The following is a 72,089-nucleotide window of genomic DNA, read 5'->3' as shown; positions in this document are numbered from 1 at the left end:
AGTCAAATTGAACCATAATTAGGAACATGCTCATAGGTTTAGCCCTTTTAGGCATTTCATCAAACATCAAATGTGCAAAATTGACTACATGGTTCTATGATGGAAATCCCTCACCCCATAGCCAATTTCAAACAACAACTTACCCACAGTAGTTCAACAACCTCCACACCACCTTCATCGGTGCATGCATTCCCAACGATTCACCCCCAACTCAAGAACCACACCCCACATTCTTTTCATACACCCCAAATTTAGAATTTAAGGGCGTATGACTTCCAATCACCATCCCATAATCCCCATCATAAAAATCATACTCATAAATTAAATATAGAACATTTCATGTGAACTAAGGATAAAGCCTTACCTCTTTGGTGGAAGACCTTGTGAGTAGCCTCCTTGAATCTTCAAGAGATGAGTAATAATTGAAGAGTAAGAGTGTTAGAGTTCTCCTCCCCTTTCTGTAGAGTGTTCCCACTCTCTAAAACAAACTGATTCTCCCACAAAAATGACCCCATTAAGTCTCATATCAAATAGAGTCGGGTTAGGGAAATTCTCAAAAATGACCCTCCGAATCATATCCACGATCACGGAATGCATAGCAGAAAGGTTGTGCGCTCCGCAAACTGGACCGCAAAATGGTCTCCAAAATCCGTTTTGGGTCTATTCATGTCTGCAACGGAATCACGGTTCATCGAATGGTTTTGTGGCCGTATATCGGGCCGCGAAATCTCCCTCTCAAAAATTTTATATTGATTATGCGACGGATATACGGTCCGCTGAACTATTCTGTGGTCACACATTGGACTGTGAAATGACCTCAAAATTGAGTTGTGCCTGACTTGTTCCGTGATAATTCAGCAGTTTGCGGAACAGATCTACGGTCGCATAATAGACCGCAGAATCGTCACTTACTGCAAACCTTTCTACCAACTCCATGATGCATTACAAGTCCACATTTGCCTACCTTGGAACTATAAAACCTTAATTGGCAAACTTTTACGGGGCCTTACAAGTAGCAAGTGTTGTAGTGGTGCCCAAAAAAGAACGAGAAACGGAGGTTCTGCATCGATTACAAATATCTTAACAAATATTGCCCAAAGGACTACTTTCCTACTTCAAATATTGACCAACTTAAAGACTCCACAGCTGGCCACGAACTATTAAGTTTCTTGGATGCATATTTTGGATACAACAAATCAAAATGGATCCAAAAGATTAAGAAAAAAACGGCATTCATTACTAACAAGGGGACTTACTTCTATAACATCATGCCATTTGGACTAAAGAATGCCATAGCAACATACCAAAGACTAGTCACTCGAACGTTTCGGGATTCTTTTGGTAAATCTATGGAAGTATACATTGATGATATGTTGCTAATATCAGTCCAAGCAGACGATAACGTGGCTCACTTGAATGAGTCCTTCGAAGTCCTTTGAAAATACAACATGAAACTCAATCCAGAAAAATATTCCTTTAGAGTCGGTTCAGGTAAGTTTCTTGGCTTTTTGGTTTCGAAAAGAGGTATAGAAGCTAACCTTGTGTTGATCAAGGCGATTGAGAATATAGCCAAAGTATTGAAAAACCAAAAAGAGGTGATGAGACTGACAAAAGGGTAGCAACACTCGAACGATTCATATCTCGTTCCTCCGAAAGGTGCCACAAAATCTTTGCAATGCTAAAAAAGAACAAGAACTTTGAGTGGACCACCGAACGCCAACAAACAATGCCAGACTTCAAAAAGTATCTGTCTAACCTGCCTCTCTTGTTAAAACCTAAATCGGGAGAACAACTTTTGGTGCACCTAGCCATGGCGTAACTGTTGTAGGTGCTATATTGGTATGAGGAGACAAAGATATGCAATCTCTAATCAATTATTTAAGCAGGGCACTAATAGACACCGAAACTAGGTATCCGCACTTAGAAAAACTTGCACTAGCACTCATAAATGGTTGCACGAAAGTTGAGACCATACTTCCAGTACCATCCCATTTTAGTGGTCTTTACTTTCCCCTGAACGAGTATTCTCCACAAGCCAGAGCTTTCTGGATGACTTGCGGAATGGGCGGTCGAGTTGAGTGCATACGATATCACGTATCAACCCCAAAATGCTATAAAACCACAAGTTTTAGCGGACATTGTCATCGATTTTAGCACTAGAATACTTCCCGAGGCGGAAAAGGAAGCAATAATAGCCTCCAAAACCGTCTTAGGAACCTGGACCCTGTATACAGACGGCTTATCTAATGTGAAGGGACCCGAGCTAGGAGTATTACTCATCACGTCGACTAGTGAGACAGTCTGGAAGTCGATCAAGTGCCATTCAATAACTAATAATGAAGCCGAATATGAAGATGTTGTCGTAGGATTCGAGCTAGCTCGGGGACTTGGTGCCAAACAGATAGAGTTAAAAAGTGACTCGCAGTTGGTCATCAATCAATTACTCAAGACATATGTGGCTTGAGAAACTCGGATGCAGCAATACCTGACATAAGAAACATAGCTACTAAGCCATTTCCAGGAATGGAAGGCAACTCAGCTACCCCGAGAAGAAAATGTTGAAGCGGATGCTCTAGCAAACTTGGGGTCAGCTGCAACCATCTCTGACTCCGGGGCAAGCATTGTCGTCAATCTATTAAGTTCGACAATCGATCCAAGTCAAAAAGAGTAAAATATTGCTAACTTAATTAGAGATTGCAAAATGGCACAATGCGCGAAGATAAGAAGGTTGCTCGATAACTCAGGGTTCGGGCGGCAAAATATTTTCTCGTCGAAGGATATTTGTACCAGAAAACTTTTAACGACCTATTGGCCAAATGTTTGGAACCAGGAGATATAGACTATGTGATGAGAGAAGTCCATGAAGGACACTGCGCTTACCACTCCAGAAACAGGTCACTCATTAGAAAATTTATCAGGGCAGGATACTATTGTCCTTGAATGGAGCATGATGTAGTTGACTTCGTCAAAAGATACAACAAGTGCCGACGATTCTAGCACCGGCTACACTAGCCGGTCGAACCATTACATTCCATATTATCTCCATAGACATTCATGAAATGGGGAATGGACATAGTGGGACCTCTGCCACAAGCACCGGGCTAGGTAAAATCTTACTTGTGTTAATTGACTACTTCTTGAAATGGGTAGATATAGGTGCATACTCGTACATCCGGGAAAAGGAAGTGATCGGCTTCGTGTGGAAGAATATCATATGCAGATTCGAGGTACAGAGGCAATTGCATGTGAAAATGGACCATAATTCATAGAGGCTAAAGTTACAAAAATTTTGAAGGTTGGTAGATCAAAAAAATTACATCCATGCCATATAGGAGCTAACGGACAAGTTGAATTTTCAAACAAAGTCCTGCTTAGTTATTTGAAGAAGTGATTAGAAGCAGCAAAAGGCAAATGGCCAGAGGAATTGCGTGGAGTACTATGGGCTTACCGCACAACGACAAAATCGAGCACCGAAGAAACCCCTTTTTCCCTAGCGTATCGGTCCGAAGCACTGATTCCGATTGAAATAGGGAAACCCAGCCTACGATTCACGCACGCAACTGAAGAATCAAACAATGAAGCAATCCCTTACAATCTAGACTTGGTGGAAAGATGAATAGAGATGATTTTTGTCTAAATGGATGCGCAAAAACAACGAATCAAGAAATATCAAAGCAATAAAGTCAACCTACATCATTTCAAGGTATGCGACTATGTACTCTGAAGCGTATTTGCAGCTTCCCAAGAACGGGATATGGGAAATCTAGGGCCAAACTGGGAAGAACCCAACAGAATCACTGAAATAAAGCACTTGGGATTGTACAAGCTTAAAGAAATAGATGGAAAGACAGTGAAGGCAAATTGGAATGCGGCATATCTCAAACGGTTCTACTTCTAAATTACGAAAGTTTTTGTTTCTCTATATTTTAACTTGTCTTTTGAATTTGCTACTTTGTACTAACATTTTTAGATGATAGTCAATAAATTGGTACGTCCTGGATGATGACCACACAGACCTTAGTGGCACAATTGATAAACCTCGATGGTTCTACGCCAAGGTCGAACAGTCTGATCACGAAAGAGACCGAGTACCGTTTTCATCTAAGAATACCCCCCATCCCCTCAGTTTCCTTTTGTAGAAAAAGGACATTTAGGAAAAATCACCAATATCGGATGGCAAATTCCAGCATTCGAGTCTTCATTCCTGAAATTCAAACACTTGAGGGGACTGATACCCCGTATAGGGTCCATCCGTGAACACCCAGGATCTGAAGAGCCAGAACAAGAGAATCTCAAAAGGTCGGGAAACGGATGATCGGAAGATCTAGATATTGAACAAAAGATTCACATCTCCAAAGTTTAGAAGACCTCGCAGAAATGTCGCAATCGAAAACCTCGAAGTAAAAGCCTACAATATTTTATAAAAGTAGACCTAAAAGAAAGGCACAATTGTAAATTCAAATCAACATAAGCCATCTTGGCCATATGTATAGAAATATACCCGATATGGCAAATGTGTTCGAACTCATTGTCCTATTCGAATAAACAACATTCCATTTCTTCATAAGAATTTATATTTCCTCCTGTTTTATAAATACGCTTTTAGACACGCCCGCGCCAAATAAACACAAAATAGTTGCTAGATTTATAAAAATAGCTTATATTGCTCTAACTAGAAATAATTGCTCCCAGAAGAAATAACTCTAAGAAGTTTCTACGTCTATAAAGACCAAACGCAAACTTTGACGGAAATATAAAGGACACAATCAGGTTCACAAGAATATATATATTTATATTTCATTCATATATCAAAAGGGGCCCGAAATCGGGAAGTACAAGAGAATGCCTAAGAAGAACTATGAGGACCCGGACTACAGTAGGGGGTTTGGAAGCAAAAGTAGATGGGGCATCCGGATCAACATTGTTAATGGCTGGAAGGGTCGAGGATTCACTTAACCTCCTCCCCCTCTCCGTCTTCATCATCGGAGCCTTATTCATCCACGTTAGTGATAAGCCACTGCCTATCGGGAGAAGGAAGGCCAAGTAATACCCTTAACTCCCTTGCCTCGGCTTCGAGGTAGGAAATCACCTATGGTATATCCAACTCACCAATATGTGCATCGTCCAGGGCATGAAGGAAAGTCCCCACAACTACCCAAGCCCGGTCCAGAACCATCCTCTTTTGCAAGTTCACAAAGGCTTCTGGAGCAGATTCCCAGTCAATATTATTGGCTAACACCCTTGACTCGGCCGCCTCCACTCGGACCTCTAGTCCCGAACCTCGACCTCCAACTGAGAACAACTTTCCATCATTTGCACCTCCATACTAGTCTTCCCGGTCAACTCTCCTTCTAAAGCTAAAATCCTCTCAGAAGACCTCTTCTGCTAGACCTGAAAGGCAGCCTCGCTAGCCAAAATTCCTTGAATCCTCTGATCAGCACTTCTCTCTGCGGCCTTCATCCACATACAGAGGGCTTTCTTCTCATCCTTAAGCTCATCGATTTATTTTTGGAGATTCTCGTTCTCGATCTTTAGCACCTTATCATATATCACCACCTCCTTAGTCAAGGCCATATCACCTCAAACCCTTCTTAGGGCCCCCGAGGACAAGGCAGCGAGCTATTTTAAAATACAAAAGAGAGAAAGAGGTAAGCGAATAAATTATCTACAACAGTACAAGCACAAAAGGTATGCCACAATGCAATCTACCTTAGCGCTTTCATAAGTTATCTGAGTCACCAGCACCTCGGCATTCCTGGACTCTATTTGAGCCACTCGCATTGGTTCAACAACTTACAGCCTCGAGCCCGGGATTCGTGAAGACATCTTTCCTACCAGGAAAAGAGAAACTAATGACCCTTCGGTCATCGGCTATAAGGGCATACAAAACCATCCGGAGTCCGAACCTGTGCCTCAAAACTATCCCTCGAATGGACCTTTTCATCCAAAGGTGGATTGCCATAGGTTGGTCAGTCTTCGAAACTTTGAGAATGCACTGCAGCCGTCCTACCTCAAACTGACTGGGCTACCCAGCCATCAATCCCTCCTCTGAGACTATTTCAACTTCCTATTCCAGCCTCAACACCACAAGACGAGGGACCTCCTCGTCAGAGTCGACCATAATGCGCTTGGATTGAGCTGGCCTTTCAGAAGCTTCTTCTTGAGTGGACTACCTTGTGGGACCTCCCATTCAGCCCTAGGGCACGCCGCTCTTCTTCTGGGAACCCGTCTCCTTCGGGTGACAACGGGAGGAGGAAGTACAATGGAAGGTCCAACATCGTCCCATCGCGGTATGCGGGGAAGCAGTTTTGGGATAAATATGGAGGCAGTGGCCACGGAAAGAAGGCCGGCTGGAGCTTGGAGTTGAAAGGGTACTCTCTTCTCAAGCCCCACCCTTATAGGAATTCCATTCAAAGTTAGCAACGGGAGAAGACGATAATGCACAAATACACAAAAAGGGATGGAGAAATTACCATGGTATAACACTCAGATGTCGCCGAGCTCACCAAGAATGAATTTTCAAATTCTCTAATAGTTATTCAAACTGTAGGATCTCGGATACCCATTCTTCAATGTCGAGCATTCATTCAAGAGGCACCACGATGGCTGCAAAAGCAACAAAGGTAAAAAATTAATCCAAGGCGAACTGCTAAGATAAGGTGACTCGAACACTCTCGATTGTTGTTCCATTTTTCTGGGAGCCTGACCCTGTTGTTTTCATAAATAACTTTGGTTGAAACTACCCAATATCTTTCGAACCACCAACGGTCAAAGTCATCTCCTCAATCAAATATCAGGGCCTTTGGCCCCCGTTGCAACATGTTGATCATGCCCCCTTGATAGATCTTGGGGGGGGGGGTAGAGGTGTAAAAGATGTTGAAAAGTAAAATTCACACCAGCCTTTTCGCCCGGTGACAGAGACATATAGTCAGTCCCCATATCTGAATTCCAACCAATGCCAACCACAGTTTGTACAACAAACATAATTTGGCAACCACGCCATCAATGGGAAGAGAAAATCATATAGTGAAGGGTACTTGGTGGTGAATGAGTGTCTGGGAAGATCACTAGTAAATCTCTTTCGCCCTCTCGGTAGAGATCGAGAACAAGGTTAGTCCGGCTCTCCCATTCGCAATCCTTCCGGACCTGGGGAAGGATATCGTTGGTGATGAGGGTGGGATAGTTGAACATGTGGGAACTCCGATCTCCCACCGACTTCTCTGTTGCATTGAAGTCATTATCCTTTCTCAATTCCATGGTACGATATCATGGACTGTCCTTTCAGGCTGAGAAGCCAGATCCACCTTCTTGGTGGTCCTTCTCTTTTTCGACGGTGGAGCGACAGTGCATACTACTGTCCATTCTATACCGGCAATTGTCAGAATGCCCTCCCGTGCATCGGAGGGAGAGGCAGACAATTATCATTCTGAAATATGATGATCCTGGAATCCATGAATCAAGATATAGCTTGGTTTTTAAGAAGTTTTTTTTGAAAGAGAGAAAGATGACAAAAACACAGAGAAGTCTTAAAAAACTTAGGGAGCTGAGAAGGATGAGAAAACAAGCAACGAGTCTTCCTCTTCATTTTATATCTATCCAAACGGCGCAGTCCCAAACACCTACAATCAGGTGCGACCGTATTAAATTGAAGCGACATTAAGCACAGGTACTTGAAAGGACACCTGACACGAACGACATATCTTTTCATTTCACTCTTTCCAAGGAGCACTATATCTAACTCGAAGGAAACAAAATCTGAACACGCATTGTTCGAATGTATCGATCGGGTATCAAAACCCATTGGCTATACGGAGTTGACACCATTTGAACACCACATATCGGTCCTCGAATATAATCTCTCGGAGACTGGTATGAATCCATTCGAGGTCTGAAAAGGCATAGTACGCACGGTTCGAATTCACTATTTATTGCAAAAAGGATAAAAAGATGGAAGGCATTTTCACAAACTTAACGAGATTCATTTCAAAAGGGTTACGACCCCAAACAAAACAAACACAAGAGGAAAACAAAATCAAAACAAAGAAAAAGCAAACATGAAACACTAACAAAAAAAGAAAAGGCACTTAAAACTTCTAAACCATAGGCACTAGATGGAACCCTCAGTGGTCCCCACCTGAGGACTATGGATATTAAGGTGCAGGCCTAGCAGAGGGAAGGTAAGAAGACGATGGACCGCCCAAAGAGGTCGAAGGGCCAGGGTACGAGCTAGGAGGTTCTCCCTCAACATCTTCCAGAAAGTCGGCAATCTCTTCACCTTCCGATAATCTTCTCTTGGAATCAACCACACTAAGATTGGATTTGGCATCCTTCATGACCTACCTTGCTTTCTCTATTTCCTCATCTAGATCGGGGATTCTGATGTGAATATCTTCCAATGTGGACAACTTGGACTCATGGAAAAGGACATTCTATGCGAACTCCGATTGTAGTCTCAAGTTGTCAAGTTCCCGAGCCATGCTATCCCTCTCTCCTTGGAGTCTATTTATCTCGGCCTACTAACCATCAGTGAATCATTCCATGATGATATAATGCACATAGCTTGACTCGAACCAAATCATAGGATACTATTACGTCGGCATCGGCTAATTGGTTCTCCTGCGCTTCTTTCTCGGCTAGAGCCGCCTCAAGATGTTCGACCCTAACACTATGCATAGTGTCGATCTTCTTCCTTTTTCAACTCCTTCAGCTCATGCTTAGCCAAACAGGGCAGTAGCCGTTAGGTCCCATTGTTCGAAAGCATTTTTGAACACCGAGCCTCCCAATCCTTAGCATCCTTTCTCAAGCTCTCTATGGTTACCTCTCCTTGATCCGGATTGAGATTAAGTTCGACTACGTAAAACCAACTTTCCATTACATACGAGTTAAACAAGAAAGTCAAGAAGATGAGAGTTTAAAGACGTTACCCAAAAAGTGCATAGTGCGCATCGTCCACCAGCATGGTTCTGGATTGGGCAGACATCTCCTCCTTCTCTAAGGGACCTATCAACCCTTCCAACCAAGCCATCCATTCTCCAAAACGGCCCAAAATATTGACTTCATTTGGCACCTTAATTAAGACCAGACGGATACCGGCATTCACCGGAAAAATGGTAAGGGGAGGGCGCGAGGCTGAAAGGTCTAGTGGATATGGCGAACAGGTCCCCTAGTGGGATCTTCCACAATAAATCCTTTTCCATGGTCCAAATAAGGGGTCTCGTCTCTCACTGGCTCAGAATCAGGGAACTCCGAACCCTCATCCTCAACCACTATGGGGTTATTATCTTGAGGGACTTGGTTTGAAGGACGGCTAAAGGGAATACCTTGAACACCATCGGGCCCTATCAAAAAATTTGACAATGTCCTCTTCCTTGGGAGGCTCACCGGAGCATGAGATGGCGAATATGCTTATTCAAGGCCGATAACTCTTTGACTCTTTCCTTGGCAGAGTCAATGGAAGTTAGGAGCTTGATCAACACTTGTAAAGCCGCCTTCCTCAGAGGAATACCTAAAGAAGGAACAATCAAAATTGTCACGACCCAAAATGCAACTAGTCGTGATGGCACCTAACCCAACTCTCTAGGTAAGCCAATAACAGTAAACATAATTCAAATGAGAATAGCATGAATCAATAAGTGAAAACACTAAACTTCTACACAAAATTCCAAGAATTGGTAGTACAAGTCATGAGCTTCTAAGACTTAGAATTTACAAAGCTGGTACGAATTAAATACATTATCTGTTCGAAATATACATAAACAGATTTGCCAAAATCTAAAGCTACCAAGGACAAGTGGCAGCTATAACCGGAATGCAGGTACATTTTCAGTGCTAGCATCCGCCATACATGGCAACCTCGGCTCCAAGATCTGCACGCAAGGTGCAGAAGTGTAATATGAGTACAATCGGCCCAATGTACTCAATAAGTAACAAACCTAACCTCAGGTTGAAAGCAATGACGAGCTCGAAAGAAGGTCATTGCCCAACATCAATAGCCAATAATAGTTCATAACACTATAGTGAAGACAGTAAATGTATATAACTCATGAGATGAAACGATCTGCTCGTTCACAGATACAGGAAAGTAGACATGCGTTTCAAGTATAACAGTCTAAGTCTAAATCTTACAACTGAAATCAATTAAACGTGAGTTTATCAACAAAACAATGTTTTTTCCAAATTTACAACATCGGATAAGACTTTCCCTTTACCCGTTAGCATGAGGAAAATGCATATCTACGCCTACATGTCAAATATACATATCAAGTAATCAGATGTCATATCACTGTCTAGCATGAGGAAGGTACTTCTCTATGCCTACATGTCAAGTAATAAAATGTCATGTCACCATCTAGCATGAGGAAGGTACATATCTATACCTACATGTCAAATATACATGTCAAGAACTCAGTTTCACAGTGAACTCATTAAGTACACACCATCTTAGCACACTCCAGGTGCCTGGCTTAAATGCCCCACTTCATCACCGTAGATCCCATCAAATAATCACACTTAGCATTATACGGGTGCCTGGCATAACTTGCCATCATCGAGCACATGTATATAACACTGTGACTGTGCCTATTACTGGCACGTAAGACTCCGGAGGGCGGATCCTACCCAAGCGCTAATCATTATCACATAGCCAAGTAGTGGGGCCTGGTGCACGCGTATCCTCAAATCAGTACAGCTTAGCCCAATGTGGGTCCTGGCATACGCGTCACCTTAATATCAATATAACCATTACGGCACACAACAAGATCCAAGTATCCATATCAATGCGGCTCTATGGCCCACATCAGTCATCAATCCGCTCAAGTCTCAAATATGCAGACATCTCACAGAAACACATTCCAATTATAAAACACAGAATATCACAATATATCTCAAATGCAGTTCAAACTCGTGTCATGTACAAGGACACCAATAACATATAAGACAACATATCAAAAGTGTATAGATACAGAGATATAACATGCGGATATAACTATTATGACTGTATCGTGTGAGTACGGCTAAGGCAAATAGCTTAACATGGCGAAAATAGCCCTATCATGTCACAAACAATTGAGTTGGTAGCCTAGGAATGATTTCTAACATGAATAATATCCCACATAATCACATAAATGGAGAAAACATGATATCAAGGAAGGAAGATAGCAAACAAGGCGTATAATAGCCTAAGAACAACCTGGATCATGAATACCTCGGTGCACGCACCCACGCACGTCATCTAGCACGTGTGTCACCCCAACCCATCTCAATTAACATAGTTCTCAAGGATATTTACCCTCAAATACAAGTTTAGATATGTTACTTACCTTAAGCAAGCCAAATCAAATACCGAGCAAGCCAATTGATACTCTAGAAATGCCATCCTATGCAAATAAACCTCCGAACGGCTCGAAACAATCCAAAGGCAACTCAAAACATCAAATAATACCATACGAAACAAACCCAAAGAGATAAATATCGAATCTTTAATCAATTACTCAATGACAACCAAAAAGTCAAACTCGGGCCCGCACTTTGGAACCCGAGAAAACTCATAAATTTCAACATCCCATTCGAATATGAGTCCAACTATACAAATTTCACTCGAATCCGACTCCGAATCGATATTCAAAACTTATTTATTCAATTTAGAAAATTTAGACAAAACCCCAAAATTTCTCTTTTGAAATCATCAATCAAATGCCAAAATCGAAGTTGGCATCATGAAATATAATCAAAATCAATTCAAAGAAACTTACCCCCAATCCATGTGGTGAAAATCCTTACCAAATTAGCCCAAATCCGAGCTCCCCAGCTCAAAATATGAATAAATGAACAAACCCTCGAAATATGTAAAATCTGCCTAGTATTTTTGCATTGTTTGGTCACTAGTCGTATCTGCGACCTCCGCTTCTACGGTATAAATCTATGCACATGCGAGAATCACTGAACCCAGACACAATCACCTTTGCGGAAAATACATCGCATCTGCGAACTCGCAGATGCGGCACAACCATCGTATTTGCGCACATGCACAGCCTCCACTAAATTGCATATGTGAACCCCCTAGCGCATCTGCGTTACTGCTTCTACGGGCAAACTCCGCATTTGTAGACTCCGCTCCCAGGCCACAACTTCCGCTTCTGCGCCTCCTGCGTCGCTTCGGTGGCTCCGCACCTGCATTCATAGCTCCGTAGGTGCGATCACACTAGGACCCCTGCCAAAACCAGCATAACCAATATAATCTAAAACGATCTAAAACTCAGCCGATCCCATCGGACCCCGTCCGATCATACCAACTAGTTCCAAAACATAATACAGACTTACTCGAGGCCTCATATTACACATAACAACATCAAAACCACGAATCACGCCTCAAATCAAACTTAATGAACTTTTGAACTTTCAACTTCCAAAACTCGTGCCGAACCATATCAAATCAGCTCAAAATAACCTCAAATTTTGCACACGAGTTCCAAATAAAATAACAAACATATTCCAACTCCCAGAACCACAATCCTAACCCGATACCATTAAGTTCAACTCCAAGCTCAAACTTTTGAACATTCCAAATATTCAAATTGCCAACTTTCGCCAATTAGTGCAAAAACCTTCTAGAGACATCCAAATGCAAATCTGGGCATACGCCCAAGTCCAAAATCATTATTCAGACCTAACAGAACCATCAAAACTCCGATCTGAGGTCAAATACACAAAAGTCAAACTTGGTCAACTCTTCCAACTTAAAGCTTCCGATTTAAGAATTATTCTTCCAAATCAATTCGGAATAACTCGAAAACCAAAACCGACCATACACACAAGTTATAACACACCATGTGAAGCTACTCATGACCTCAAACCACCAAGCTGAATGCAAAAGATCAAAATGACTGGTCAGGTCATTACATTCTCCCCCACTTAAACTTACGTTCGTCCTCGAACGTGCCAAGAGTCGCTCCAAATCTATCAAATCACCATATAAACTAGCCATACACTCACCCATGGGTGATCCCATGTCACCCCAACAATGTATGCCTGACAACAAAACATAACTGAAGATTCTTACTTCAACCTTAATCTATAAGCATTAGAATCAAACCTCTTGCATGCGGAATTCATTACAAGACATGAGTTTCGCATCCATAAATTATACAAGTCTGAACAAGCTGTATCAAGCCATAGACATAACCTAGGATATATTCACATGATATACCGCATAACTCAGTTACCCATAGCGATAACCACAATAGCTACTCAATAACAAATCTGGTACCGATAACAAACCTCATCTCAACTAAAATCTTGTTTTGAACCTTCGTACACTGCCAATGATGAAAGAAACACGCAAATATTCATAACCACCCATCATATCAACTAGTCGTGGAGCTTTCTCACCCGATAAGAACCATAGCCCAATTTCTAAGCTGATTAGTGACATTATTCTTCCGAACATACCATAATCAAATCCGATAGCACTCATTCCAGGTCCAATGACCTCATCTCATCAATTACAAGTTGCTCTACTAACATGCCACACCAATACTACCTAAAGCCGGAAACTGTGCAATCCGTGCTCCAATAAGCAACAACTCTAATGTACCCAAAAATAGAAAAAGAATCAAATGAGAGTACCGTCCTACAAGCTCAACCGATACCACCACAAAGCGCAATGCTGAGAGCGTATCACACAAAGGAGGAAAAAAACACACGAAATAAGCACAAAGGATCATATCCCAACATAACTCTACCGCGATGCGTGGCCCAATCCAGACACCGGTCCACACGGAATACCTCGAGCCATAACGCTCACAATCAACAACCATATGCATATCAACAACAAACACGAGAAGGGTATGACCATAACCATGGAGAAACGGATAGCACAATATCCCACAAACAGGAAGACCATAACATAGGCGCCACCAACCATTCAACTCCCCAAGAGCCATCTCGCTGGAATTCCATCATTAGACCCAAACATATATGCATCATGTGTGTAAACAATCCACAGTCTCACAATCCATCGTAGCATAGGACAGTAACACACGTAACATATCAGACAAAAATAAGATCAACTCTAACCGATGACACACCCCTCAACAATAGCCGTGCTGAGTAAATAAATCTGACCCGATGTAGAATATACTTTCTCATTAGGCCTACCAGCGGCCTCCAAATTGATTTCGATCCTCCCGAAATGAGTGTATAACCTTCCCAAAGGTCCCCTGAAAACTATCCATAACACATACCATTGTCGCGCCCCCTTTTTTCCCTCCTCGCGTCGGGAGAATCGGGTTAATGATATTTTGGGTATAAGACAACTCATTCCTTTTGGGAATTGGGTTTTACATTTCTGAAGAGTCGCCACCTAATGATTTATGGTGCATTAGGACACCTTCAAGGTTCATTTTCAAGTTTTGCTTGATAACCAGAGATAGGGTAAGGGCTTAAAATTATCCTAAGGGGAAGGTGTTAGGCACCCCTCAAGATCCACTAGTGTGGTTCCGGGCCAGATAGTTCTTTGTGAATTTGGGATGCAATTAACATATAAATAGATAAGGCTCAAATAAGAGGGGATTTTAAAACACAACTGTTTGAAAGTAAACAAAGTTTGAAAGAGCAATTAAAAGGCTGATTTTGAAAAGAAGAAGTTATAATGTTTTAAAAGAAAAGGCAATAAAGGAAGGGGGCCCTAGGTTTATTTATAATATGGATCACATCAATACAATACCCGGTAATCACTCCTCAAGAGAGGGGATACACGTGGTATTAGCACACCGGTCATCATATCCATATCTACCATTTCCCACCCCGTTTAAGGTACTAAAGCGCGGATTGGTCTCGACCACTATTGCATGCTATTACCCATCCCATTCCTATCAGTCCCGAAGGCACTTAGGACTACTATTCCTAAAGGAAGGGATATTAGGCTAACTTGGAGTTCCAAAGGTGAAAAATCTAAGGCGACATACAAAACATACAAAGACTGCACATTTAAGGGGAAGCACATAAACACTGAAGGCTCATATATACCTCCTTAAACAAAGTAATCCAATAGCATGACTCAAACAACAAGAAAAGTCTGATTCTAAAAAAATACTTAAGGAAAGGAGATTATTGTTGTTGCAGCAGCATGACTCAGTTAAGAAACACGAATCAGGCCTGCCTACTGGTTGTAGCACTTAACAATTAATAGAGGCGAGATCAGTTTTTATTACTATTATTGCCTAAGGCTTGCCTAAGTGTTTAGGAGAGCTCTTAGGAACATGGCATCTATTACTGATTCTTAATGTGGCAAAGTAGTAACAACTTAAAACGAATGGTTTGAAATCCTATAGGCATGCTTGCTAAATCGTGTTAACAAGAGATTAAGTTGCTTAAAAACTGCTTCAGAGTAGACTAATTTTAAATTAGACTAGTTTCAGTTTCTGCAGATGATAGTATCCACTACCGCTTTATTCCTATGAATATGATATCTAGGTTTACTGATTTTAGACCCTTATAGACGTGGTATCTAATTGTTGATTTTAAACCTTTATAGACATGCTGTCTAAATGAATGATTTTGGAACCCGTATTGGCATGATATCTAAATGAATGATGTTAAACCCTATAGGCATAATATCTAAATGAATGATGTTACACCCTATAGGCATAATATCTAAATGACAATTTGAAACAGGCAGTTTTCGTTTTACTTAGAAATTCCTATAGGCAGGTTATCTAGATGTGAAGTTGAACCTGCAAAGTTTAAAAATGAATCCTATAAACATGATATCTAAATGCAATTTGAATATGCAGCATTAAAAGCAGTCCTGTAGGCATGGCTTCTAAATGTAATTTGAATATGCGGAATTAAAAGCAGTCCTATAGGCATGTTTTCTACCCTTGAACATGCATAATTACCCCACCCTTTATCACTAGCCAGCCCCAAGTGTTTATTACAAATTATTACAAACCAGGAATACTGAATTACATCAAAAAAATACATAAAAAAAATACAACCAGAGGAAGCCTGATTCGTGGTTCCTCCCTGAGCTATGGAATAAACTGCCTTAAGATGCCATTGTTTCAAAGCCTTTCTCAGACTTGAGTGTGTCAAAGTTCCCTAAGGGTCTCAATAGGACCCCGGGTAGTGCTCACACCCAAGTTGCATAACCAGATAGTGCAGTGTGGAAGGGCCAGCCCTTATGTGTCCAAGTTCAAAGGGAGCTCATGGGTCCCAAAGCAAGGCTCACACAAGAGAGGCAGAACCTAAGTCTAAGAGTAGAGTGGAAGTGCAAGAGCAGAGAGTTGTTTAAAACTGAATTAAGAGCATTAGGGGATAAGGATGGTTTGAAAAACAGTAGTTAAAATTATGCAGTATCAGCAAGTGCACAAAGGGCAGGGGTGTGGGAATACATTGCAGATGGCATGTGACCCTGAGAAGGATCAAGTCTGGACATGCACAGCAATAAGTGAAGCTGGCATGCCCGTAAACCAGCCAAAACACAAAGCATATAGAGGTTATGATCCCAGGGGATCAAGTTTAGGTCATGCTCAGCAATGTTCAATGCTGTCATGCCCCAAAACAACCAGAGATACAAACACATAGGGGATGTGGGATTTGCAATTCATAAGTGACTGATAGAGTTCATACATAAGAGAAACATAAATTCAGAAAAAGAAAAGGGGGGGCAGATTATAACATGCTTAGGAATGAAACTCGATTAAACACAAACGGGGAACAGCCAATAGTGCAGGAAATAATAAATAGACATGTTTTGTTGATGTTGAAGATTAATCAGAACATACCAGTAAGGAAGCAAATGCAGAAAGAAAGTAAGCAAATTTCTCACAACCTAGCCTTGGCTTTCAGCCGGCTAGGTAAGGCAGCAACACAAGTAATAACAGAGCCAAGAGAGAAGAGAGTTTTTAGAGTGAAGTTTGTGTTCTGAACTTCAGTAGTTCGTGTTTGAAAGAAGAGAAGTACAAGGTATTTATAGCTTTTCTGAAAACGAGTAAAAGAGAAGTAATAAGCTATAAACATGGAAACAATCACAGTTCAGAATCAATTATACAAGTGATTGCCTTTAATTAAGGGATCACTTTCTTAACGGGCAGTGATAGGTTCAAAATAAGGAAAGAAATCAATTCGTAAGCAGACTGATAATTGCCATAAAAGAAGCAGTAAAACAATTGAGTAAGTAATCAAGTCTAGGTGCAGAAATATATTTATTTTGGGAAAGGATCCAGTAAGGCAAAACAAGGAAAGGGATCAATTAACCTTAGCAGGCGAGTGAAATCAGATTTTCACAAAAGAAAAGTTTGAAATCAGTCACAAGATTGAAGATCAACCAAAGGGGAAATCTCAGCATATAAATAGAGTACACAAACACTATACATGCGAGGCCAAACCCATCGGCAAAAGAAATAGCACGCAATAGTAACACAAACTTCAGTAGATAGCAACATTCGAAACATGATAGTCCAGTAGGTCAAGTCAAATTGAATCGGTAGTGAAGAAAACATAGAATATCAAAAGCATGCGAAGGTCTCACAGCAGCAAGTAGGGAAACCCCTTTGAAAAATTAGGGTTTCAAGCATAGTCAAGTTTTAAAGATGATAGAAACCCAGAATCGAAGGAATCACATAAAGGAAAAGGAAATTCTGAAACAAAGAACTTCAAATCGAGTCAAGTACTTAAACGAACAGTTTTAGACCTAAGGACATAGGATTTTTCAACAATAGTAGTGTTTAAAAGAGGATAAACAAACAAATCAAACAAACTCAAGCATTCGTCTAATCAAACACCCAAAAGAAATCAGGGCTTTTATCATGCAAACTCAGATAGAAGAACAATACGAGCAAACATAGCAAAACATGTCAAAAATCAAAGAAAAGATTTGAAATAAATTAACAGGAAAACCTAATCGGAAAAGATAAAGAGTTTTGAAAGCAAAATTTTAAAGAAACTTCGAGAAAATGCTTAGAAGTTCCAAAGCAAGCATAGGTCTGAAGCAGGTCTGAAAGAAATCGAAAGAACCTTAGAGATTAGGGTTTCAGAAGAATCCAAAAGCAACGAGAAAGGCCTTGAAAGCTATCGATCTAACCAGGAGAGTCAAAGATCTGACTCGAATGGCCTTAGCTGGCCGGAGAAAAGCCAAAGATGATCGGAGAAGGGCCATGAACTAAAATCGAACGAAGGCTGGACCAGAGTTCTTCATAGTCTGGCCTTGAAACCATAAGGACAAACACAAAGGAGCCATGAGAGGCCGGCACAGGTCTCCGATGACCTTGGAAGGCCATAGGTTAGGGCGAATTAGGGTGGCGGCAGCTGGGGTTTGAAGGTGTTGTAGAGAGGATTTGGGAGAGGAGGGGTTTCAGAGGCGGCGTGTGGTGAATAATGAAAGGGTTTGGAGGGGTCTTTTGGCTTAATTAGGTAAGGGCAGCCGATGGCCGTTGATCTAAATGATCAACGGCCAAGATTTAAAAGGTTAGTTAGGGATCCGGGTATGGGTTAGTTTAATTGGGTTTGGGTCGGGGTTTAATAGGAATTGGGCCAGGGAATTGGGATTCAAATTGGGGTAGAATTAGGCTACAATTGAAATAAAATCTGGCTAGATTTTAAATAGCCATTTATTTCCATTTGATTTATAAAAAATAATAAAATAAATTCTGTAAATAAATTAAAGATGCTAAAATGATTTATAGTATATAATTAATTAGTTAAAAATACCCGACCTAATTTTATGAATATAAAACATAACTAAATCTTAAAAGGGGGCTAATATTATAATTATACAATTTTAGCCTTAAAAAATACTAAATAATTTTATAAAAATATGCAAAAAAATCCTTTAGCTATATTTTAGCATAAACATAAAGATCCACTAAATAAATCCTCAAAACTAATAATTTTAGAAATAATTATAGGATTGTTATGGATAAAATAGGGGAATAAATCGATTTAAAAATCTTTTAAGATTAAGGAAAAATAAGGAAACACTTGGATATACTTATATATGCACTCATATGCTATTTTGAAAGTACTTTGCATAAAAATATACATAGGGAAAAATTGGGTATCAACAACCATCATTTGTCTAACTCTGCCCATATCTTCATAGTCCACAACCAAGGAATATTCCACATCTAACACTTCCAGTCTCCAAATCGCAAGAATACAAAAATCTCCATATCTGATCCCGACTCGACCACCCAAATGACTGACACATCTCCCATGCATAATCATCTCACGAGAAATACTTCCATAATTCTTTTGTGGCACATAGAAAAATTTGAACATCATTAGTCGAGCAACCACGTGGTTACCGTAATACTATTCAAGAATCTGCAAATCAAAACACGGTGCACCTTCTGAAATGCGCACCCTTCTCAGGTGATACCAGATAGTGTCAGCACTCTTCTAAGCATTTGAAACCGTCCATGTTGTCTAGAACTCATGATCTTCCCTTCAATACTGAACCACAAACTTGTACATGCAAATCACAATCCCACACGTCACACCGCATCTATCACGCTATCATACGAAACACAAGAACCCAATTATCGACTCTGATTCATAAGTAGGATAGACACCCCATCAACCACAAACCTCCCACTTGACCCATCCGCATGGAAATCACAACACGCAACATACTCATCATACATGTCGAAAACATTCGTCCCAAACCGTGGTAGACATCATCGAGAACTCTTCGAAACCCATTAGCACAAGACCATGCCATCATAATTGAATCCCTCTAACTCAACCAAGTCACACGGGTTGCCAACCCCAAGATCATTGCCACAAGACACTGGTAAAGCCTCACCACATCATAAGAACTAAAAGAATTGATCACATCCTTTACTATGTTGATCCAACCTACTACCAAACTGTCTTATTTCTCCGAGTTCCTTCTGAATTGCCTTCAACACTTCTCCTTGCCAGTACACCATGATTCTTAACCCAAAGCTCACCACATAGATCCTAGCATGAAACCACGTCATATGAAGGTCTATACGCCAATGTACTCCCTATTAAACCCTCGATAGCACCGCAACAATATCACTCCGAAGAGAACTTATGTGAATCTGAAGTTGTTTTCCCTGACCTCTCTGATACTGAAATGTGGAATCCAAGTGATACAGAAATACAGTGTGATCCAACACCATCTGATGCAATTCTCTGATCTTAGACATTTACAAATCCAAAATTTCTCAAATACCACATATGAATCTTGAACCCATTAGAACCTTCTCGAGAGTCATCCACCGTATTCAAATCTCCAGTGCACCGCCCAAACAAGCGAAATGATCTGTGCTCTATTAGCACACCAACAACCAAAGAAGTAACCCCACCTTAACGCAACTGATTAAATCCCTACTCCATGCACACTACATCCATCACGAATAACAAAACCCAAATCATCCTATGATTTTCATATACCCATAAAGTGTAATATATCAGGTATCTAGAAATTTCCTTACTCGAGTCATTCTCGAACTCAACCTCTGCAAGTCATAATCAAACGATAAGTATGTCTCAGACCAAAGCTGATATGACACATAATCAAGCAATTTGATCATAAATAGCGGACTCCCCACTTGGCTCTATGCCATAGAACACAACATCTGATAACCCACAATACTTTTACCCCATAACTGACATAACCTCACACCGCAATGCAAGATCCTTTATAACCTCATATAGCACTAATCGTAAAATACCTCAAATCACTCGTTAAGCGCATATCCATCCTCGTGATAGTCAAGCCAACTTCCTCAAGCGATCCAAACTCAAATACAACACACGTAACCCACTGGTCGAAGAAATATTTCCCATAGAAACATCATAAGAATCATACATCCTCATAACATCTCGTAGGAGATAACCCACCAGCTTCGCCTCAATCCCGCGTCTCTATGCCCTTTCATGGACACAACTACTATGCAATCAGTAAATCTTCCTGGGTCTGAACTCGTCATCAGGACACAAGAATCTACTTCCTTCCACAAATGAACAACATGAAAGATCCCTCAAAACACTTAAAACTCAAGGCTGTGCAACACATCAACACAGAAATCGAGCATCCATATTCCTTTCACATCCCAAGCAACCTCTTCTCGTGACACCTAAATCGTCTAAGAACAAACCTCTATCATATAATACTGATCATATAGTTATCCGACCACTCACTGATCCATCAATACCCCTCCTAGGGATACTACTAGATATATAAGTTTAAAAATACATACCCAAATCACCGAGCCCAAGATGCAGCCTGAACCCCGGCCTCAAGTCCTCCAAACTGGCCCAATCACCAAACACATAATACACATTCGCACCTCGTTCCTGACATCACAAGCTGACAGCACACAACTGACACCAAGTGTTCAACATAACATACAAGTGATTGGAAGGAATTCAAGAGATACGCTTCAAGCTGAATCAATACTGCACGATAAGGAAAGAAAGATGAAATAATTTCCTACCTGCCTTAGAGCCTCTCGAAGATAGGCATGGACGTCATCATACCCATCCGCAAGACTCTACTAGACATTTCCTCATGATCGTAGAACCTATGAACTTAGAGCTCTAATACCAACTTGTCACGACCCAAAATCTAACTAGTCGTGATAGCATCTAACCCAACCCGCTAGTATGAATTACATACAACATATGTTTGAAATATACATAAATAGATTTGCAAAATCTAAAGCTGCCAAGGACAAGTGGCAACTCTAACCGGAACACAACTACATCTTCAATGCCAGCTACTACCATACATGGCGACATCATCTCCAAGATTTGCACACAAGGTGTAGAAGTATAGTATGAGTAAAACCGACCCAATGTACTCAATAAGTAACAAACCGAACCTCAAGTTGAAAGCAGTGACGAGCTCAGAAGAAGGTCCGTGTCCAACATCAATAGCCAATAACAATTCATTATAGTATAGTGAGGACAGTAAAGGTATATAACTCAGGAGATGAAAGGATCAGCTCGTTCACTGATACGGGAAAGTAGACAAGCTTTCCAGTATAACAGTCCAAGTCTAAGTCTTACCACAAAAATCAATTAAACCTGAGTTTATCAACATAACTGTGTTTTACCCAATTTACAACATCAGGTAAGACTTTTCATTTACCCGTTAGCATGAGAAAAATGCATCTCTATGCCTACATATCAAATAAACATGTCAAGTAATCAGATATTATGTCACTGTCTAGCATGAGGAAGGTACATCTCTATGCCTACATATCAGATATCATGTCAAGTAATCAAATGTCATGTCATTGTCTATCACGAGAAAGGTACATCTGTATGCCTACATGTCAAATATACATGTCAAGAACTCAGTTTCACAATGAACTCATTAAGTACACAACATCTTAGCACACTCCAGCTGTCTGGCTCAAATGCCCCGCTTCATCACCATGGATCCATCAAAATAATCACACTTGGCATTGTACGGGTGCCTGGCATAACTACATATAATCGAGCACGTGTGTATAACACTGTGCCTACACCCTTTGCTAGCATATCAGACTTCGGAGGGGCGGATCCTACCCAAACACTAATCAATATCACATAGCCCAAATAGTTGCTTGGGGCACGCGTAGCCTCAAATCAGTACAGCTTAGCCCAATGTGGGGACCGGCATACGCGTCACCCCAATATCAACATAATTGTTATGGCGTGCAACCCGATCCAAGTATCCATATCAATGCAGCTCTATGGCCCACGTCATTCATCAATTCACTCAAGTCTCAATTATGCAGACATCTCACAAAAACACGTTCCAATTATAAAACACAAAATATCACAATATATCTCAAATGCAGTTCAAACTCGTGTCACACACCAGGACACCAATAACAGGTGAGATAGCATATCAAAAGTGCACAGAGACAGAGATATAACATGCGGATGTAACTATCATGACTGTATAGTGTGACTATGGCTAAGGCAAATAGCTCAACATGGCGAAAATAGCCTTATCATGTCTCAAACAATTGAGGAAGTAGCCTAGGAATAATTTTTAACATGAATAATATTCCACATGGTCACATAAATGAAGAAAACATGATATCAAGGAAGCATGATAGCAAACAAGGCATATAATAGCCTAAGAACTACCCTAGCACGTACATCACCCCAACCCATCTCAATTAACATATTTCTCAAGGATATTTACACTCAAATCCAAGTTTAGATATGTTACTTATCTCAAGCAAGCCAAATCAAATACCGAGGAAGCCAACCGATACTCTAGAAATGCCATCCCGCATAAATCAACCTTCGAACGGCTTGAAACTCTCCAAAAGCAACTCAAAAGATCAAATAATGCCATAGGAAACAAACCCAAACGAGAAAGATCGAATTTATCTATTACTCAAAGTTAACCAAAAGGTCAAACCTGGGCCCACACCTCGAAACCCAACAAAACTCATAAATTCCGATAACTCATTCGAATATGAGTCCAACCATAATAATTTCACTCAAATCAGAATCCGAATTGATTTTCAAAACTCAATTATTCAATTTAATAAAAATTTAGACAAAAATCCCCAATTTCTCTTTTGAAATCATCAATCAAATGCAAAAATCGAAGATGGAATCATGAATATAATCAAAACCGAGTCAAAGACACTTAGTCCAATCCATGTGGTGAAAATTCTTTCCAAATTCGCCCAAATCCAAGCTCCCCAACTCAAAATGGGAATAAATAAATAAACCCTCGAAATATATAGAATCTGACCAGCATTTCCGCATGTGCGGTCACTTAGTCGCATCTGTGACCTCCGCTTCTGCGGTATAAATCCTGCATCTGCGAGAACCACTGAACCCAGAAAAAATTTCTTCTGCGAAAAATACTTTGCATCTGAAGACTCGTAGATGCGGCACAACCATCAGATCTGTGCACACGCCCATCCTCTACTAAATCGCATATGTGAACCCCCTAGTATATCTGTGCTACTGCTTCTGCGGTCAAACTCCGCATTTGTGGACTCTGCTCCCAGGCCACAACTTCCGTTTATGCACCTCATGTGCCGCTTCTACGACTCTGCACCTGCATCCATAGCTCCGCAAGTGAGACCACACCATGACCCTTGCCAAAACCAGCATAACCAATATGATCCAAAACAATTCGAAACTCACCCGAGCCCCTCGGGACCCCGTCCAATCATACCAACTAGTTCCAAAATGTAATACGGACTTACTCGAGGCCTCAAATTACATATAACAATATCAAAACCACGAATCGCACCTCAAATCAAACTTAATAAATTTTTGAACTTTCAACTTCCAAAACTCGTGCCCAACCTATTAAATCAGCTCGGAATGACCTCAAATTTTGCATACGAGTTCCAAATAACATAAAAAACTTATTCCAACTCCCAGAACTACAATCCAAACCCGATACCACAAAGGTCAACTCCCAGTCAAACTTTTGAATATTTTAAACCTTCAAATTGCCAACTTTCACCAATTTGTGCAAAAACCTTCTAGAGATATTCAAATGTAAATACGGGCATACGCCTAAGTCCAAAATCTTCATTCAGACCTAAAGAAACCATCAAAACTCCGATCCGAGGTCAAATATACAAAAATCAAACTTGGTCAACTCTTCCAACTTAAAGCTTCCTATTTGAGAATCATTCTTCTAAATCAATTCCGAACAACTCGAAAACCAAAACCGACCATACACACAAGTCATAAAACACCATATGAAGATACTCATGACCTCAAACAACCAAGCTGAATGAAAAAGCTCAAAACAACCGATCGGGTCATTACAAAAATAATATTAGGGGTACGAAATGTTTCATGCACAACATTAGGAAAGCGGTCGATGCAAATACTTACCATGATCTCTGGCTCTCCATCCCGAAACTTATGATATAAACCTCCAAGATCTCTCCATTATCAGAGAAGTTGACAAGATTTTCCCGACCCATTCCTCAATGTCCAGGATGCTCTCCGGAGATACGATTCAAGACACCGGCTGTAACGACTCGACCAGTCGTTTTGAGCTTTTGCACTTTGCCCGTCAGTTCTTGGGCATGACTTGCCCCGTATGATTTATTAATACTTAAGTAAATTGTTGGTTTTGGTTTTCAGGGTAATCAAATGAATTTGGAAGAATAGTTCTCAATTTGAAGCTTGAAATTTGAAAGGTTTGACCAAGATTTGACTTGTTTGTATATGATATCGGATCGGAATTTTTATGATTTGGTTAGCTCTGTTAGGTGATTTAGGACTTAGGAGCATGATCGGAATGCATTTTGGAAGTCCGTGGAAGGTTTAGGCTTGAATTGGCGAAATTGAGATTTCGGCATTCTCCGATTGATAGGTGAGATTTTGATATAGGCGTCGGAATGGAATTCCGAGAGTTGAAGTAGCTTTTTTGTGTCATTTGGGATGTGTGTGCAAAATTTCAGGTCATTCGGACGTGGTTTGGTAGGGTTTTTGATCAAAAGCGTAATTTTGAAGATTTTTAGAAACTTAGGCTTGAATCCGATGTGTTTTGGGTGAATTGATGTTGTTTGAGGTGTTTTGATGTGGAACAAGTTTGAATAAGGTGTTAGGATATGTTGATGCCTTTGGTTGAGGTCCCGAGGGCCTCGGGTGAGTTTCGGGTGGTCAATCGGTTCATTTTGAAGTTAGGAAAGTTGCAGAAATTACAGGTTCAACAGTTGCAGGTGTTTACTATTCGCGTTCGCGAGAGGACCCTCGCGTTCGCGAAGAGTCAGCTGAGGGAGGTGGAAATTTAGCCTTCGCGTTCGCGAGATAGGTTATGCGTTCGCAAAGGGCTGCGAGATTGTGCATCGCGTTCACGGGCGTGTAGTCGCGTTCGCATAGAAGGAATTGAGAGGTCGAGCTTCAGTGGAAATTAACCCATCGCGTTCGTGATGGAAGGAATGCGTTCGCGAAGGCTCATCTGGGTAAAGCATCACGTTCGCGTGGGTCGTGTCGCGTTCGCGTAAGAGGATTTTGGTCAAAGTTATTTTTGTGCTTCCTCGCATTCGCGAAGAAGGAAATTATGCCTGGGCAGAATGTTTTAAGGGTCGTTTTGTCCGCGAATATGGGGTTTATTTCTTCCATTGTTAGTCGTTTTTGGAGCTTTTTGGAGGAGATTGAAGAGGAATTCAAGGGGAATCACTTTGAGGTAAGATTCTTGGACTAAAAACTCGATTATTATGTGAATTCCACATAGAAAATCATGGAAATTAAGCCAAAAGTTGAAGAACTAGGGCTTGGAAATTTAGACTTTTGATTAAGGATTTGATGGACCATTTGAGGTCGGATTTATGAGTTTTTGGTATGTATGAACTCGTGGGAAGATAAGGAACCTATTGGTGTAAAAATTTTAGAATTCCGAGACGTGGGCTCGGGGGTCGGATTTTGGTAATTTCAGGATTTGTGCTAATTGTTGATTATTTTCGCTTGGGCTTCGTTCCCTTAGCCTATTTTGACGTCCTCGTTCTGATTGTGGATAGATTCAACGTGAGTGGAGGCCGATTCGAGGGGCAAAGGCGTCGCGAGCTAGATTTGATCGGTTCGAGGTGAGTAATGATTGTAAATGATGTTCTGAGGGTTTGAAACCCCGGATTGCACATCGTAGTGCTATATTGAGGTGAGGCACACGCTCGATGGCGAGCGTGGAGTCGTGCACTTGTGGATTGTGACTTGGTCCGTCCCGATTGATGATTTTATCGCGTATTTGTCTAAACTCTATTTGCTATCATCATTATTTGGGCTGAATGCCATATTTGGGCTTCGTACCAACTATTTGAACCCTTCGGGGATTTTTATTGATATTCCTCACTGTTTTGACTTTATATTTGAACTCAGTCATGTTATTTCCACTGTTTTCATACTCAGCCATGTTTACTCCGTTTTTAATACTTAAATGAGATTTTTAAATGATGTTTGGACTGAGAAACACTGTTTTTACTATTGCCCGAGTGGCTTGTGAGGATTTTCGACTGAGTAAGGCCGAGGGCCTATGTTGTGAGGAAACACTGATATTGATTTGAGGCCGAGGGCCTGAGATATGTACGCCACGAGGTGGCTTGATTGATATGAGGCCGAGGGCCTAGTGATGACGCCACGAGATGGCTTGATATTGCGCTTGGGCCATAAAGGGCCCCTCCAGGAGTCTGCACACCCCCAGTGAGCGCGGGTACCCATTGTGATATGAGATATAGCCCGAGGAGCTGGTATTGTTCTATGTAATTTCCCGAGGGGCTGGTATTGTTCTATGTGATTGCCCGAGGGGCTGGTACTGTTCTGAGATATTGCCCGAGGGGCGGATTTGTTGACATTGTGCCCGAGGGGCGAACCTTATGTGCTTATCTTTCTTATTTGCCTGTCATTTACCTGTTTAATTGTGTAGTTGTGCCCGAGGGGCGGATTTTCTGTGCTTATCTGCACTAATTATTTTGCATTCATTTGCGTAACTGTTGAAAAGGTCATTTTTAAAGAAGTTTAAACTGAGCTAAGATGTTTTAAGAGATTTCACAGCTTCATTGCCTTCTTACTGGTTTTGTACTACTTCTATACAACATGTTGATGCACTTTTCGTGATTTCTTATCACTCAGTCTTTATTTATGATTATTACTCACTGAGTTGGAAGTACTCACTTTACTCCCTGCACCTTGTGTGCAGATTTAGGTATATCTGAACCCGGTAGCGGGTATTGGTTGCTCAGAGGCAGAGTCATCGGAGTTTAGCAAGGTAGCTGCCCGACGTTCGTAGCACTGCTTTTCTCCCTCTCGATTTCATTAGACCGTATTTAGTACATTTTGACTCTAGTTGTATTCGGACTTCAGTAGATGCTCATGACTAGTGACACCCCGGTTAGGGCTGTGTTTGGGTTGTACTTCCGCATTATTATGATATTATCTGCTACTTAGTATTATTAAATCATGTTTTAGACTGTTCTCTTGCTGTTTAGCTGTTTAACTTCGAATTGGAAATTGTTGGCTGGCCTTGTCTTCACGAGAGGCGCCATCACGACCGGGTCCGGGTTTAGGGTCGTGAAACCGGCTTTAAAAATAAAGGAAAGGAAGGCTATAAAACAATCAAAAGGAAGTGGCCTCACATTCATCATTCCATTTCACCGAGAGCAGCCTGCCTTAGGGCCGAATCAACTCTCAAGTAGGGACTATAACAAATCGATCAAACCAACCCTATTGTGATTATCCTCAGAATCCACGAGAGTCCATGTACCCTGACTAACCATCGAAATAATGCTCTCCCTAAATGGCTTGGAAGCAAAGAGGTGCAGAAGATGCAATAGAGAGAACTCCACGTCAGCCCAACTTACTAAATAGCAGAAGCAGCCACAAGCCTCCAAACATTTGGCCCAACCTAGCCCTAACACACCCCGAAGTGGTGGCAGAAGTCAAGGATCACATGATTTATCAGGGGTTCAAACCCGAAGGTAAGCACATAAGTATAAACAAAGAAAAAATCTGGTGGGTGGCTGGAAATCCTCTTGTTCACTTGAGGAACATGAACGGTGGCACGGTCACCCCAGCGGCCGTCACAAAAAATTTGGAGAATATGTTATTCACGAACAAGAGAATCTATGGTGTCAACATAGGAATTCCCAAATTGCCCTGATGCCTTGTTCCATACATTAATGACCCCCTAATAATCCAAGCTTTAAGGGAGAACCTCTATGATCGTGGGCCCAAAAATTTGTCTCCCCTTCCGACCTTTGTGAGATTTGGGAGCCTTTTCCTCAAAAGGGGCAGGAGATGAAGCTCTCGCAGAAGCAACATGCACAAAAGAAGGGGTATTTTTCAGCAAAGATGGAGAAGCACCACTAGTTATAGGCGTTGATGGATGATCATTGCCAAAGGAAGGTCAAAACCTTGAGAATCCATGGGAATCACAAACAGAGGGGTAGAAAAACGAAGGATTGATTGGAAAGCTAGTGAAGCAAGAAAGACGTAGAAGAAGATTAGCAAAGGAATTTTAAGTTAATGCGGAGGCCCACAACCTGGTATATATAGGCGGGAAAATCCTCCTTTCATAACCGCCAAAATTGGGAAGGATCCCTATCATAATTAGTCATCACTGCCTAGGGACTGTAACAGATGAAAAAACCAATGAAAGACAGTCACGTACCTTAGTGCATTAAATGTGGACTGCGCATGAGTCAGTCAGTCTTAAAGATTGATTTTTGTTAAGATGCATTTCTGGTTAGAGAAGAATTTTCTACAAGATTGACTCCTACCAAAAGATTACCACTTATCAGGCATTCATCATCGAATCGCCCGACAAGTGGAGCGACTGACTGTGTGGATAGAATTTACCCTCTTCACATAACGTGCTGAATTCCCACGTGGCGAGAGAGATCCAGAGGTTTAGATAGAAGACGAGAGATCCAGAGATTTAGATAGAAGACGGGACCCACTATCGAGTTAGGCAAGCCCTCTTGCTCCGGGATGACGGTCATCGGAAGGTCAAGCTTTCGAAAGATGGGTGTGCTTATCCGGAGACCCAGTCAACCGCACCTGTGGATCGTGGATATCGGACGTTATGCTGAAACAGTTACCACTATCAAAGATCTCGCTCTCCACTACCTAACTCCCTAGCGTGCTAGCCCAAAACTTGGAATGACATCACTCCCTCTACTACTATAAATGTCATCCTAACGCTCCAGGAGGGATCATCAGAAAAGAAAAAGACAACTCTCTTCACACAAAGCACCTTCTTGTATTAGAATCTTTTTTGAATAGCTTTGTAACTCAATCACTCACGCTATCGGAGATTGTTTGGAGATTGAAAATCAAGAAGAATTTTCTCTACTTTATTACTATGTTCAATCTATTCCATTCCTTTTTTATTTATTATTGTTTATTATTTGCGACTATCTCGAATCAAACAAATTGCTAGTGGCCTTGAAAAATACAGATTCAATTGTTTATTCTCAAAACCAGTTTTGGGTCAAACAATTTATCATTTTGAAAAGTGTATGCAAAGTTCCAGATATGCATTTATACAAGACCCTGTTTCTGAACCACATATTAAAATATTAGAGAGCTTTTACAATTTGGGAACACTTCTCAAAAATTATAAATCCAAATCAGGCATGTCATTCAAAATTATAAAAATATAAATAGTTGTGAAGGAATTAATTTCATTGCTCTATATTGGTTTGCAACATTCTACAATAAAATGTGGTATTTAACCAAAAAAAGTCTACAAAAAATACATTGATCAGTTGGGCCTTGTATATTATTTTTTTCTTCTAGTGATAGTTTCACTAAAAGTACTTGAAAATAATTCAGGGTTAATTACATAAAATATCATGGACCTTGTAATCTAATAACAGAAAGATCATTAAATTAAAAAAATTTAAGAAAAAAAATATTGAATATTAAAGAATATCAATTTGGCAAAAGAAAAATAATCAAAGAAGGTTGGTTGGAACTCATTAAAATATATGTTAGTCTTTTTCTATTAAAATAGATTTTCAACTTAAAAAATGCTCCCTAACCAAATAAATTCTCCTAATTTGAGACTTGCTCCATTGTATTAAAAATCATATTTGTTCAGAACTCAAATCCGATTCAAAACATAGTTCAAGCTCATATTTGTTCACAAAATCAGATTTCTAGTAATGAAACTCAATCAAAATCAATAAATCAACATATTTTAAGTGACTGACGGCTAAATCATGTACTAACTTTAAAGAAAGACTAAACCGAGTAATATTTTGACCATTTGGTTCATATGTGAGATAAACAAGGGTAGACTTATCCCTACTTCTATATAGATAGCTGATCTCACTATTGTAGTATAAAATTTATTTGGAAAATGATCAGGTTTATCTATGTATTATTAGAAATAGTTTACATTTATCCTCCGTTATACTTTTTGTCTAAATTTACCCCTACCTTTAGCAAAGTAATTAAAAATACTCTTATTTCTAACAAAAATCCACCATTGCAAAATAAATTCCCACATGGTTTAATATTTGGGTGAGGTGAACGCCACATGGCATGCCACCTCACCTCTCCAACCCTATTTATCCCCTCCCTTCCTGCCACTTCACCCTACCCCTCCCCAATCTCGTATGCCGATTTACCCCTCCTCCTTTATCAGCCCCACAGAAGAACACCCATTTACCACCACAAGTTAGATGTTCTTCATTCGGCCAGTACCCAAGCATTCCCAAAAAGCCATGATCTATAAGTTTAAAACCGAGTCTTTGATTTCTCCTTTTTAATCTATTAACACGTTTTTCTTCAATATTTACGAAAAATCAGAAACTTCTTTTTTGTTAGTTAATTTGGAAATTTGATACAACTAACTGTTTACGAGCAGTAACTTCGAATTAAAGTAGAATGCTCCTAAGTCCTAAAATGTAATAGTAGAGCTTTCAAGAAAATGAAATTCAAAATAATTAAACGAGCTTCAGACACTTCTCGAACCCATCAGAAAACTCAATTGAAGAAAGTAAATCAAACAACCGAAACTTTAAATCCCAATTCCAAACTTCTACCAAAAGGTGAAGAGAAGTAATCTTACATGGTACTGTGGAAGATATAGAAGAAGCTCCCAGGAACCAATCTTTACCTTATTCTATTTTTTTATTTTAACATATCATGATTATATTATTACTCCTTTTGTACGGGTAAATGGGTGTTCTTCAGTGAGGGTGGTAAACGGGGAAGGGTAAATGATCATAGGAGATTGGGGAGAGTGGTGAGGTGGCATGCCATGTGGCGTCCACCTCACCCAAATGTCAGACCACGTGGATTTTTATTAATAATAAGGGTATTTTTTTATTACTTTGCTACTGCTAAGGGTAAATTTAGACAGAAAGTATGACGTAGGATAAACATGAACTATTTTCAATAGTACAAGGATAAATCTGGCCCTTTTTCCAAATTTATTTCAAAATTGACTAATACACATAACTAACAACAACAACAACGACCCAGTAAAATTCCACTAGTGGGGTCTGGGGAAGGTAATATGTACGCAGACCTTATCCCTACCTCGAGGGAGTAGAGAGGCTGTTTCCCACAGACCCTCGGTTCAAGAAGACAAAAAGAGACAATATCAGTACCACCAATAGAAAATATAGGAAAAGTAACATCACGAAAATGAGAAAGCAGATGCAAAGCAAAAGCGATAGATAGTACATAGACCCGGCGCTATGAAAAATGAAAGAGTAGTAAGACACAACATTGTCACTAGCTGACTTCGACAAAAACTCTACCTAGCCTCACAAAGGTAGGAAGTAAGGAAAGACTCAACTATCTCCTAACCTACAACCCAATACTCGACCTCCAGAGCTTCCTATCAAGGGCCAATGTCCTCAGAAATCTGAAGCCTCGCCATGTCCGGCCTGATCACCTCTCCCGATACTTCTTAGGTCGTCCTCAACCTCTTCTCGTGCCCTCCAAAACCAGCCGCTCATACCTCCTTACCGGAGCATCTGGGCTTCTCCTTTGTACGTGTCTGAACCATCTGAACCTCGCTTCCCGCATTTTGTCATCAATGGGAACCACGCCCACCTTCTCCCCAATATCTTCATTCCTAATCTTATCCATCCTAGTGTGCCCGCACATCCACCTTATTATCCTCATTTATGTTACTTTCATCTTCCGGATATGTGAGTTCTTAACAGGCCAACACTCAGCCACATACATCATGGCCGGTCTAACCACCACTTTGTAAAACTTACCTTTGAGTATCGGTGGCACTCTCTTGTCACACAGGACTCCAGATGCTAACCTCCGCTTCATCCACCCCACTCCAATACGGTGTGTGACATCTTCGTCGATCTCTCCTCCCCGAATAACCGACCCAAGGTACTTGAAATTGCCACTACTTGGGATGACCTGTGATTCAAGCCTCACTTCCACGCCAACTTCACTCGGCTCAGCGCTGAACTTATACTCCAGGTATTCCGTCTTCGTCCTGCTCAACCTGAAACCTTTAGACTCAAGAGCCTGTCTTCAGACCTCCAACCTCTCGTTAACACTGGTTCGTGACTCATCTATCAGAACTATGCCATTGACGAATAATATACCATGGCACCTCCCCTTGGATATGATGTGTTAACGAGTCCATCACCAGGGCAAATAAGAACGGGCCGAGCGCAGAACTTTGGTGTAACCCCATAACTAGGGGTGTCAATGGTTTGGTTCTACTGGTTATTTTATAAAATTTGTACCATACCAATTTTTCGGTTATTCTATTATGCATAACCAAAATTAGATTTTTCGAAACCGTCCCAATCATGTCGGTTTCACTTCGGTATCGGTACAGCTTGGTAATTTTTTTGTATATTTTTGTAAATGTCATGTAAAGTTCACCAATTGAAGTAGAATGCAATATCATACGTTCTTTTATAGGACTTAGCAAAACTTTCTAGATATTTTTACTGTTTAAAGGGTAATGAACTAAAAAAAATAAAAGATGGCTAGAATATAGATCCATAAGCTATTCGACAGCAACGTAAAAGAAACCAAGTAAAAGAAAAGAAAATATAATCACATAAGTGGAAGGATATTAACCAAACTGAGACTCAAGAATAAAGTCTATATTAAATATTCAAAAAGATAAATCTAAATTATATGAAAGAAAACATATTCAATATATTGTAATTTGCTACTCATAATAGCTAGAATACTTTGTGTCTTGCTAATAAAGATACTAGAAATAATTTAGTTTAAGTATATAGCATAATAGGTTTTAGGAATTAATATTTTGAGTCTAATTACTTGTTAACTTGTAACAGTTTTCATAATTCCAAGGTCCAATGAAAATTTAATGTTTTATTAGTTTTAAACTTATTATATAAATATTCCACCGGTAAAATTTATTCGGAACGGTTCGGTATTTTTTCGGTTCATTTTTATAAAATAAAAGACCTACCCTAATTATCGGTACGGTTATAGATTTATATAAAAACGTACAGTTTCTTTAAAAAAAATCTAAGAATCGGTTCGATGCGGTACGGTTCGATCGGTTTAGTCGGTTTACAAATAACCATTGACACCCCTACCCATAACAACCGACATACACATAACTAAATTTAAGATAAATATAATCTCATATTCTATTTCGGGATTAGTATCCTTACCCTGGTAACCAAAGGTAATTATATTAATGAAATACTCGCATTTTATCTCTTGCAACCAAACTACTCCTTAACCAAACAAGTTACGCAAGTTTCCTCTCCTTTCCTTCCCTCACAAACCAAACGACACCAATCCAACCAATTCATCCTCCCGCTTTCCTGAGCAGTGGCTTCTTCTTCACCAAGCAAATTCCAAATTTAACACCAAGCAAATTCCAAAAGAAAAATCCCCCCTTTTCCCCCGCTTCCCATGGGAACATCTTGATTAGGAAGATAAAAGAAGAATTGATAGTCAATGGCAGCCATTTCCACATGCTTCTTCACAGTGAGACCCACCAAGACTCAATCCATTGCATTCCCTAGAAAACCCTCTTGCTTTATCCTAAAACCTGCAAGAATACACTCTGGGTCTTTCAGCAAAAACCTGATTTTAAGGCATAATAGGAGGAGGAGTTCATCAGTTCATTGTAGTATTGATGTTGAGGTTAAGGCTGGAGGGATTGTGGAGAGCGATAAGCTGCCGCCAGAAGTACGGAAAAGGGCAATGGACGCAGTGGATGCATTGGGAAAGAGGGTTACAGTTGGGGATGTTGCTAGTAAAGCTGGCCTACAGTTGTCTCAAGCTCAGAAAGCTCTCCAAGCTCTCGCTACTGATACTAATGGCTTCTTGGAGGTGATATTTTCCATCTGTTTTTTGCCCGACTCCTACTTCTCGCTGTGTTGTGTTGTGTTCGACTAGTGAATAGTATTTATTTTAAATTTGTAAAATAAATTGCTTAGTTTGTGAAAATTATTGGGGGGTTTCGTCAATTGATTGTTCGTGTTATTGTATTGTGTTTATTTGAAGTGACTGCAACTTCAATTGCTTTCTGTTCCACTTTCAGAAACTTGACTTTTAACTACGCAATTTCCTTTTGTCAAATCTCAACCTCCACGCTATTCTGTTGAAAATAACTCAACCTCTCCAGAACGAGACCGGATTTCTTACTACTCAGTGGAGGTATCATACATGTGTTAATGTAAGTGGTTACTGGACAGTATGGACTATGGAAAATTCAAGAGATGGTAAAACTGAAAGAATACTACTAAAGTTGCCAAATTTGGATATATTATAAACTTAAATAGCATAAAAGCTCCGCCAAGTATTTTGAGTGCCATGTTATCCCTTTACCATGAGTTTCCTATACCCTCCAAATTCAACCTGTTGGGCACCGGTAGTCCTTATATTTATTTACTATGGATGATTCAAATAAATGATAGACCTGAAAGAGCATTACCCTCTATAACAGCCGCATTTGTTTCAATATTTTTTAGATGCTATAGTGAAGTGATGTTATAAAGGACATATGTTATAACATAACATAAAAGTTTGGTTCCGAGAAAACTTGACTTTTATAGTGAATGATATAGAGAGGTTTGACTGTAGTTGTATTATAAATTTAACAAATGGCATTGAAGGTTCTTTAACTATTTTAGTATGTGCATCATAAAAACAGTGAGTTCCACCTCTCAGGTCCTTCAAGCTCTACTTGTTTAGTGCCTGTGGTCATCACATTGAATATCAGCCAAAAGAACCTCTAAAAGTAAAATCTCTAGCTCAAGTGGCTTAGTTAATTTCTTTCGATTAGATATTATTTTTGATAAGGATAGGGAACAGTGATAAGAGAAATAAATGCAACACTTATTTTCCCCTACATTTTCTTTCTTTTAATTTGTGAAGATTTTGATTGATCTTCAGCTAAAATATCATAATTTCCATTGTGTGAGCCAGATATTTGACTTTCCGAAGGTTGATTCAACCAGAAATTTATATTAGGATATTAATGCCAAGCAATTAGATTTGGAGGATGTAATGGTCAGATATAATTTTTTAAGGGTGTCACTGCATTTTTATGAATAGTGAAGGACCTTTGTTGCCTTTAGCACATTTTACCTTTGAAGCTTAAATTGGAAACAAGGTGAAGTTTTTGTTACTTTGATTAAATCAACCTTTTAGAGAAAATAGAAAAGGTTAACACGAAGGATATTAACGATATGCTTAAGAGTGATGGACATTGGTAACTGTAAAGTTCACAACATCCAACGCAAGGTTAATATATACTGTGTCTGTTGACAATTTTGTTCAAGACTCTATTAGATTTTTATGGGTGAGTCATCTAAATTTTTGTAGAATATAATTTTCAAAGTGAAATTTTTACTTCTTTCTTTTGGAAGTTAATCTCCCTTTAACGATGACTTGAAGAGCAATGCATCTATTCCACATCTTGATTGTTTATTGAAGGCTAATATGTTTTTGGCAGGTGTCAGATGAAGGTGATGTCCTTTATGTATTTCCTAAGGATTATCGTTCAAATCTCACCACTAAATCATTTAGGATGAAGGTTGAGCCTTTCCTGGAGAAAGCAAAGGTATTAATCCCTTTCTATTGTTGATTTCGGTGCGTGTTATTTGAATAGGTTTACCCATAATAGTTCTCTTCTGAGTGAGTCTCGATACTTTGCAGCTTGCAGGTGAATACTTAGTGAGGGTTTCCTTTGGTACAGCATTAATTGCTTCAATTGTCATTGTCTATACAACCATAATTGCTATCCTCTCTAGTAGAAGGTACACGGAGACATACCAAACGTCTTGAAATCATTTTCTGCCTACTTTTGCTTGAAATACTAATTTTTCTTAAATCATCGTTTTTTCCTTTCTAATGGGCCATTTGTTTCTGACATTTGTTTTCTTTACAGTGAAGAAGACAACCGGGGAAGACGAGGCAGATCTTATGACAGTGGTTTCACATTTTACTTAAGTCCAACTGATTTATTCTGGTAATTATAATTTGAGCATTATTTTGGAAGAAGCAAGGTGGCTCGGTGCAGTTTTTTTTAGATTTGTTTTGCTTTTTGAAGTTTATAAAGGGCCTCACTTATGGGCTCCTCTGAACATTAGCTTTTTTATTTTCCTGATAACCAATCAATCCCTGAAGAGCAGTGGAGCACGGTGTGGATGATGGGCCCACCCCTCTACCCTTCTCTTTTTAAATACCGGACTTTTGTCTGCAACAAGGTTTGAATCCGTGACATGTGCCTAACCCACACATCATGCTCTTACGACTAGACCATGGGGGCTGGCCTCCTTTGAGCATTCATGCCCTTGTACTTTCAACTGATTCCAAGGTTTTTTTGTTATGTTTATAAGTTGTAACAGAATGAGATCACCTATTTAGGGAAAATTTAGTGTTTTCTTTTCCTTTATTCAGTATTAACTTATTACCCCACCTGAGTCAACCTTATTTGTAGGATTTATTTTCTTTATTGTTGGTGTTGTCCAGCTTGGTTTATACTACTTAGTTTTTACAACAGATCCGTCCAGAAAATGAGAAAACAAATGGCCCTATCGTTGACTCCTTTACTAGTAGCTATGAGCCACCACCTCTGCTGCTTGAGATCTACTAGTTTCATCACTGGCTTTTGTTTCTTCCCATAAGCTTGCTTTGATAGATTGAATCCCTCTATTGCTCTCTTTCATGTACTGTTTCAGACCCCCGGTCTGCTTTCATTCTCAAGACAATGAGGTGTTTGAGTTCTTTACTGTCAGCTAGGATATATTATGGACAGACAGCTAGGAGGGGGTGGGGGGAAGCAATTTTTTGGTGGCAGCAGCATTGGTCATGGTCCGGCTAAGAGCTGGCACCATTGTTTGAAGGCTAGGGGGTTTTATGAGGGATGATAAAAAGTAGGTAGGCCCAGATGCTGCTTAGTGGTTTGTCCTAGTGGTACAACAGAATCTATTTTACTTTGTCTTGATGATTTTTAGCAGGGTGTTGGTGGCCTATACGGTCACAAAAATAACAAGATATAGTTTTTTTTTCTTCCAACAAATGGATGTAAAACACGCACTCAAAAAAGATACAGGTCAACTGCAATTTTTTCATACAGAACCATCTCAAATAACATGTTCTAGTTTAGTTCCTTGTTATTTTATCAGTTTTCTAGCTGTGAAGATCAAGTGACTATTGATCTTCAAAAGCATGTTATATGTTGTGAATGCCCTGAGTCCAGTCCCTGCTCCTTGTCCTTCTCAAGGCAAGCAAAGGGAAGAACTAGGGCCAACTGGGTGTCAATGGTTGTGTGGAACACGTTGTGCCATTTCTCTCTTGGCTTCTTAGTATCTGCTTGAGTGGCGTTTCACCTCCCCGTATTCGTTTTAGTCTCAAACCTAAGCAATTAAACTACAAATTACAATCCTGCATTGAGGGAGGCAAGCTTACAATAAACCAACCTTGAGTTGCACCCAAAGGTGTGGCCTAGTGGTCAGTAAAGTTGATTGAGAACCATGAGGTCTTAGGTTCAAATCCGTTGCATGGAAACAAAAGGACTAGATGATTTCTTCCAATTTGCTCAAGCTTTGGCGGACAGAGTTACCCGTTACCTGTGCTGGTTGGAGGTAGCAGGTACTTCGTAGTACTAGTCGGGTGCATGCAAGTTGACCCGGACACCACAGTTATTTAAAAAAAATAATAAACCAACCTTGAGTTCAAGTACTTCAGATTAAGTGTTCCTTCGAGTTGGGCAAGACCCCATGCTGATGGTTGAGGCAGAAACATAAGTAAGACGAGTAGAATATATATATATATATATATATTTTGAGAATGGTAATATTTTATTAAAGAACAGCACAAAGATTGTGCAGTTAGAAGTGACAAATATACATAGTCCAAGAAAAAACAAAAAAAGATAAGAACCCCCCTACAACAAAAAATTTACAGGAAGTCTATGATGTCAAGTATTGATTCACATATCATACACAGGGCATTCTTCACAGCAAAAAAGAAAAAGTTGTAAACAGTTCATTTTTATTATCTGAATGGAGTTCCTTTCTCCTCAAAACATCTGGGGTTCCTTCTATTCCAGACTATCCACCAAATACAGCCTGGGATCATCTGCCACCATTTCTTCTGCCTAACACCACCAATCACACCACCCCAACATCTCAAGAGGTCAATTGTATCATTTGGCATGATCTAATTCATTCTGACTATACTCAGAAACAAGTTCCACAATGGAGTTAATCTAAATAAAAGGAGCTTTATTCATTTGAAAAAGTAACAGTTGTAGCACTAAGACAGTTTTATTTTTTCCTTTTTTCTTGATTGATTGGTAACCATGACAGCGAGCCCAGAGGCGAATCTAGGATTTTCGGAGGATGGGTTCACCATTACTTTAAAAAAAAAAAATTAAACAAAGAAGTTGGTAGGCTATTGGAACTAAGAGACCAAAACCAGTGCATCTCTTCATCTCTTTTGATCATGGGTTCCATCAAATATCTATATCTATTTATACCAAATTATGTACATCATATCTATACTTTAACCCGAGGACCACGGGTTCACGTGAACAATTTTTTAGACTGTAGATCCGCCCCTGAGCGAGCCTAATGTCCTAAAAGTACGATCTTTCGCTCTAAGGTATTGCATGCAAGAACTTTTAGTCTTAACTGTTTAGAAAAAATATAGTTATTTCTCACATTTTAATGTTCTAACCTAGCAACTGTGATACATGTTCAATGGAATAACTTGATAGTGACCCATATATGAGTGAGCATATGATGCTTTTTCCATTTTGAAATATTATGTAGCATGGTTAGAAGCTTCATTATAGAACTGGGCACCTTTCTAATCTACTAAGTTTCTTTTAGGTATTGGGATCCATACTATTATAGGAGACGACGAGTTCGCAAAGAAAGTGGTGGGATGAACTTCATTGAATCTGTATGTGTTAAAGGCATTGGAGCAGATGCTTTTATATTTGCATCTGATTCTGACATGACTAACAGTTGTTGCTCAATTTGTAGGTTTTCTCCTTTGTATTTGGTGATGGTGATCCAAATCAAGAGATTGAAGAGGAGAGGTGGAAGTTGGTAATAATTGAGCACTGAATTTAGCGGTCCGTTGCTTTTTTTTTTCCTTTTCTTATTTCTGCGGTGGGGGTGGCTTAGGCATGTGAATAATGGGAGAGGAACTGGAACAAGATGGCCTTTGGTGGAATTAGAATCTTACACATATTGGATAGAGTTACAACCACTAAGCTACAACTCCAAGCCCAGTAGTCTATTATTTTCAATATTTCATTGCTGACATTGTGATCTTGTCTGCTTTTATGTTTTCCTCTTATCTTCTTCCTGCTTCTGGTAACTCCTTGCCTGCTTTTTTTAATCTCTACCCTCTTAAAATGACATGAGATATTAAGATGTTCTAGTTTAATTGTTTTGCATAACAACGGTTTTTTTCCACAATCGGTTGTTTTATTTTAGTTGTTTCTGTACAGCATCATCTTTTTGCACTTATGAATTTTTTGCCTATCTAGCTACCTTATCAAAAAAAAAAAAAAACTTGTTGACACCCAGGACATTATTGTGGTAAACTTGTTTAGATTAGGGGGTAGGTATCCTGGATGAAGTGATCGTTGCTTCAATCTTTTTAATGTCTATCATACAGACAACTAAGAAGGTGACTTGTAGTCATACCTTTGTATCCGAGTTTGGTGGGAAATACTCTGAAGGGAGGGATGTGCAGTTCTTTTTTTTTTGTTGGGAGAGAAGAAAATGCCAATGCTCCTCTCATTGTCTCATGATGCTACTTGGGTAATTGAGTGATGAATAGAAAGAGTGAGGAAGTACATTTTTGCATGGTGGCCATTTAGGGTAACTTTTTCTTTCTTTGGGCTGGGAATAAATTAAAATTGGGTTGACTATTGGATCATGGGTGTATAGTTTCCCATAATGAATAATTGGCTGAAAATTGGCTTCTTATTATCAATCATTGGGTCTTGGATGCAATAAGTTAGTGGCTTATTGCCCTTTGCTGGGCTACTTCAAAAGGAATTATAAAGTTTTATTTAGTCTATTGGGTGGCTTTATGGTTACGTTGATCTTCATTTCTGATACTAAACTAAAAGGACACTCAAGGAAGTGTGAAGTCAAAGAAAGGGATCCGCAACTGTTGGGGCAGAAAATGGAGAAGAATAATGAGAAAAATACCTGCAATGTGTTTTATTATTGCAAGCTATTTACAACACAATAAACAATTGGAAAACATAACACAATCTTGGAGTAATAATAATTTGGCATCTAATCATGTTGTTTTGCTAGTTTTAGTAGTGCCAATATCTGCTGATTTTCGTATCGTAGTTTAATAAAATAGAAACAGCTTGGGTTGAATTAGGTAACTTCTCATAGCCCCGTGTTTAATATCCGGTGGAACTTCTTGCCTAAGATGATACTGATGAACCACGCTAATGGCTTGGAAGTGTCTATTCTGATAACCAAATAAGAACTTTCTTAACTCACCAAGTGATTTCACTTGGGACAATCAGTGTAAGGCATTACTTTGTCATTGAAATGGTATGTTTGCACAATGTTTGAGCTATTTACTTTCTGATTTTAATAGTTTAATATATCTACTGTTGCTAACTTTTACATTCTTATGTTAAGATCAGATATTTCTTGTAATATGTAGTAGTTACCATTGTCTAAAAACTTCTTGCAGGTAGGGCAATATATATCATCAAATGGTGGCGTTGTTGCTGCTGAAGAACTTGCTCCCTTTCTTGATGTGGAGACTCCTAACAAAACGGTACTTGATGGGCTTTACATGATCTGAATGTTGGATTTCTTTTTCATTATTGCTTGCTTTTTCTTTCCGCTAACACTGCAGAAGTTTGTGCCGTAATTTTTGTTTATACGGCTTTTTCAGGAAAACTATTTTCAAACCCATTGAACATTTGATAATCCAAGGGTTCATGTTTTCATGATCCAGTACCTAATGTCTTGTTAATTGTCTTTCTTGCTTTATTTTTGTGTGAGGGGAATTAATGGCAAAGAGAAAAGGAGACTGGTGAATCTTCTATGTTTGACAGAAACAAAATTGCATCAAATGGATCAATCACGTATTAGGCAGATAGAGGGGTCGAGATGGACTGAATGGGCTGAACTGGAAGCACAAGGCAGTAGGGCAGGAATCCTAGTTTATTGGGATAAGAGAAGATGGAGCTGCTTAGATAAATATATAGGGCAACATTCAATTACTGTGTTTCTAGCTGAGGAGAATACTGGTTTTCAATTTGCATTCACAGGGGTTTATGGACCTTGTAATCGAAAAGCAAGGAGGACTGTTTGGAAAGAGATGGGAGCAGTTTGTGGGGTAATCTCTCAACCATGGGTAATTGGAGGTGACTTTATTGTTGTCAGATTTGAAGAGGAAAGATTAAGCAAAGCCAGAAATACAAGAGCTATGAGAGAGTTTAATAGAACAATTCAAAATTTGGATTTGCGGGATTTACCACTTCATGGAGGAGAATTTACATGGTTCAGGGGTGATGACAATTGATGTGCGTCAAGGCTAGATAGGTCTCTAATTTCAGAAAACTGGGATGAGCAATTCAAGTTCGTTAAGCAGAGTACTGCCCAGGGTGACATCTGATCATTGTCCCATCATTTTGGAGTGTGGTAACTGGAATAAGGGGAAGGGATATTTCAAATTTGAAAATTTGTGATGTGAGCACAAGTATTTTAATGAATTGGTTAATAGTTGGTGGAACTCATATTGCATTCAGGGAAGCCTAGATGAGATTTTAGCGAAAACGTTGAAAACATTAAAGATTGATTTAAAAAAGTGGAACAAGGAAGTATTTGGGAGCTTGGAGCCTTGGAGCCTTGGAGGAGAGTAAGACAGGGCTATGTCCAAGTTGGAGAGAAGGGAACAATATCAGAACGATGAGCACAATGAAGCTGACAGAGTTTCTGTTTTAAAAGAATTAGAGGAGATTGCTATTGCGGAGGAGATTAGTCGGAGACACAAATCTAGGTGTTTATGGGTTGAACAACGTGACAGGAATACAAAGTTTTTTCACAAACAGGCATATGCACACAAGAGGTTTAATTGTATTGATAATAAAATGCGCATAGATGGAGAATTGGTGGATGATGAGAAGCTTATCAAAGATCACATATTAAAATTCTATGGCAAATTGTTTCCAGAATCTGAGCAATGGATACCATTGTGGGAGGATGAGTGTATTGAAAAAATAACAGATGAGGATAAGGAGTGGTTGCAAAGACCTTTTTCCGAGGAGGAGGTGGATAAAGTTGTTAAGTTATTCGGGGGAGATAAGGTACCTGGTCCTGATGGTTTTAACATGTTCTTTTTCCAAAAGTGTTGGAACATTATTGGGAAGGATGTTTTGAGAGCTGTGGATTGTGTCCATCAGGAAAGTATTTTCACCAAGAATATTAATTCTGCTTCTATTGCTCTCATTCCTAAGAAGAAGGGGGCAGTGGAAGTAAAAGATTTCATACCAATCAGTTTACTAGGAAGTGTCTACAAAATAATTGCAAAATTGTTGTCTGAAAGACTTAAGGGGGTGATTGGGAAATTAATTTCAGATAAGCAAAATGCCTTTGTAAAAGGGAAGCAAATTGTTGATGCTGCCATGATAGCAAATGAATGCTTGGAATATCGTTTCAAGAGGAAGATGAAAGGTGTGGCTTTTAAGTTAGATTTGGAAAAGGCCTATGACCATGTTAACTGTTCGTGCATATTAAGCAGTATGAAACAAATGAATTTTGGAGATAGATGGATTGGATGGATAAATTATTGCATATCCGCAATTAGTTTCTCAGTTCTGATTAATGGAAGCCTACAGGGATACAATAAATCATACCCCGGGGACTTAGACAGGGAGATCCATTGTCTCCCTACCAATTTTTGTTGATGATGGAAGTTTTGAGTAGAATGCTTAAAATAGCAGAAAATCATATGGGGAGGCACAGATAAATGTGTCACATGTTCTCTATGCTAATGATACTTTAATTTTGTGTGAAGCTATAAAAGATCAGTTGCTATATCTCAGAGGAATCTTACTAGCTTTTGAAGCAGTATCTGGTTTGAAAGTTAATCTGGCAAAGGGTAGTGTGTTTAGCATCTATGCTGAAGATGACATAGATGATTTGGCTAGAGTTATGGGATGTAAGGTGGAGCAGCTACCAACTACCTATTTAGGACTTCCATTAGGTGCTAAAAAGAATTATCAAAAGATGTGGCAAGGAGTCTTGGATAGGTGTAGCAGTAAATTGGTCCCTTGGAAAAAACAATACCTATCATTTGGGGGTAGACTAACACTGGTTAATATCGTCTTGGATGGTATCCCAACTTATTTGATGTCTTTATTTAGAATGCCAGCATCTGTAGAAAAAAAAAAATTAAATACTATAAGAAATAAGTTTTTATGGGAAGGCATTGCTGATAGCAGAAAGTTTCATTTGATCAGATGGCAAGAGGTGATGAGAGAAAAGAAAGAAGAAGAGGGGGGGGGGGGGGGAGTGAGGAACTTGAGAATGCATAATAAAAGCTTATTGTTCAAATGGCTTTGGAGGTAGAGTGATGGCAGTGCTAGGTTATGGAAGCAGCTTATAGATGCAAAATATGGAAAAAGAGACAGCTGTGCTCCTTGTTTAGTCCAATCCTCTTCTAGAGGTGGAGTTTGGAGTACCATTAGTAGTCTGTGGGATGAATATACATAATTTGTAAAGCTGAAACTGGGGGATGGTAAAAATTTCATTTTTGGTCTGATGTATGGCTAGGGTTAATGATTGTCTAAGACAAAAGTTTCCAGTTCTATATAGCTGTTCAACAAATAGAAAGGGGAAGGTAGCAGACTTTTATTCAAGTAATGGTTGGCAGTTGATTTTCAGAAGGGGTCTCAATGATAGGCAGATAGAGGAGTTTGCTCAGTTGATGCAACTCCTTAGTACTGTCAGACTGGAAGAAAATAGGAGAGATTCACTGATTTGGGCAGCATATAAAGATGGAAAGTTCACAGTCAGAGGATGCTACAGTTAATTACTGAAACAACAAGGATTATATGAAATAGAGTGGCCATGGAAAGCTATATGGAGGACAAAGGAACCTGTTAAAGTTGCTTGTTTTGGATGGATTGCAGCTAAGGGAGCATGTTTTACTCGGGAGAATCTGCAAAAAAGAGGTTTTTCTTTAAGCAACAGATGTTATATGTGTGAAGAAGAAATAGACAGTCAGTCATCTCTTTATTCATTGCAGGGCGACAAAACAGTGTTGGGAGCTCTTTTTAAAGATGTACGGCATTAAGTGGGTAATGCCTAACAGTATTAAGAGCTTGTTGGAACAATGGCATCATCAGAAAATGGCAAAAAGGAAACGAACAGTATGCAGGACAATTCCTTTGTGTGTTTTATGGACAATATGGCTGGAAAGAAATAGTATTTGTTTTGAAGGTAGAAGACAGCATGTTTTCAGAATTATAAATAACTGTCTTTTGCACTTGTATTTTTGGTGTGATAGAAGTACTATTGAAACCATGGAACAATACTTGGACTTTTTAGAAGAGAGAGGAGATCTGTAGTTGCCATGTTAGTGGCAGATCTTGGACTGATGTAACTTTTACCATCTTGGTGCCTTTTTAATAAAATCTTACCTTTTAAAAATAAAAAATTGGCTTGAAAAATGATCTGAATTGACCTTTGAATTACCTCTCTGTGGTTTTTTCTTGACAGGATGATGAGTCCTACATCCTTCCAGTGCTTTTGCGGTTTGATGGTCAGCCAGAAGTAGATGAGGAGGTAGGGAAAAGCTTTATTTGTAATATATCTGTTTGAATTTTTCACTTCAGATTATTGTGGATGAAGGCTTTTTCTGTGCACATGGCTTTATAAAAGGATTAGGTGTGCTCTGCCATAGTGCAACCTTGGCTTCAAGATATCTCGAGGATCATTTTTAGCTTCTGAATTTTCTTGTGTGAAGTCTCCACTCTCATTATCTGAAACCTAGCGGGGCGATAGACATCGGAAGTTATTAAACTTCGGTGAATTTGTCAGTTTACCCACTAAACTTTTATCTCCTCACTTCAATTAAAACCTTAATAACACTCTTGCCTCTGCCAGCCATTTCACTTAGACTCTTTGCTCTGTTGCATGGAATCTCCAATTTGTAAGGTACTTGTGTTGATTGGTTATGACATGGATATGGTACCTTCAACATTTTAAAGAATCTGCCAAAAACTTAACATGCTCGTCTCAGATTCAGACCTGAACTTTAGCCGACTCATAATTTCGAGCTGTTTGAAAGAGCATTGAGTATCATAAGTTGATCCTGAAGGGATATTTGAAAAGGTTATATATATCCTCCGAATTTCGAACCGAGTCAAATCTTATTCCTAATCTACAGATTTGGATAATAAAGCTCAAGATATGGTATAAAGAAGTCTTTTCTCTTTTTTTTAATTCCAGATTTAGACATCAACAATTTAAATGAAAATAGAAATGTTGAACTAAAAGAAACAACAACGGGGACTATGAAAGAGAGTCAGTGTTACAATATGCAAGGTGATGTAATCATTTATTTCATTTTAACTCTTCTTTTTTCTTTCTCGACATTTATTAAAGCGTTTTTCTGCATTCGAGTACAAAGAGCACCTCTTTATTCCAATGATCAAATTAAAAGTAGTGGTTGATTTTGCCCTATTGTGTATATTGCAAGGTGTCTGGCATTTGCATAGAAGTTTGGGACCTAATGTAAACGTTCTTATAGTTTCTTGTGCGAGCAACCAACATAGGGTGCTGTAACGAAAAGTGATATGAACTATTAAGGGCTACTGAGGCAAGTAGGTTTAGGGGCTATATGCATAAGTCCATGGTTGTTGAGGAGCTTTTGATGTCTGTTTCTGTCACGACCCAAAATCCACTAGTCGTGATGGCACCTAACCCAACCCGCTAGGTAAGCCAACTAATAACTATCCAATTTCAATAATATCAATAAGACAATTAAACAAAAAAGAATTATCTGAATCTTATACATTTCCCGAGGACTGGTAGTACAAATCATGAGCTTCTAAGAACAGAATTTACAAGCTGATATGAAGTAAATACATCTTCTATTTGAAAAGTACATAAACAGAGTTTTATAATTTAAGGCTACCATGAACAAAAGGTAGCTACAATTGGGACGCAGGTACATCTTCAAATCCAGCTCCCCTCGAACACAGCAACAACAACAGCCAACATCTGCACCCAAGGTGCAGAAGTGTAGTATGAGTACAACCGACCCCATGTGCTCAATAAGTAACAAACCTAACCTTAGGTTGAAAGTAGTGACGAGCTGGAACATGGTCGGGTCTAACACCAGTAGCCAACAACAATTCTCAACAACGTAGAGCATATAAATAAAGAAGTAACTCAAAGATAAAATGCTCAGCTTTTTCATAGTTTTCCGAAAATAGTTCCGCTTTTCAAGAATATCAGTGAAAACCCAAATCCTTTACCGAAATCGTCGAAAAAGATGAGATAGTTTGAAAACTGTAATTTGTCCAAAAATCATTTTCACAATAAATAAGATGTTTCATTTTCATTTCAGATAGCAAGCGTGAAATACCTCTCTATGCCCACATATCAATGTGTGTAAAAAGTCATGAATGACGTGATACCGTACAACATGAGGAAAAATGCATCTCTATGCCTGTATGTCATGTGTGCATGCCTATGCCATGTATCTCAGAGATGAATCATGTACTCACACTCTCAGAGTACTCAATCTCACTGTCTCACACTTTTCACTCATTATGCTCAACCACTCAGTACTGTATATGACCAATCCGGCCCAGGGAAGATCCATCCCGGAATATATACATCAACTGACCATCAGTCACTCAGTATCGAGGAAGGCCAATCCGGCCCGTGGAGAAGATCCATCTTCAAGTATATAAATGCTTTGGACAATATCCATGTCCAGGGAAGATCCATCCCTCAATATAATCAACTGCGCTCACTGGGGTATGTACAGACTCCGGAGGGGCTCCTACAACCCAAGCGCTATCATAAGCCAGATCCAGGCATAAATCAATATAACATGCTGCGGCGTGCAGCCCGATCCCATAACTGTCACTCATAATCAGGCTCTCAACCTCACTCAGTCATCAATCTCTCCAGTCTCACTCACGGGCTCACAATGTCATGAAACTAGCCCGACAACAATGATATGATGTATCAATAAACAACAACTGAGACTGAGATATGATATGAATGCATGAATATGACTGAGTACAAAATATCAATGAAATCAGTGAGATGACAGCAAGAAACGACCACTATGGGTCCTAACAATATCAGCATAAAGCCTAAACATGATATCTAGCATGATTGACAGCTCAGTTACTTTATCACATGGTGAAAACACAGATATCAACAAAATAGGGCCATTATACAGTGCCATGGAAACAACGGAGTCACAATTCACAGGGTGTACGCCCACATGCCCGTCACCTAGCATGTGCGTCACCTCATCATCTATCACATAGCACGTAATTCGGGGTTTCATACCCTCAGCACTAAGTTTAGAAGAGTTACTTACCTCCAACAAGCCAATTCCAATATCGAGCAAGCCAAGCGATGCTCCAAAAATGTCATCATGCGCGTAGCGACCTCCGTACGGCTCAAAACTAGCCAAAAGCAACTCAAACACATCAAATAAAGTCCAAGGAAACAATTCCAAATGATAAATATCAAATCCTTAATCAAAACCCAAAACTGGCCAAAAATTGCACCCGGGCCCGCGCCTCGGAACCCGACTAAACTCGTAAAATCCGACAACCCATTCAATTACGAGTCCAACCATACTAGTTTCACTCAATTCCGACTCCAAATCGATATTCAAAACTCAAAAATTCATATTATGGAACTTTAGGCCAAAACCCCCAATTTCCTCTTTAAAATTCATCAACCAAAAGCTAAAATCGAAGATAGATTCATGGAATGTAACCAAAACCAAGTAGAGAACACTTACCCCAATTCATATGGTGAAAATTGCTTCAAGAATCGCCTCAATCCGAGCTCCCTAGCTCCAAAAATGTAGAAATGGCCGAAACCTCGAAATAAAGTACTTTATAATCTGCCCAGGCCTCCTCTTTCGCGAACGCGGGAAGTCCATCGCGTTGGTGATGAATAAAACTTACACTGCCACAAAAGACTCTACGCGTTCGCGATACACCCCACGCGAACGCGATGACCATTGCTGCCAAAGCTTCGCGAATGCGTCTCACCTTCCGGGATCGCATAGAAGAATGCTCCAATTCCCAGCTGCCAACCTCAACGCTTCGCGAGCGCGATCCTCCATACGCGAACGCGAAGAAGACTTGCCCCAATTCTACGCGAACGCGGGACATACTTCGCGATCGCGAAGAACAATTGCTGCTGCCATCAAACTACATTACGCGTTCGCGACACTTGCCACGCGAACGCGACACTAGAAATCAGCAGAACACAACAGTGAAAAATGAAGGAAAAATAGCCCGAAATCAAATTCGAAACACGCCCGAGCCCCTCGGGACCACGTCCAAACATACCATCAAGTCTCATAACATAACACGGACCTACTCAAGGCCTCAAAACACACATAACAACATCGAAACGACGAATCACACCTCAATTTCGAAATCAATGAACTTTGCAACTTCAAACTTCCACAACCGATGCCAAAACCTATCAAATCACGTCCGATTGACCTCAAATTTTTCACACAAGTCACATTTGACATTACGGACCTGCTCCAACTTCCGGAATCGGAATCCGACCCTAATATCAAAAAGTCCACTCCCGTTCAAACTTTTCAAAATTCCAACTTTCGCCATTTCAAGCCTAATTCTACTACGGACCTCCAAATCACAATCCGAACGCGCTCCTAAGTCCAAAATCATCCAACGGAGCTAACGGAACCATCACAAATCCAATCCGAGGTCAAACTTGGTCAACTCTTTCAAATTTAAAGCTTCTAGCTGAGAATCATTCTTCCAAATCAAATTCCGAATAACTTGAAACCAAAACCGACGATTCACATAAGTCATAATACATCATACGGAGCTACTCATATCCTCAAAGGACCGAGCGGAGTGTAAATGCTCAAAACGACCGGTCGGGTCGTTATACTTTCCCTATGTTGCGGGCCCAATAATCTTTTTACACTCCTATATTCTCTCATGTCTTGTCCTCTAATTTTTTTTTCAGGGAAATATCCTGTACCGATTTCCATCACTTCAGCGTACGGCTGCTCCACAAAGGAGTGGAAGGAAGGAGTACGTAGGAAAAAGATGGACTGACTGGGTTGGACAGGTGGAAAGATTTCTGCAAGAAAAGAAGTGGCAATTTAGGTATCATTTTTGTCTTGGTTGTTGGTGATTTGAATTCGTCACCTATGGATTTAACTTTAATTTCGCTAACATGGGTGTTTACATTTCAGTAAAACAAGCTCATCGGAAAAGGCATTGGTCATTGGATTGGGTGGGCTCAATCTGTTTGGAGTGATTATTCTTGGTACCATGTTGAAGTATGGGTCTCCATGTGGTCTTTAGACTTTTTAAGTTTTGCTTCTGTATTTTTCTTACATCTACTGCTTAAACTGTATTTTGAAGGAACATGACAGTCAGTCCAAGTAGCTTCATCTCATTTGTGTCAGAGATATTTCCATTACTTCAGGTATCATCTGTTGTATCATTCCTGAGCAAAAGTTGTTTTAGTGTATTATATCATCCAAGTATCGAGATCATTCACGTCTGCAACTGTTTAGGTCTCACTTGAGAACATTCATGTTGTATGCAATCACAGCATATAAAAGACTTCTTGACATCTTTTTGGGTGATAAAAAACATGGAGCTGATTACTTCATTTGGTTATTTTGCTCTTTTTCTTTCAATGTCATTTAGTGCATCAGGAATTTAATACTCTTTTGAACTGGATGATGTGCTTGATTAGTTGTAAAGTGACTCGGTAACTGCGAAAACATTATCTTGAAATATTGCTTGCAGTTTGTTAAAGGCTTATTTGAGGCGCACTTAAACGTTGAAGCTCTGTTAAAGCTAGATTATGAGCTTCCCCTTGCTTACGTGGCGCTGTAGTGTTTGTGCTAAGGTGCTAAGGTGTGCGGTTCATCACCCATGGGTTGTGTTTTTAAGCGGTGGTGCTAGACAATAAATATAGCTGGCAAATAATACATTAACCAAAACAAAATATTTTTAAAAAAAAGCTATTAATGAGTTTTTAATTATTAGGAATAAGAAATTAAACGCTGATAAAAGGAAAGGAATAAGAAATTAATTCTTGTAGTATAAGAAAACTAGTTTTGAAAACATAAAATTACACTTCTCATACAAATAAAAAACTAAAGATGGTTTTAAGCTTGGTTGACTTTCTTTTTACTTCGAATATTTTATGTAATTATAGTTATTTCAATTCTTTTTTCCTAAATAGTTATCTTTTAAGTTTGTAATAATTTTTCGTTGCAATACATATATATTTTCCATTTTTTCTTTTTTAAGCGCCTTTCTTCGTTAAATCTCATGCTTTAATTCTGCTGGGGCCTCTGCCCCAGCAGACTTTTGCACTTTTCACATTTCACTACTATGGTTGCGTGATTGTTAAGTATTACTTAAGCTTTACCATGGTCGAGCCTGAATTTATCATCTGCTATTTGTGAATTTTGGCCTCAGTTAAAGTAGATTAATTATTGTAAACTCCAACGATAGTTGATTATCAATCAATAATTGCAAACAAAATGTCTTGATTGATTCTTATATCGTGCAGTTTTTAATGTGACTCGGATGTATTCATTTGTTTTTTGGAAGTAAATAAGCATTTCAAAGTACTCATTTTTTAACTGTATGCCATTACTTGGCAGATTTATGCTGGCTCATTTTTCACCATTCCCCTGATCCGATGGTTTCTTGTTCGAAAGAGAAATGCTGATATTGAAAGAAGAAATCAAGCAAGGGAACAATATGCCCGAGCACTTGAACGGCCTGATCTGTCACTGCGGCGAAAGGTATGAATAGTTTTCTGCTTAGTTTGCTAATGTTTTCCCCATTTCAGAACTTTAGTTTCCGTGCTTCAAATTCCACATTTTACAATAATAACATCTATATATAAAAAGCTAGCTATCCATAATTAATTGAGAAATAGGAAAGATAAAAATCTCATACATGATACACCTACTTCATATTCAATTTGTTGAAGAATTGACGGTGAAGTCCAATAAGCAAGGTAGTTAAAAAGTTGAATCCTTTTTAGTTCAAATAGTATGTCTCTTCCGTATTTACTATGTTAGTTTGGCATGAAACAACATTTTATCAGATTTTATTTTTACCTTAGAATTATTATTTTCTGTGGCTTCAGGAAAGTTTAACAACATTGTAACTGTATATTTCGGTTACTGAACTTGTCTTTACTTATGCCAGCAGAGTTAAACTTGTAGTAGGATGTAAAATGCTTTTTTATGTAATTATTCTTTTTTTTTTTTTGGGGGGGGGGGGTGGGGGGGTTGGATTGCATGATTATGTTTTTCGGTCCTATCATCCTACCTTAAGTTCATGGAAGCATCTGCCATGCATCTTTACTTGAAACTTCTATTGGGTTATGAGTTCGTAAAATCAACTCCCAAATGAGAAAGCTTCTTGGAAGGAATGGCATGCACAATCTGTAGTAAATATTACATGTTTCTCAAGAAAACATAAGAAAATGATGGTAAAGCAATATGTGGTTGGCGAAGTTGTTTATACTTGGTTATTACAGTCTGAAGTATTATTTGGATTTTTAACATGCAACTCTGCAAGTGCACATACAACAACAACGAACCCAGTATATTTCCATAAATGTAGTCTGGAGAGGGTAGTGTATACGCAGACCTTACCCCTACCTTATAAAGATAGGGAGGCTGTTTCCGATAGACCCTCGGCTCAAAGACAGGCATATCCATTGTATACTTATTAATTGTCTTCTGCTCTCAGGAAAATCAAGTTCATGCAACAAATCTATACCGCCTGAAATTCTTTCCCCATTATGACCAAAACTGTTCAAATGTAGCTAATGAATTTCAGAGAGAAGTTACGTCTCTTTTCAAATTCCATCAGGAACAATAACAATGCTGTGCAGCTTACTTTCAGTTACCATTAATCTCAAATCAAAGAGCACAACGAGATAACTAAGAAGTCAAGATACACTCTTCTCCGAGGATAGAAAAACTCACAGATCATATACACTGAGAATCTCTATAGAAGAAAGTGAAACATTATACCAGCACCTGAAGTTCAGCAAATGAAAAAGAAAAAAAGTAGAAGGGACCTGGTATTTTAGGATTTTGTCAGGCCTTACTTGACAAGGCAATACTCCTGATGCATGATTATGTTCACAACATTTGCTACTTACATCTAGTCATGCCTATTTTCAATAGTTACCAACTCTCTTAACTATTTCCATAATTTTCAGCTTCTGAGTGCCCGGGATATGGCACAGAGGACTTTTATTGGCCAAGATCGAATTATTTACAGTACAGACAAGGACTTATACGAGCAAGATTATGATGCACAAGAATGGGAGCAGAGATTCCGAGAAATTGAGAAGTCCGAATAGATGTTGTTACTTAAAGATTCTTTTGTCCTGTAAATTCTCGAGTTCCATACACAAAAAGACACGGATAAATTATGCCTTTGATCGACTCCAGCAGCAACATGCTGCAAATCCGCAAACTGTTGGCCATTGTGTATACTCAATTTGCTGAGGAGAATTGGAGCATTCCAAACATTAGATTTTGATGCAATCAGCAACATAAATCCAGATCTGAGAACCACAAGATTCAACAGAGTAGTTTATTAAGAATGTACAAGTTGTGTACTCAGTGTAACATATTATCTGCTACAAAGGGGTGGTTTTCACGATAAAATTGGCCTCGGTATGACATTTGTTCATTAAGATGTTAGCTGTGGTTATTCTGTAAGTTGAATTTGAAAACATTGTTCTAGACACAAATAATTGAATATTTTCTGAAAGCGCTGAACACCGTTCAAACTATTCCATGCAAAACCACGATATAGGGGCTAGTGTAATTAACTATGAACAATTGCGAAATATGAGAATTTGTTAGTATTACACACACTATCATTTTGTAAATTGATATGATGGCTTTAAGCAGTGCACAGGATCAGTATGCACGTGATTGTATATGTATATTTATACAAGAAGCCCTACTCAACTTTCATTTTGTTGGTGGGACTTCTATTACCTACCTTATACGCCCTTCCCTAATGTATGTGTAATAAAATAAGAACAAGTACTTATCCTTTTTCCTCAAAATACTTCGCACATTGTAGATTGAATGATAAATAAAGTGGAGCTTCTTATCGACAATTGTTACATTAGGTAACACTATTAAATATTACAATCTGTTATACACTCAATGAGTCATAGAAAGAGAAAACAGCTTCACATAATTTCACATTTTCACGTTGCTTTTTGCGTAGATCAAAAGAAAAAAGCTCTACGCTCAGTCCTTATCTTTATTGTTATCTTACTAGTTGCAGAAAACAATGAAATGGTCAGACAATATTTCTTCAAAAAATATCTTCTCGGAAAATATCTTCAAATACGTCGAAGCCAAGTGAGCTTTTGAAATACCAAAGGATGCATCTGACTGGATCCAACTCCCCTCCATTTTCTAGTCTCTCCATTTCTCCAAGTTCCTACTTAGATTGGAGATACTTGTCATGATTAAATATTAATGGATGAGATTTAATTGAATAAAATAAAGCCCTAACCATAGTTAATAAAGTATTTAATTTCTTCTTTTATTTATTCCCAAATAATATCTTTGGGAAAAAATAAATAGACTTGGTGTAACAACCCGATCGGTCATCTTGAGTTTTAGCACTCCGTTTTTTGATTCGAGACCTTGAGTAGGTTCATGTATGTTTTATGACTTGTATGCGTGGTTGATTTTGATTTTTGGAAGCTTCGGGAGTGTTGCGGTAGAGTAAATCTCATTTTAGAAGCTTGAAATTGTTGGAGTTGACCAAGGCCAACATTCTTAGTAAACAATTTCGGATTAGTGATCCGAGGGTTCCATTAGGTTTGTATGATGTTTTTAGATATCAAGTATAACTATGCGAGAGACATGGTTAGATGCAAGGTAGTGAATGTGAAATATGTGTCTACAAAAGATATGTTAGCAAATCCATTGACCAAGCCTTTGTCTAGAGATGAATTTGTGAGACACACTAGGTCTCAAGGCTTGCGTAGACTCTGAGATACATTATTTTGTTATTCATTTTCCCTTATTCACAAAACTGATGTTCTTTGATTATCAATAAAGTTGGTTTACATACATACATATTTATATTACTAAATGTTATGTGCATTTTTTATTTATTTTTTTAATTTTTATAAGTATGTCGGGTAAACAAGAGGTTGGCCTTCTCACACAGGCAACCACCTCCTTATCTTAGTGATGTGAGGAGTTGAGACATGATTCTAAGCAAAATTATCATAAGGATAATTTGAGAGCCATTCGCTTAAAATCAGAATGTCGCTTAAACAATGACATAGGGTCATTAGGGTGAAAAACGTTCACCCTAATGAGATATAGATGTGAGCTAGATGTGAGTGAAATATGATTTTGTAGATCTAGGAACTCAAATTTAGATACTTATGGTGTCTAAATATCATCTGGATAGCATTCCTTATGAGATAAAGACATACGCTCCTTGGGAAAAATGAGAAAATATTGTAGCATGTGTTTCATACCATGTGTGCTAATGTCGACCAATTGGGTTAATATTAGTCAATTCTCAACTTATTGTTGTGTGAGACCCAGAGCTTTTATGATGGCTCAAGATTTTGTACCCTCAGAGACTCCGATTAGATACTTGAGACTTAGTGTGATGCTGCTATGTTTCCAAAAGACCATGTACACAAATTCGTCTAGTGAGCATATCTNATTATTTCTTGTATTCACAATCATAACTCATAAGTTATAACTAGTACACCAGTGAACACAAATAAATAAAATTTCATCAATGATCTTGCTCTTCTCACGATCCCTTTAACATTACTTTGACTACTTTTCTAGATATGCTCCACTAGAACGAATTTGTGTACATGGTCTTTTGGAAACATAGCTAGCATCACACTAAGTCTCAAGTATCTAATCGGAGTCTCTGAGGGTACAAAATCTTGAGCCATCATAAAAGCTCTGGGTCTCACACAACAATAAGTTGAGAATTGACTAATATTAACCCAATTGGTCGACATTAGCACACATGGTATGAAACACATGCTACAATATTTTCTCATTTTTCCCAAGGAGCGTATGTCTTTATCTCATAAGGAATGCTATCCAGATGATATTTAGACACCATAAGTATCTAAATTTGAGTTCCTAGATCTACAAAATCATATTTCACTCACATCTCTCTCTCTCTCTCTCTCTCTCTCTCTCTCTCTCTCTCTCTCAATCCAACCTTGGGTTTAGGCTGTGATATAGAAATTTGCTCCGTTACAACGTGACAATCACCACCGACCGGTAATTCCAGCCGCAGTTCCTCCGTTCCTTCCGCTTCAGCTACGCGAACAAGTAAGTTCTCGTTTTATAATTTACGCGCTATCTAATGTGTTTAGTTTATCGCATTTCTTTGCTTTCTTTTTTTTCTTTTGTCGGGGTAGGGGGTGGTGATTCAAGTATTTTGACATTCACTATTGCCCTAACCATTCGTTTATACAGGAGAGAATCCAATACAAGATCACTTTAAGCATTTGAAAGGAGGAATTTCATCTATCATTCGGATATTGCTTGATTTTATTTTCTTTATTCATGGATTTTGATAGTCTCATTTTCTTCTTTTCATCATTCATTGCATGCAACAACTTATTTTTATGCTTAAGGTAATGACATAGGAAATTAATTATGCAATCAACCGAACATTCTAATCTAGGACTCTTGTTCGTTTGCCACAACTTTAATGTGACAAATTGATAATTCAGGATAAAGTATGACAGACAAAGAGAATAAATATTACACATAAAAGAAGGGAAAACGGCATGAAAATGAGAAAAGATTACAAGGTGAGGAATCGAAGCCCACAAACAAGGTGAAAACTTAGGTAGGCCAATCAAATGGGCTACTCCCTTTGAATGACAATTTGACACACCTAGCGCGAGGGAGAGATTTCCCTCTTCTTGTTCGTGTAAGTCAATGATCAACGAAAGATGGCTGAATCAATTTATAAGAAAAGAACATGTTATGCTCGAAGAAGAAAGTAAATGAATTCGCATAACTCCAGTGCGGGGATTTGACTCATTGTATATTGAGTATGTATGACTAACAAAGGGAATAAATACAGTGGAGTACTTCCCTTAGGCAATAGTTATAACCATGTAATTGATTGTAACTCTCTGTTAGATGGCGAATACCCGGGGCATACTCTCTCTTAGTCGGGTGACCCATTAAACACATGGGGCCAAGACATATACCACATGAATCTAATATAAAGTCCATTGGGCTCCATCTCCCAAAATCAAAACCTTCTTGTTCTAAAGGCATGGCTCTCTCGCATCTTATTCTACTACTTTGTAGAGGAAATCAATCGTGAATCTCGGTATAACTTTGTTACCTTAGCCTGAAAAATAGCCTAGGAAACTAGGCCTCTTTCTATCCTGAATTGAGCCAAGCCCGGCACCCCTGATTGTGTTACGGATTTAGTTTCCCAAGAACAATCAATGAATGCTGAGACACTCTTTATCTTTAGTCCTGCTATGAAAGGTTGCTAAATGATACTCCCTCTGTTTCAATTTAGATGACACAATTTTTTTTATTAGTCCGTTTTAAAAAGAATAACACATTTCTACAGAAACAATTCAACTTTAAACTGTATTTTTTAAAATTACGCAAATGCTATTAAACCATGTAGTTGAGTTATTGAATATTATTTTAAGAATATAAACTGTGAAAAATAATTAATATTGATCATATTTATCCAATTTAATAGGTAAAAAAAATTATGAGCCTGAAGGGTGAGCATAGTTTGGGCAAACCCGAAATTCAAACCGAAATTCGAATGTTTTAGATTTTTGGTTTGGATTTTCGGATTACGGATTGGATTTAGGATTTAATTTTTAAATTTTTTGGAATTCGGATTGGATGTTGGATTTGGTACTCTGGATTTTTTGATATCCGAGAATCCAAAATTTTTATACTTTATATTTAGTCCATTATCTATATGTCAATAATAATAAGTTAAATACTGATGGGTTTTTAGTATTTTATGTTTTGATGATTTAATAAACTTGTCACGAAGAACCACATAGAGCACCTGACTGACAGGACATACATTTCATATGAACTGATCGAAGCCTGAAAATCAGCAAAGGGAGGAACACAACAGGGACATGATGATCTAGCCCCTTAAGGTTCTCCGACACAAGCAAGTCAGTGACTGTACGCAATCAAGATAAAGAGGAACACAACGGGGACCTGCTGCTTTAGAGTTCTCTGACAAAAAAGTACAAGTCAAGTACACAGCTGGAACGTGACAGAAGAAAGTAACCATCTGGCAACTGGTACAGAAGAGGAACATAACTAGGACCTGGTCTGTTGGTGTGTCCTTACAGGAAGTACAAAGCCCACTATCCAGCTGGAACACAACTGCCCAGAAGTGGTTGTGCAGATTGTACAACAGTCACTTCTCATTGGGAAGAAGTATATACCTTGAGTTGACATCACTATCTATTGTGACATCTTTTGTGATAAAACAACCGGGTGCAAGATATACTATTCTTTGTGCATTCAGTGATATTCTCTCAAGCATAACAAAGTTCATCTAGCATTGAAGTCACTGGTGTGTCAAGAATAAGAATACTACTCCACTAAGGATCAGTTTCTAACTGAGTCTTATGTACGTCCATAGTTGAGTTGTAATCTTGTTAATTGTTCTACATTGTAATTCCTAGTTTGCTTTCTTAGAAGCGCTGTCTTAGGAAAAAACCAAATTCGTAAACTTTAGAGTTTATGTTGTGACTAGGAATAGGCATAAGTTAAATCCTCTGTAACTAGGAGAGTTATAGAGTGGCTTGTGGTGGTGCATCACAAGTTAGTTTGAAGTCTTTGCAAAAAGTGGCTTGTAATAGGTAGATTACAAGTTAGTTGATTTTAAAGCCTACAGGTGTAGGTCGTGATTTTTTGATCCCCTTGTGTGGGATTTTTCCACGTAGAAAATCTCTGGCCTTCTTTACATTCAGTCCTTACTGCATTCTATGTATCAGTCTCATAGTCATAGAGGACCAGGTACTCTATAGTTTGGTGGACTCACATAAGTCAACAATTGGTATCAGAGCAAGTTTCTCCTATCAGGCTAACACCTAGGAGGAATCCTCTATGGCTGCTCCACCAAGCTTTGAAGAAGGACAATCAACCTATAGACCTCCTAGATTCAATGGTCAATACTACGGCTGGTGGAAGACCAGGATGAATGATTTCATTATGGAAGAAGATTCAGAGCTGTGGGACATTATATGTGATGGTCCACATGTTCCCATGAAGAAGATTGAAGAAACAGGGGAAATGGTGCCGAAAGGAAGAAGAGAGTACAACGACATTGGCAGAAAAGCTGTAGAAAAAAACTACCGTGCCAAGAAAATCTTGATGTATGGCATAGGACCTGATGAGTACAACAGAGTCTCAAATTATGGAACTGCCAAAGAAATATGGGAGGCGTTGCAAACCGCTCATGAAGGAACCACTCAGGTCAAACAATCCAAGATTGACATGCTCACCACAGAATATGAACTCTTTAGGATGAAGGATGATGAATCTATACAAGATATGCACACTAGATTCACCTCCATCATAAATGAGCTTCATTCACTTGGAGATGTCATTCCCAGAAATAAGCTCGTAAGGAAAATTCTCAGCGTCCTACCTGGGTCTTGGTAAAGTAAGGTAAATGCCATCACGGAAGCTAAAGATCTATAGACTCTAACCATGGATGAGTTGATTGGTAATCTGAAAACTTACAAGATGAAAAGAAAGAAAGACAGTGAAAGAAGAGAGCCTAAGAAGGAAAAAAACCTGGTGCTTAAAGCTGAAAGGAGTGATTCAAGTGATGAAGATAGTGACATGGCCTATCTTACTAAGAGATTTCAAAAATTGGTTCGAAGAAATGTTGGCATACCAAAGTGGGGCAGTTCAAGTAAAATAAGGAACAACGATCTCTGTCACGGATGTGGAAAGTCAGGGCATTTCATCAAAGACTGCCCACTCGCAAAACAGGAGCAGTACAAGAAAAATCCTGACAAAGCAGGAAAAAGGAACCTGGTTCCAGAGAAAAGATTCAATAGAAAAAGTGTTGCTGACAATATCGTTAAGCAGGCTCTTGCTGCTTGGGGAGACTCCTCAAGTGAATTCGAAAGGGATTCAGATGCAGAAAATAGTTCCTTGATGGCAGTGGAAACTGAAGCAACAAAGTACGACTCACTGTTCGCGCTGATGGCTCAGTCAGATGATGATGATGAAGAAGATGAAGACGATGAGGTAAGCTTCTGGGATGTTCAGAGAAATCTGAAATCCTATTCTTCCAAGAAGCTAAGGTCTTTATCAAATGTCTTAATTGATGCCTATTATAGCCTTATAAACGATAGGAGATCCTCACAATAGAACTAGGAGAGGCAGAGAAATCTAGAGATGATCTAGTGGTCTGTGTAGTAGACCGAGATGAGACCATAGCTAATCTTGAAATAGAAAAGGAGGCCTTGAATGAAAGAATAACTAGTGTGGAAAATGAGAGAGACGACGTGATTGTAGTAGTTGTTGATCTAAAAGAAACAATATAAGGCCTTAACAATGAGAAGCACACCTTAGAAGAAAAAGTTGCATCTACTGAAGAAGAAAGGGATGACATGTTAGCAATATGTGCTGATCTAGAGGAAACCATTGAGGGACTCAATAGAGAACATAGGAATGTAAGTCTTGGGAAAGGGAAGGAAGTAGCCAGTGAGGCGTACATCATGCTTGAAAAAGAGTTAAATATTGTAAAAACCAGTCTTTGCAGTGAACTCGAGAGGAATCAGCAACTCCAAGCTGAGTTCGAGAAAGTAAGGAATGATCTTGAGAAATCCTTGAAGTGGACCTGGTCCTCAGATGTTGTTACTGCCATGTATCTCAACAATAGTGGGAACAGGTAGGGAATCGGGTTCCAAAGGGAGAAAACTCTCTACAACCCACACAGCAAGTATGTCACTGTACTTGATAACTGGCTATGTACCCACTGCGGAAACAATGGGCATTTTAAAGAAAATTGCCGGGCCAGGGTTCAGTCTGCTCAGAAGAACAAAGCGTTCACTGATAGAGTGACTACTAGCAAAGGACCAGGAACCACTCGCAAAAAGCGGATGCTGCCTGCGTGGACTAGGAAATCCCTCATTCATCCTTTTTTTAGTAACAAGGGACCCAAACTAGTTTGGGTTCCTAAATCTAACCCTTGATGTGCTGTGCAGGGAGCAGTGAGAGGAAGCAGACTGTGATGGACTATGGACAGTGAATGCCTAAAGCACGCAGCTGGAAACATCATGAAATGCCTCTCACTGAAAGCCCTGCAGGAAGGGAATGTATCCTTGAGAAGACAGTAAAGGGTACATTCTCAGTGAATGAAAAGGCAGAGAGGTTCCCTTGGCACTCGAGTAGGAAAAGACGGAACTGGAAAATGATGCATGGATAGTGCTCATTGCCTATGGAATCACCAAAATTCCAGGCAAATGGAATGAACACTGCTCTCTCTTGAGAAAACCAGGTCCTTCCTAAATCAAAACTCGCCAGGAACCGCCAATTGGAAGAAATGCCTTGCTCCTGACAACAGGAAGGATCAGCTTGGGAAGCTCAATCCAAAAAGGACAAGCGAAGGAACCATTCTGGGTTACAATCCACAAAATAAGGCCACAAAGTCTCCAACAAAGGGCACACTAAATGGTAGGGGGGTGCTCATGGGGTATTCAACAAGACACTTTTCCTTGCCAAGAAAGAAACGATAATGATCAATATGATGAACCAATCCTGTCTCTGGGAAGTATTTGAGGCTTCAAATAGGGAGGATGATAAAGTGAGCAAGATGAAGGAAACTGGCAAAAGACAACTCAACTTCCTCCATCACGTCTCACACAGAACCTGGTGCACCTGTCATGATTCATGCCTTATCTTCTGGGAGACAAGGAAGCAAAACGAAATGACCTCTTCAATAACTGGAGAGAAATTGCAAACACATTGAAGGGTGAGATCATCCTCTGAGGGTCAATATGAAGAAAGGATTGGTCGGTGGAAAGCATTGCAGAACAGAAGACCAAACTCCAGATATCTGCATCAAAGCCTCAAGAAGAGAATGTTTCGGATAATTCAAGGTGAAGATGGGGTCACAAGAACCTAATGAAGAACCTGATCTTCCATCTGCTGGTTGTGTAAGATACCATCAGGTAAAGGTAGCTAAAGTGTTTTCTGACCAAGCCTAACTCACATCAATACCGTTGTAGGTAAACAGGCATGACGATCATAGAAGCTAAAGGTATGGCTATGAACTGCGAGAGGGGAGCTGCTAAAACTTTGTTCAAAAGACTGCTCTGGCATCAGATTCTTGTATCTCAGGTTAGTAGTAATGTGCTTACTCTGCATGCCCTCATAAAACAAAAGAAAATGTGTGTGTTTAACAGAATTAATTCAAATGCCACATCATCTGACTTTTCAGCGTCTGCGTGTCATGTCTTGTCTTTCAAATCCTTTCATCCCCTCTGCACGGTAACACTTTCCCACAAACCTACCGTCGTTCTTCAAAACTATTCAGAACCTGTTTCGCTCTCCACTCATCATTAGCCCTTCTTCCAATAAAACCTTCTTTGTCTCTCAAGGCAAGTCATGAACCTTCATCTACTCTGTACAACTGGGATCTTCTCTTCATCTCTCTCTATACTCGTCTACCAAGTATCTATCTAATGGTGATCGAAAAATCGTCTCATTCTCCCACCATTGACATCGTTCCCACTTCATCATTATCCTTGAAATCATCCCCAGAGCGTCATTATTTCACACCCTCTACTACCTTACCAACTCCTGGTTCCTCCTCCACTCCTACAGTTTTTCCATTTCTAATAAACCCTGTTTACCATTATTTTGAGAATCCTATGTCTAGTCAATCCTACGATCTCATCAAAAAACACACAGTAGGTTTTATTCTTCAAGTATCAGAAGCCCCTGAGGATGATCCTGACCAGTATCTAAACACCTCCATGTTGGACTCAATGACTCTCAAGGAGTCCCCAGAAAAGGAAGCAGCTCATAATATCATGGCTATAGCTGCTGAGAGTGTGATGAATGAAGGAGCATATCTCTTATCTGAGTACCAGGGGGAAGAAACTCCAAACCTAGGAGATGTAAGAACCACAGCACTCCTCGAGTCCTTGGCTCATGAGATATTCTCAGAAAAGCCTTCTGATGAACCTGATTCTCTTCGATGCAAACCCACTCCTGCACCTCCCGTTCACTCCAAGCTCTTAGAGTCTTCCTCCAAATCACTCACCATCAGGTCACTATAGCAAGAGAGTTCTGAGTCCTCATTTCAGAAAAGTAGAGGAGTGTCAAGACAAGGAAAAAGAGGAAAATGAATCCAAAGAAGTTCATCAAGAGTATGTCAGTAAACCAAATAGACCAAGATGCTTCCAAGGAACGTGGTTCCTCAGTACAACAATCTATGACAATTCAACAGTCTATGAAAAGAGCCTTCGATGAAACTGTTGAGAAACACAAAGGGTCATCTGTGAAGTACAGTAGCAAGTCTAAATGGAGTCTAACTGAGCTAGTCATGTCTGAGGACCATATATTGGGGATGGCAAGCTGGAAAGGAAAGTCTGCCGAAGGGTCTAGCAAACAAAAGGAGGAAACTGCTAAGGCACCTGGTACTATAAGGTCTATAACCCATGACAGTGGTCTTTGGCAACAGAGATTGAGAAGTCAGAAAGTGTTGTGGGGTCGTACATTTGATCCAGCAATTTCGGAGATGACAGGGATGAGACAAATTCTGGAGATTGTGGAATTTAAACAATGGGAACACTTGTTTGAAGAGAGAATGCCTTTGGTGTACGAAGATGCAGTACAAACTTTTTACGCATCTCTGTTTACTGTTGAGGGGGATCACATTTGTGCGCTTGTAAATGGAGTAGACATTGTACTCGACGCTTTGATGTTGGGAAAAATTCTCAGAATTCCGTGTGAAGGTAAGTCCTCAGTTAAGGGTGTCTGTGGAGTAAACTTTCGAAGAGCCATCATGAAAGAACAAGGTATTCAACAGGGGGAACAGGTTCATAAGAAGGTCTTGCTTCCTGAGTACCAGCTTCTCTTTGAACTGGTCAATAAAGTGCTCTTACCCATCTCTGAGAGGCGCTCTATTGCTACAAGATCAGAAATGGTCCTGATGGAAGCGCTCGATGAGTTTGTTCCAATCAATTTGCCTGCAATCATGATAGACCATATGCAGAAGGTGGCAAATTTCAAGGGAGGAAATCACGGGTTACCTTATGGCTTTCTCCTCACTCAGGTGTTCAGATTCTATAAGGTTCCCTTGAGGAATCCCAGAGTGGGCACACGCAAGCAGAGCTTCTCTAAGACCACTCTAGAAGAATGTGAATGTATTGAAAAGGTTGGTGGAAGCATCTCGACCATCTCTCAGCTAATCAACGCTCAAAATGTAGCCTCTGAGGAAATAAGAAGGATGAGGGCTCAAAATGCCATACTGGAAACTCAGCTCAGTCAAGCAGTTAAAGGACCAGGTTCTGTACATGAGGAGATTACACGACTGACAAAGGAAAATGAGAGACTTCGAGCTCAATTACTTGAAGAACAATTGTCCGCAAATGCTAGACTGGACCTGGTTCTCAAAACCATGACTGTCTCTTCTTCCAAGCCTCCTTCCTCTAGTATCCCCTAGGATCCTCCTTGTGTCAAGCTATTTTTGCTCCAACCTCCTGTGGCAGCTGCTTTACTTTTGTTTGCATGTTTTTGTTGTGATGGCAAGTTGTACTTAACCATTACTGCTCCTGAATTACTCAGTCCAATGTAAATATTAATGAAACAGCTTCCTTTTTGTTGCTTGTACAATCCTATGTTCCTTTGGCTTCTCTTTTCTGTCATGTTGTGTGCACATATGTGGTATGAGCTAGTTGTGTTAGACTTCTTTATGCTTCTTACCTGATGGTGCTATTCTTAATTCCTCTCCTTTTTAATGATGCCAAAAGGGGGGGAAAAGAAGTGTGAGGGGAGATCTTAGATTAAGGGGGAACTTACGTGTGAGAATGTTGGAGATCTTAGATTAAGGGGGAACTACTGGCATCTCATCTGGTTATTTTTGCTCTAAACAAATACTGTCCATGCCTAAGTTTGTCATCAACAAAAGGGGGAAATTATAGGTTTTCAGTATTTTATGTTTTGATGATCTAACAAACTTGTCATAAAGAACCAGATAGAGCACCTGATAGACAGGACATACATTTTATGTGAACTAATCGAAGCCTGAAAATCAGCAAAGGGAGGAACACAACAGGGACCTGATGATCTGGCCCTTTAGGGTTCTCCGACACAAACAAGTCAATGACTGTACGCAATCAAGATAAAGAGGAACACAACAGGGACCTCCTGTCTTAGGGTTCTCTGACAAAAAGTACAAGTCAAGTGCACAACTGAAACGTGACAGAAGAAAGTGACCATCTGGCAACTGTTACAGAAGAGGAACACAACTAGGACCCGGTCTGTTGGTGTGTCCTGACAGGAAGTACAAAGCCCACTATCCAGCTGGAATGCAACTGCCCAGAAGTGGCTTTACAGATTGTACAACAGTCACTTCTCTTTGGGAAGAAGTATACACCTTGAGTTGATATCACCTTGAGTTGACATCACCATCTATTGTGCCATCTTTTGTGATAAAATAACTGGTGCAAGATTACTATTCTTCGTGCATTCAGTGATATTCTCTCAAGCATAACAAAGTTCATCTAGCATTGAAGTCACTAGTATGTCAAGAACAAGAAGACAACTCTACTAAGGACCAGTTTCTAACGGAGTCTTATGTACGTCCATAGTTGAGTTGTCATCTTGTTAATTGTTCTACATTGTAATTCCTAGTTTGCTTTCTTAGAAGCGCTGTCTTAGGAACAAACCAAATTCGTAAACTTTAGAGTTTATGTTGTGACTAGGGATAGTCATAAGTTAAATCCTTTGTAACTAGGAAAGTTATAGAGTGGCTTGTGGTGGTGCATCACAAGTTAGTTTGAAGTCTTTGCAAAAGGGTGTTTGCAAAGTGGCTTGTAATACGTAGATTACAAGTTAGTTGAGTTTAAAGCCTACAGGTGTAGGTCGTGGTTTTTTGATCCCCTTGTGTGGGATTTTTCCATGTAGAAAATCTCTGGCCTTCTTTACATTCAGTCGTTACTGCATTCTACGTATCAGTCTCATAGAGGACCAGGTACTCTATAGTTTGGTGGACTCACATAAGTCAACATGAATGATTAAGATTCAGACCTCCATTAAGTGCAAACAAATGAGGCCTTAGTCTATTTTAAATATTCTTGGTTTAATGAGTTAGGAGAGTTGTTTAAAACGGTCGTGTCTTCATAAAGTGTGGTTTAATTGCTCGAGGACGAGCAATGGTTCAAGTGTGGGTGTTGATGGTAGGCTATAATCTCATGTTTTAGTCACCTATTGCACTCTAATTTACTGCACTTTAGTTGTGTTTGTGCTTTAGTCACCAGTGTTTTGTACTTATTTCGTGCTTTATGCCTTGTAGGAGTGATTCCGAGTGATGTAGATGTTATGGAGCTAACTCGAGCTATTCGGAGCTTTGAAGTCTGAGTAAAAGCCCAAAGGATTAATTCGGGATTGCGTTCGGAGGTCGAGAACCACGTCTGGACTTCAAAAACCAAGCAAAAAGGCAGACTCTGAGAAAATTACACAGCCACGGTGCGTGGGGCGGAGCGTGGTGCGCCATGGCTGTACAAAATTGTTGCCTATTAAATTGTTGAGCTTCCTGATAAACCCCACAAGTACTCTGTGTGGCGCGTCTCCCCATGCAGTGCGCTTGTGCATTTTTTATAGAGCCACAATCCAATTTTGGTTGGGAGAAGGTGGTTTCATTTGGGCCCGACCCTACTTGGTATAAATACATGTAAAAACGTTATTTTTGGGAGTTTGGACACATCTTAGACCTAAGGAAGCTAAGGAGGATGTGGAGAAGCAAAAACACAAGGATTTCATCATTCAATCCTCACTCAAGACACGAGTTTGGATCGTTTTATGTTTTTCTTTAACTTAAACATATTTGTGATGAATTGCTCCATGTCTATGGAGTAGTTCTCTTTAGGGTTTGATGGATTTGGTGTATCGATATTTGATTGTGTATATTAACTCTAGTTTTATGTATTGAATCGTTTTGGATGTTTTAGTCGTTGCATCTATATTCACTTGTTTATGTAATCTAGAGAGGCATAACTTGTGATATCTTTGCATTCTATTTTGTTGGTTGAATTCATTAACTCTTAGTAATCGAAAGAGGCTGGTTGAATTGTTGATTAATCCTAGTTAGGAGGATAATCGAGAGAGGTTCTCCTAAAGACCAATCCACTATGAATTCTTGCATATCTTCACCGAGCTTAATTTAGTTCATCTTGTGAGGTTGAGACTTAATCGAGAGAGGAGATTCTACTAAATGGTTGAACTAATAATTGGGTGAATTCGATAGGCTCACTTGAACATTAGAAGTGAATTATCTAGAGTTAGATCCCAAACAGTTATCTTGCACCTATCCTATCAAAACCTTATTTTCTCCCATTGATATCTTTCCTTGCTCATTACTTGCGTCAATCATCATTAGTCAATTAGCTCCAAATTCTTAGTTAATTTTAGTAGTAATCACAAAACTCTAAATTGTTAATCATCTTGGATAGAAATCTACCTACAAACTATGATAATAACTGTTTAACTCCAATCCCTGTGAATACGATATTATATTTTACTATATTCGACTAGAGAGCATATTTAAGTGGGTGTTTTGCGCTCGTCACAAGTTGGTGCGATCGGATTTATGTAAGGTGTACTAAAGAGAGAATGTCATTATTTAGTTCAGAATAAGGTAATGATTTTTTTCAAGCGGAGAACTCCAAGAGTTATTGATTTGACGGGTGGTTATGAGTTCCTGCGCATCTTTTTCATCATGGCAGTATTGCGAGAGTTGAAACAGCGCCTATATGTGTTATCAGGGGTATTGCGGGCATCGGATTCGTGAATTGCAGCTATTTTGGTCGGAGGATGTTATTATAGGCAAACGACGTATGTGGTGTGTGGTGTGATTTCAGCATAGGTGCATGATCATGTTTTGTTACAGTGCATAGTGATTGACACGGTGTTCGTATGTTAGAATCAAGTCTTGTATCGGAGTTTGGAATTTGGTCCTAAGGCGATCTTCAGTCAGGCTCGAGCAAATGTGCTCAAGTGGGTTTTGGTGGCATGGGTAGGTGCACAAGGTATTGAACAGTGATTTTGGGGCAACTCTGGAGCAGTTCTTGGCACGTTCGAGGACAACCGTATGTTTAAGTGGGGGAGAATGTAACGACCCGACCGGTCGTTTTGAGCTCTAGCGCGTCATTCAGCGGTTTTGAGGCCTTGAGTAGCTTCATTTCATGTTTTACGACTTGTACGCGTAGTCAAAATTAAATTTCGGGAAGTTCAGAGTTGATTCGGAAGGAAAATTCTCAATTCGGAAGCTTTAAGTTGGAAAAGTTGACCATGGTTTGATTTTTGAGTAAACGACCTCGGAATCGGGATTTGAAGGTTCCAATAGGTTCGTATGATGATTTCGTACTTGGGCGTATGATCGGGTTGAGTACTGGGTTGTCCGTGAGCATTTCGGCGATTATTTTCGAAGTCGGCATTTTAAAAATTTTAGAATTTCATGAGTTTGGTTTGAAGTGGATTTTAATGTTATCTATGTCCGTTTGAAATTTCGAGCCTTGGAATAGGTTCGTATTGTCATCTATGACTTGTACGTAAAGTTTAGCATCATTCCGGAATGTTTAAGTGTGATTCGGACACGTTCATTGAAGTTTGAATGTTTGAAAGTTAAAAGAAGGATTTCGATCATCGACTCGCAGTTTGTATGTTGTTTGGTGTGATTTGGGGCCTCGAGCAAGTTTGCATCATATTTTGGGAATGGTTGGTATGATTGGACGGGGTCCTGGGAGCCTCGGGTGTGTTTCAGAGTGGTTTCGGTCCAAGTTTGGCTGGTTTGCTGGTGCTAGTTTTGTTCTTCGGAAGGCGAAAGGACTCCTGCGTTCGCGGAGAAGGAATTGAGCTGGGGGCCTTTTGTTCTATGTATTCGTGATAAGGCGACGCGTTCGCGAAGGGTTGGGAAGCTGTGCTCCGCGTTCACGAAGGCCTGGTTGCGATCGCGTAAGATAAGTTGGCCTCGCAGGCGATATTGGTCTTTGCGTTCGCGAAAGGGCGGCCGCGTTCGCGATGGGCAGGCTGGTAAAGCTTCGCGTTCGCGAGCCCTGTCTTGCGTCCGTATAGAGGAACTGGAGGGCAGAAGCTAGTTGTGCTTCGTGAACGCGTGGAACTTGCCGCGTTCGCGAAGAAGGTCGGATTGGGCAGTGTTATGTTAAAATTCGAGGGTTTGGCTCATTTTCACCTCATTTCTTCCATGGGAGTCGACTTTGGAGCGCCATTTTCATCTTCAATTTTGAGGTAAGTGAATTCTATACCTTGTGAGTTAATACATGGTTTATATGTGGATTTAAACATGAAAATTGGTGGAAATTGTGTGATTTTGAAGAAAACCTAGAATTTGGTATTTCTGGATTTTGACCACGAAATTGGGCATGGAGTTAGGAATAAATTATATATTTGAGTTTGTAGTGTTATGGGTAATGATTAACTTCAAGAACTTTTGGAATCCGTGCACGTAGGCCCGAGGGTTGACTTTATTGACTTTTCAAGCGAAGTAGGGAATTGTTATAAATTGATTAATTATGATGTTGGAGTATATTTTTATTGGTTTTCCTGATTGATGGACTAGTTCCGAATCGATGGGCATCGGTTAGAGGTGTTAGAGAAGAATTGGAGCCGGTTATGGAACTTTTGAGTGAGGTAAGTCTCTTGTCTAACATTGTGAGGGAGAATTTACCATGTAGGTGTTATCCTTGTTATATGCTACCTGTTGTGGGAGCTACGCACGTATGAGGTGACGAGTGTCCGTGCGTATACTATAATTCCTGATTATGTCCGGGTAGACTTAGGTTCACGCCATGCTTTAATTGTACTATTAGAGTTGTCCTTACCTGTTTGATTCTTTTATTTCGCGTTACGGCCTGAGACTAGACTTGCGTAGAGTGATAGACTCGCTATTGTAGAGATGTGACGAGCTACTTGATAAGGCGCGGAATAATTTGTGCTTCCCTTACGGATTTCTCCCGCGTTGTGCGTTTTCATCAAAAAGCTTCCTTAAATTTCATAACTCACACGTTTATTCGTGAGCGGGGTCAAGGACCGTTAAAGATTCTTATTCTTATGGGATCGGGTCGTTCGCCTCGACAGGATTATGTACCACACTCTTATGGGATCGGGTCGTTCGCCTCGGCAGTATCATATTCTTATAGGATCGGGCCCTTTACCTCGGTAGTATCATATTCTTATGGGATCGGGCCGTTCGCCTCGGCAATATCATATACTTATGGGATCGGGCCGTTCGCCTTGGTAGAATTGTGCGTAATATTTGATAAGAAGCCTGCATATCCGTGAGTTTTCTTGATTTGAGGTGTGACGACCTATTTGGTTGGGACCATTTATATATACTCCGGTTGAGGAGGTAACCGATAATTGAGAGCTTGTGTTTACTGTTCAGAGGAGGATCGTACCACGTGCCCATGTTTGTTTACATTGTTTATTTATCATGCCTCATACTTGTTCACTTTCTATTGTACTTGATATATCGGACCACTAGTAAGTGTCGATATCGGTCCCTCGTCACTACTTCTTCGGGGTTAGGCTAGATACTTATGGGTACGCATTGATTTACATACTCATGCTACACTTCTACACTTATTGTGCAGGTATATATTCTTGGTGGTCTTTTGGGCGCAAAGGCACAGCTATTGCTGGGACTTTATAGTGAGTTGCACCCTATGTTACGATCCACAGCATACGGAGTCTCCATCAGAATTATTTATATTATTTCTCTTGTCTAACTTGTATTCCAGACAGATGATGTATTGTTATTGTACTTTCTATTAGTTGCTCATGCACTTGTGACATCGGATTTTGGGGGTTGTTCTAGAAATTGTTTATGGATTGTTTTACATTGGCAAACTTTTACCTTATATTTTTATTAAACTTTAAGTAACTACGATTTATTTTAATGCACTGACCTCCCTATATAAATAAGATTCATGATTTTAAAACTAATAAAATGAATAATTAAGTATTGGCTTGCCTAACGGCAACGTTGGGCGCCATCATGGCCTATAATGAATTTCGGGTCGTGACATTAACGAAGATGAAACAACCCTCTACAGTAAGGAAGAATAAGGGTTACTGGAAAGCATGCCAGATCTCCCTTTGTCCCTTATGAAGCAGTTCTGTTGGACATCCAACCATTTTCCACATTAAGCATCCATTTACTAGGATTTTTGGCGCTAATGTTGATCCTAATTTGTTGGAAGGATTCAATGACTAGTTATATTTTGGGACCGACAAGGTTTCAAGGAGGTTAATTTCTACACCTTTTTCATACTATGGAGGGCATAGAATTTATGGATTTCCATTTGCGAGTACAGTTTAGTTTGTTTTTCCATGTCTTTAAATAGGAAGAAGGTGCCTTATACTGTTAAAGATAACCCGCTCAACTTGTTGTTTGATCTTGGAGTGGAGAAAGTTGATAGGAAGGACATGTTTTATACTTTGGCACATCCTGGACAAATCTTGATCAATATGCTTCATTTAAACCTCGACAGATAATTATAAGCTACAATTTTATATTTTTTTAGATATATGTAGATATTTTATTTTAAATTTGTTTATAAATTGTCTAAAGTAGTGAG

At 39.5% G+C, this 72,089-nt stretch overlaps 1 protein-coding gene across 1 annotated transcript; it reads left to right on the top strand.

Moving 5' to 3' along the window:
• Positions 34,144-54,083, top strand: LOC109225861 (uncharacterized protein At5g03900, chloroplastic). The gene is made up of 13 exons (XM_019390653.1): positions 34,144-34,770; positions 36,398-36,505; positions 36,601-36,701; positions 36,833-36,913; positions 39,783-39,855; positions 39,939-40,004; positions 41,632-41,718; positions 45,672-45,737; positions 50,169-50,311; positions 50,401-50,487; positions 50,573-50,636; positions 51,835-51,978; positions 53,418-54,083. The coding sequence occupies exons 1-13, from the start codon at positions 34,393-34,395 to the stop codon at positions 53,559-53,561; spliced, it is 1,542 nt and encodes a 513-aa protein (XP_019246198.1). The 5' UTR covers positions 34,144-34,392; the 3' UTR covers positions 53,562-54,083.

This window comes from Nicotiana attenuata, chromosome 5 (assembly GCF_001879085.1).
Source record: "Nicotiana attenuata strain UT chromosome 5, NIATTr2, whole genome shotgun sequence".
Classification (NCBI taxonomy): domain Eukaryota; kingdom Viridiplantae; phylum Streptophyta; class Magnoliopsida; order Solanales; family Solanaceae; genus Nicotiana; species Nicotiana attenuata.
The sequence above is the reverse complement of the archived record's forward strand: the minus strand, read 5'-3'. Positions and strand labels throughout refer to the sequence as shown.

Bases quoted from the DNA above. Each gene is read 5' to 3' on its own strand.
- LOC109225861 (XM_019390653.1), top strand. From the start codon at position 34,393: ATGGCAGCCATTTCCACATGCTTCTTCACAGTGAGACCCACCAAGACT. The intron at 41,719-45,671 runs GTACTTGATGGG...TTTTCTTGACAG, and splicing joins TGGAGACTCCTAACAAAACG to GATGATGAGTCCTACATCCT. The intron at 50,488-50,572 runs GTATGGGTCTCC...TGTATTTTGAAG, and splicing joins ATTCTTGGTACCATGTTGAA to GAACATGACAGTCAGTCCAA.